The sequence below is a fragment of the Amblyomma maculatum genome, chromosome 11, assembly GCF_055883805.1.
Source record: "Amblyomma maculatum isolate TAMU_Amacu chromosome 11, ASM5588380v1, whole genome shotgun sequence".
In the NCBI taxonomy this organism is placed as follows: domain Eukaryota; kingdom Metazoa; phylum Arthropoda; class Arachnida; order Ixodida; family Ixodidae; genus Amblyomma; species Amblyomma maculatum.
In genome coordinates this window covers 63,438,175-63,510,263 of record NC_139354.1, presented here as the reverse complement: position 1 = coordinate 63,510,263, position 72,089 = coordinate 63,438,175, and the positions used below count along the sequence as shown (strand labels likewise).

General features: G+C 42.4%; 1 protein-coding gene across 2 annotated transcripts; it reads left to right on the top strand.

Annotated features, from left to right (window-relative positions):
• Positions 1-17,374: 17,374 nt before the first annotated feature.
• LOC146173969 (ornithine decarboxylase-like) lies at positions 17,375-67,008 on the top strand. 2 transcript variants are annotated; one of them, XM_084583449.1, is made up of 10 exons: positions 17,375-17,486; positions 45,263-45,355; positions 49,075-49,171; positions 50,847-50,923; positions 55,658-55,824; positions 57,783-57,917; positions 60,272-60,437; positions 62,172-62,325; positions 65,048-65,151; positions 66,375-67,008. In XM_084583449.1, the coding sequence occupies exons 2-10, from the start codon at positions 45,272-45,274 to the stop codon at positions 66,777-66,779; spliced, it is 1,389 nt and encodes a 462-aa protein (XP_084439575.1). In that variant the 5' UTR covers positions 17,375-17,486; positions 45,263-45,271; the 3' UTR covers positions 66,780-67,008. The 2 variants fall into 2 exon arrangements, with proteins under 2 accessions (XP_084439575.1, XP_084439574.1); XM_084583448.1 differs by lacking the exon at positions 17,375-17,486 and adding an exon at positions 38,408-38,555.
• Positions 67,009-72,089: the final 5,081 nt, after the last annotated feature.

Genomic DNA, 72,089 nt, shown 5'->3' with positions numbered 1-72,089 from the left:
GTTAGGATTGCATGCCCGGTAGAGGAGAAATGGAAGGTCATGTCGTTTTTAAAAAGTGAATATCGGTATTTTATGTATAGAGCTCTACACGCCTATATTTATAGCTCGATAATTCAGTGGTAATAAATGAACTGGTGCTGGATGCACTTCTAATCCCTCCAGTAACGATTGAGGAAGGGAACAGTTTCACAAATAATAGTGAAGACGAAATTGTAAATAAAGATCAGTTAACAGTTTATTAACGAATTTATTAAAAGAAATCTCTACTACAACCAGGAAGGCATTAGACATCAGCACAGAAAAGGAGGTGGCAGGCTTCCGCAAATGATGCTTAACAACAAATTAAGTTCATTCCACCAATAATGGAGTATAAAAATGCCCAGTATGGAAACAATCGCGATCTCGAGAGTTCGAACAGAACCTAACTAAGGTTTCTTTTTTATATAAACTGCGCGGTCAAGTTCAATGAGTAAACTGAGTGCTCCACATAAGAGTCCAATTGTTAGAACTTGAAGCTTTCCACGTACTGCTGTTTTTTTGATAGTTTTACGTAAACTATTCAAGGTGTATTTTACACAATACACAAAGCTAAAACTCTACCGCTATAGCAAACAATTGACGCGCTTCGCATTATTTGTGAATAAAAATAACATTTCGGGATTGACATGGCGATGCCATGCAAGGGAGGATTTTAGCAATGAATGTACAGTATAGCAGCCTACGTAACGTGCAGTCAGATGCGCATTTTTCACTTTCGACCGCTGTGACGAATAGGAGATTCATAGACTGCATTCATATTTATTATTGAAGAGCCTTAACACAACAGCCTACTCTCGAGCCGTTTATTAAAACTATTAGTTAAATATATTACAAAAGAAAGCCAAAATAAGGATATCCAGAACTGAAGCTTGCTTTCGTTGAAATATAAATATGAGGACCCTTGCAATGGCGTTGCTCAACTACATTGAGACGCGTGGGCTATCATGTCTTCTCTAAAGAAAATAACCGGAAACGGGACAACGTTCTATTTCAGAACATACATAACAGGGGATTGTTCTTGCATTTTAATCTACTCTATCTAATTCGTCGCACTTAGTTCGTGTTCAAGGGATACTCCATCAAAAATATATCAGGATAGGGGCCTGCCCAATCGCAGGTGTTGTTCACAGCGATGTAAACTCGCCTATGGCTAAGACACAGCTTGATTTTGGTAACGGCTGGTTAGAAGATGACACTCTTCATCCCATCTGCTGAATTTTACCGCGCCAGACATCGAAGTCCTGTTTCACATTCACCATGGCATTGGAAACTGCTGCGACCTTAGTACAGCATAGCAATTTCATTCTTCTGAGCAAAGGTGTTCGTGCATAATGCTTACGTCGCTATATGTATGTATGTATGTATGTATGTATGTATGTATGTATGTATGTATGTATGTATGTATGTATGTATGTATGTATGTATGTATGTATGTATGTATGTATGTATGTATGTATGTATGTATGTATGTATGTATGCATGCATGTATGTATGTATGTATGTATGTATGTATGTATGTATGTATGTATGTATGTATGTATGTATGTATGTATGTATGTATGTATGTATGTATGTATGTATGTATGTATGTATGTATGTATGTATGTATGTATGCATGTATGTATGTATGTATGTATGTATGTATGTATGTATGTATGTATGTATGTATGTATGTATGTATGTATGTATGTATGTATGTATGTATGTATGTATGTATGTATGTATGTATGTATGTATGTATGTATGTATGTATGTATGTATGTATGTATGTGTAGGTACAAAGTACTCCGTTTTTTTTCAGAAGAGAAAGAAAAATTTCTCAGAAGGGAAAGAACCAGGAGCTAATGGCGCAGAGTTTGTGGCTGTTTTCTTAGAAATTCTGCTTGGCTCGCGACTCTCGTGGCTCATGCCTTGTGACTCTCCGCGGCGCGGCCACAAAGGCGCGCGAAGAGGCTAAACCGCATAACGAGCGTATGAGAGGTGCTTCCTAGAGCGCATTGTTTAATAATTCATCGAACCCCTTCTTTTCGGTATTGTCCTATTGATGATGACGATTAGTTACCTTTATTGGCGCAACGTCCTAAGAACGCCAGAGACTAACATTGGAGAAAATATTGCTGGCAACGGCATGCTCATTGTTCTTTTTTATTCATAACATTGTTTAATGGTTAAAATATACTGTATAACACAGCTATTTTATGTCATGCAATACATAGATTTTGCGCAGAATATTTTAGTTTTAAAGTCGTACATGTAAATTACATTGCACCTCCCCCACGCCTTCTGTTATGCCCTACCTTGAGGGTATTAAACAAAATAAATAAAACCCCCAGCACAAGTTACTCTTACTCTATCGCACCCCTTCATGATTCAACTTGAACATATTATTCCATTCTACCTTAACTTACTGACCCCTACGCATACGCTGTTAAGCCGCTGAAATCTGTCATAAGTCTTCATTCGCCCATCCTAAAATACCTGAATCGACCCGATTCTGTCCTAATGCATATTCATTTACTCCTAATTTACGAAATTCACTCGCTTAAAAGCAATTCGCCACAATACCAGCTACTGTAATATAGTTCAATGTATTTAACCCTTACTCTATTGCAATAGGCTTTCTCGTCAATTTCTCCGTCGCTCTCAAATTCAAAATGGCTGCTAGGTCACGTGATCATATTTACATCATTATAAATTATTTCATAATACCATGTCACCACCGATGCAATGAAGGCCACTATGTGTGAGCCACTATGTGTGACGACATTTCCCTAAGTCACGTGCCCGAGACCCCCCCCCCCCCCCACCCCCCTTCCTACTACAGCTGCACTACTCAGTATACTATCGGCCGACCTTAAACATTCCACCTGGGAATGGGTATGTGTGTTGCCACTTGTAATCACCACTGGTGGCAAAACTGTTCTCCATCCGCTTTAGATGCAGGACTCTTAGTGGTGTTAAACGAATTTGCATCATATATAGCAAAAGAATTGTTTTTCGAGCTTATCATGTCCTAACATGTGCAATGGATTCGCACAGACGACCTTTGTTCCTCGAAATCGTGATGGGGCACGACTTTTAGGAGGTTATGGCGGGCGAATCAATGGTTGTTCGGTGCGGGTGTTTCCAGGAACCGTTGGTTTCCGTGATTTACAAGCTGATACAGGAATTACACACGTATGATTAAGCAGCGTAAAACTCGAGCGAACGCTTTTAACAATATACCTGCGGCGTCCGAGCTTTTTTTGCGAACACTGACCGCTGTTGTAATAGGAGGAAACAATCTTTTGCGGGCGTTGAAATATATCAGGCATATCAATTCTTGTGAGTCGCATATATGACTGCGTATAAATTCGCTTCCCAGCACGAAAGGGAAAGGAAATCAGGGCAATGCTTCACTGGCTCCACTGATCAGTATTGCTTGTGCAATACTGCGTCAGTAGTATGATCACCCGCAGAATAACGACCGATTTCGAAAATATCCCTTTCTAGCCAGGGGTAATTATACGGGCTCAGAATACTTGGCTATGACAGGCGGTCGCCATAAAATGGACAATGACTAGTGGAAAATAATTGCTTTGTTTCATGCGGCAAAGAACGAAGAATGCCGTAATATAAAAATGTACATGTGGCTGTGGCCTCTGCGTTTTTTTGTTTTAAATGCTTATGATATCGAGATATATAAAACTAGTATTGTTGTTGAAAAGTGAATAACTCACTTCTTACAAGTTAATACGAAAAGATAAATATACTACACACAAAAGGAAGGCCGAATGCATCCGTCCTGTTTTTGTGTGGCCTTTGTGCAATTTATTTACTTGTGCAGATAAATGTACAAAAATATTACCCGAATCATTGCGACCCTTCGGTAAAAAGCCGTACCTAACTTCGTTTATTTTGGAAGCAAAGCGAGTGAACAATTGAAAGGAGAAAATTCGTTTCTAATTGACAGCGGACCTTTCGCTCAAAAGGGCTATGACCACTTCTCTCAGACATTAGGGAGCAGGTTTATTGAAGAGGGATGAAATATAAGACTAGGCTGGCGAGTATTTATTGCACCTAGCTGATATTATTAATTACAAGCAATTGATCTTCACCCGATTTAGATGCAGGGCTTTTAGTGGTGTCAAACTAATTTGCATCATATGTCGCAAGAATTGTTTTTCGAGCTGTTCATGTCTTAACAGGTGCAAGGGATTCGCACAGAGGACTTTTCTCCTTCCTCGAAATCGTGATTGGGTGCGACTTTTAGTGGGCTGTTGTGGTGATCATGAGTTATTGCGTAGCCTTTATAGGATGGCGAAAAAGACTTAAGGAATTCTTTATTCGAAACACAACGTGCTAATTGTTGTTTGATTGTTTTGATTTTTAGAAAAAGTAAGAGATCGTGGAATGAAGTACAACCACAGCATTTGCAATCACAGCCATCCCAGGCTGCACAAAGTAGCGGTCCAAAGCTGGAGTGCGCTGGAAGTGTACTACGCTTATGTATAACAGGCTTGGAAAACACGCTCTCAATGTTGGGCCGAACTTTTGCGCTGCTTGGGCTCGTGGTCACATCATGTCCCACACCTCTACGGCCATTCACAACTTGGTCATGAACTATGCAAGAGTACCTGCCAATACGAGGTTTCCATTTTTCCCGCATTACTACCTGCCAGTCTTGACAGTAGAAGGTGCATTATGATTAAACAAATTGCCATTAGGTGTAATGCTTGATTTGTTTGACTATGGCAGCTTTCTTCTGGCAGGCGGTTTACAGGTCTGGTGCCTGTTTCTGAGGTATGCCTTGCCTCTTCCTATGCAGCTCCTTATACATTGATTGAAAGAATTTGTTAAGTACGGTGACATTCATTTGGCCTCATTATCGAACTGATTTCTGAAGGACGGACTTTCTCCTTCCAAGACAGGCTTCCAGAGCAGTCATACTCAAATAAAGTTAGAAAAATGTATCCAGGCGGTTTTTCTAGCCTGCATTCGCCAACCATAGCCCCATAAACGTTTTGGGCCTGAGAAAGAAATGTATTATTCTCAAGCTGTCATACAACCCCATTCGTTAGGCGGTACTGGTGCAAAGAAAATACGAAAACTTTCAAACCAGCGCATTGTTTTTATCAATCGACGGATATAAAAAAAAAAAACAAGTATTTCCCATTCCTTTGTTTTTCCTCAAATACGAAATGGCTGCCCAAGGGTAAAATGGGATGTTTGATGATACAAAGAATGCAGCAATATGAAATTTTGCCGCACACCACGCATAAGTAGAAGGCTCTGAAAAGGGTAAGTGGCGTGGCATTATATAGCTGGAAAACACACATTTCATTTGTCGATGTTAAAAAAGTTTGCGCCACGAATATAGCTTTCACAGTGAAGAGTATGCGTTGGCGAGGCTTTTTTTCTGGTGTTGGTTTCGAGCACTGCCACACAAAAAGCATCGCATGTGAGTTTTGTACACAAAAGTTGGCAATTGTAACATCAAAAACCTAGAACTCAGAATTATTTGTTTGGAGGTTACGCCTGCATTTATAGAGACCGAAATGATGACTTATTGCGCAGCCTTATTATGCAGGCAAAAATGACTGCTTATATTTGCCGAATCTTCGTAAAATAGCTATAGACGATAAAGGTTTTTATATGTCATGCCCTGGTAAGCCACTATGCAAAGAACGAAGCATGAGTCGATGGAAGTGCCTGGAAATGAAATCTTTTATTAACTCTATATTCGACACTGGAACCAGGAGCTCTGAGGAGAAACGATCGATTAGGAAGTGTTCAGTCAGAGGCATGTCGTGCATACCACTCCGTAAATAAGGACGATAAGACACGTGAGAAGATGCAATGATATGTGGTGAAACATGAACTAATTGTGGACTATACTAAGACAACCAGCGCTTACAGACAGTAATGTGATATCACGCCTTATATATTTAAAAGGGGAATCTAACCCAAAAACAGCCTATACACCGTAAAAACGCTAGATATGAAGTATTGTGGAGTGATAAGAGAGGACGAGAGAAAAAGAACAGAAAGGGAGGATAAATAGGCGATGTGAATAGGTTTTCCTACACGTAGGGAGGGGAGGAAAAAAAATAGAAAGAAGGAACGGCAATGAAAAAAAAGATAATTATTGAAGTAGGGTAAATGAGTGTGCGTAGTGTTTCATTCGTGTATGTTGTTAAACCGTAGACACGAGATAAAAGACGCTGTCAACAGAGGCGAGACGGCGATGAAATCCGGCCATTGTACTGGACTATATCAGGGCGAAAGCCTTTAATACCTCTTAGTTGTCAGCAGGAGCTCTCGGCAGAAGCTGTCATACTTTCGAGGGAGACAGTTAAAATAAATAAATAAACCATGTCTTCACTGGGAATCGCACATCCATTCTTTGGATCCTTAGAAGAGCGCTTTACCAACTTCGCCATGCCACGGACCGCAAAATGTTCATCATAATTCTTGTCTACCGTTAGGATAGTGGGATTCCGCTAGAAACAGATACTGCGCCTCCAATTTCCTGTAAACGAATTATAAAACGCCGGTGAGCTTTGATGAGTTCAATAAAATAGGGGTTGTGTTCGACAAGGGGCGCGCCATGTACCGTCACGACTGGTCATAACGCCACCAGGCGATTCGTGCATATACGAAGCTGACCCCGCCGTGCGTCCGAACCACGCGTCCGTGCGGCGCCTTTCATTTGCCGCTTCCTCGAACGCCGCACCACACAGCGAACAGAAGCAGACCCAGATGTCTAAGAGGCGTTAGTACAGCAGGCATCAGAGGCGTTTGAAACTGATTTAGTATCTGTGACAATTCTCCGCGGACTGATTCATTTTTTTTTAACTGATTTATTTATAGGAAGGGAAAGACGCGGTAACTGTCTCACTTGTTTTCTGTGGACACTGCAACCGCGCCGTAAGGGAAGGAAGGAAGGTGGGAGTGAAAGTGGAAAGAGAGAAAGAGAAGCCATAGTGGAGGGCTACGGAGTAATTTCGACCATCTGGGGATCTTTAACGTGCGCTGACATCGCACAGCACACGGACGCCTCTTCGTTTCGCCTCTATAGAAACGCAGCCGCCGATGTCGGGTTCGAACCCGGGTAGTGCGGCACAGTAGCCGGGCGTCTTACCACTGCACCACCCCGGCAGGGCTCTCCGCGGACATACGTACTCTCCGCGGACATACGTACCACGCCGTAAAAGAAGAGAGGAAGGTGGGAATGAAAGAAGAGAGGGAGTAGAGGTGCCGCAGTGGAGGGCTACAATGTACCTAGCCATAATGACTTTCGCCTCATTGCATTTTAGTGGTGCAAAGTGCCCTCTAGAACTTTTTCTAGTGCTTGAGGTATCACTCAAGATGTATCAAAATCATTCTCGCCACATTTCCAGTGAAACTGCAGCTAACATACAGCACTAGCGGAAGATATAGAAAGACACGAAGAGAAGTACGCACTCCAGCGCTTTCCTAGGTACTTCTCTTCCTGTGTTTCTGTGGGTTTGCTGGTTCAAAATTTGGAGGACGCTTAAGCTTCGCCTTCAAGAGTGGAACGCGATTGCGTTATTGCACCTCTTCGAGAAAACTTACTAAACGCAAGGGTATTGGGGCATCCTCGCACCGGTACCCGCGCGGCCCCAAGGGGAGAAGCGGGTGAGCGAAGATAGTGATCTAAAAAAAGGAAAGACGCTTGATTCTACAACCTGTGAGGGTGCACGGCGAAACGTCAGGGGCGAGTAGCGCGCCACGTGTCGGGGCAGCGCCGCATATTGCGAGGAGGGGTTCTTCTGTGTTTGCCGCAAGATGGCTCTGCATGTGCGCAGAGCGCAGAAGAAATGTAGCGGAAACGTACTTCGCTACTCGTGTAACTGCGACTTCTGTAAGTAACATGCTCATAATTACCGATATACACTGCAGTATAACGTTCTACGGCATGTTTCTAAGGCAACACCGCATTCGCTAGAAGCGCTTTTGTACCGCTTTCAAGCATCGAACTCGTGGCTGAGTGGTGAAAACAGCGTCGACGTTGCTCTTTTAGAAGAGACCAAAATTTCAAGTGCGGATGATGCTAAATTCTTCGTCCGTTACTTTGGAGCTCAATTCTGGTGTTTCCATACAATCAAGACTTCAAGAGCAGGAGGCACCGCCATTCTCATTAGGAAAAAAGATAACGTCACCATTGTTGACTGCGAGCTGGGAGAGGACGGGCGCTTTTGTTTCGTTGATGCCCTTGTGCGGAGGGAGCTGACTCGCTTTGTGTGTGTCTATGCCCCGAATGAGACAACGGCACGGTCCGAGCTCTTTCGATCTCTCCGTCCTTTTCTTCTTGTCCCCGGAATCGTATACTTCGGAGGTGATTTTAACTGCGTACTCAGCACGAGTGATAGAGCGGGCGGGGGAGGCGGTGTGGATGCGTCGGCGCGGGTGTTAAGAGAAGTCCTGCGAGATTCTGACCTGGTGGACGTGGCGCTCGGACGAACGGGGTCGACTGCGCGCTACACCCGCTGGCGTGGAACAGCGCAGGCTCGCCTCGATCGCATCTATGTCTGCGGTGAGGCGCTCCAACGCGTCCGCAGCTACACCGTCACTCCTGTGTGTTTCTCTGATCATAGCCTGGTCTCGTGCGTGCTGGGTGCCTTAACACGTCGAACAGGAAAAACAGTGGAAAGACGGTGGATAATGAACTCGACTATCCTTTGCAACGAAGAGTTCTTGGATAAAGTAAATAAGGATATTGCTAGACTTAAGTCTGGATCGGTTAATGCAGTAGAATGGGAGTTATTTAAAACAAAAGTCAAAACCATTGCCACAGAGATCGGAACAAAAATTGCCGCGTCCGCTAAAGCTAAAATCCGGCACCTCACAGGCACCCTTCAGGGCCTTGTCGAGGCCAACGAAGAGATGTCGGGAGAATTTTCTGATGACATTCGGAAAGTTAAAGAGGAACTTCGATCAGAACTGGAACGGCGTTATTGGGGCGCACTCGTCCGCAGTCGGGAGCGAAGAGTGCAGTACGAGGCGCAGCCATGAAAACTCTTTTGTGCTTTCGAACGGGAGCAGGCTGCACGGTGTAGTATACGGAAGGTTATTAATTGCGGCACCGCTGCGCGAGGGCATGGCGAAGTGGCGCAGGCTTTCGATGAATACTATCGCAAGCTTTTCCAGGCAGGAAAACCGCTGGATCCCGTGCCATCCGAAGTGCTGAGCGAACTTCCCAAAGTTCCTCAGGAGGTTAGGGAGGCAACAAACTCCTCATTGACTGCGGACGAGATAGAGCGCGTAATTGCAAAACTCCCTAAGAATAAATCACCCGGACCGGACGGCATAACAGCCGAATTTTACCAATGCTTTAGAAATGAACTCAGCCCAATACTAGCGGAGGTGTTCGAGGATATAAGAAAACGAAAACTTCTCCCGCCTTCTATGCGGCGCAGCAATTTAGTCTTGATTCCTAAGAAACCTTTCACCGAATCAACCCCCGACGTAGCCGATTTCAGGCCAATCAGTCTTCTTTCCACGGACTATAAGATTCTGGCTAGAGCTCTCGCTCGTCGACTCGAGACCGCCCTCAGCACCGTGGTGGGAGAGCATCAAACATGCGGCTTCAAAGGGCGCTCCATAAATACCAACCTACATCGCATGAGGACGGTCCGCGAGGCGGCGGATGTAGGGCTCCTTCCTTTGGCCATTCTCCAGATCGATTTGAGGAAGGCGTTTGATCAAGTTGACCGGGCTTTCCTCTTTTCTCTCCTTGAGCAGTGCGAGGTAGGTGACGACATTATAGATTGGCTCAAAATTTGTTACACTGAAATTAGTACTGCAATCGTCCTTAACGGTATACCAGGCGCGCCGATACAGGTGAATAGATCAGTACGACAAGGGTGTCCGATGTCGCCTGTTCTCTTCACCTTGTATCTGGAACCTCTATGCCGCATGGTACTTGCGTCGAAAACCATCAAGGGTCTAGATCTCGGCGGCCAAGAACTGCGCGTCCTCGCATACGCGGACGATGCAGCCTTCATTTCCACATCCCAACAGCAAGTGGGGGAGGTGATTCGATTGGCAAACTCCTTCTGTCAATTTTCTGGAGCCGAACTAAATTTAAAAAAATCGCAAGGCGACTGGTTGGGAGACTGGAGAGGGAAGCCCCGCCAACTCTTTGGAGTCGAATGGACCAAAAAAATTGACGAATATCTAGGCGTTAATCTAGATATTAACAAAGCGATCATGAACAGGTGGCAACCCAAACTAGTTGCCGCTGAAAGGAAGCTAGACCCATGACGGCCAAGACACATAGCCATGTTCACGAGAGCCTATGTATGCAACGCGGTTGTTTACCCGGCGGTACTATACTCAGCCAGAGTGACCACAATCGACAGGGGCTCCGTGGGCAGGCTAAACAGATCATGGGCAGTCTTCGTTTGGCGCTCTACGGCAGAGCCCATGCGCCGAAGCAATCTCTTCTGGAGCATGGAGCGAGGCGGACTGGGCTTAGTGAACATAGAACTTAAACTTGTAGTCCAAAGGCTCACTTTCTTTCGAAGCCAAAAGGATAATTTTCTTTGTGCGGCCACTCAGTATCTAGGCTCGGCGCACTTGGCCCCTTGGTTGGCCACAACTAAGCCAATAGGTTATGGCTTGAGAGCCACAGCCTTCTACAAGGAGGTAGCGCAGTCCCTGGCGCTGCTGCAAGGGCTTTTTTCGTGGGAGTACCTGCTCGCAGTAAAACCGAGAAAGCTTTATTGGGACTTGCTGGCACAATTTCTGCAACCTCCAGTATATCGACAACCACCCATTGGGGTGGGCAAGACTGATGTCCTCAAGCGAGTCAGGAAGCTGCCCATTCCAACAGGCTCCAAGGATTTCTTCTTCCGTTTCCACACAGGAGTTTTGCCCGTGAAAGCTCGTCAGGAAGAGCGGATTTTCTTCCTACCATGGGGCGCTAACTGTCTCCTGTGTGGCCGACGGGAGACCGCTCAACATATCCTTATGGAATGCAACACGGCGCACATCTTCTGGGACGAAGTACGGGGATTTTTCGCCACGGATTGGGAAGTCACATGGCCAGGGCTCTTGTGTCTCGACGCGACTTGTGATCGTCCAGAGCTTCGAGACATTGTGACAGTGCTTGCGTTGCATGCCCTCTGGCGTGCGCGCGTGGATGTGGTGGAGTGTGTGCGTTGGCCGAAACCAGCGTGGCGGCACTTATTTGACAAAACAGAGTGAGCGCACTAGAGTCCTCTGGCACCGACGAAAGCCTGCAGGAGGAACTACGGCGAGGCTGCCGCGCTGTGATTGTCTTCAAGACACGCCAGTACGAACGGTTTGGGTGCAGCTGATGCTTCAGGCAGCATTGCCCAAGTGATGTTTTTTTCCCCCCCTCTTTTCTGGTTTTCCTTTTTGGCTTTCAATGGCGAACGTTAGGCTTATATGTTACTTTTCCTGACCCTTTCTTACCAGACCTCTCGACATAATTCTCTATTGTGCTCAATCTCCCCTCTCGTTTCCTATGGCCGACATTAACACGAGAAGCAATCAATGCACTCGGCTATTGGTTGAGTTGCAGCCCTGTACATATGTGTGTAAATAAAGGTTTTTTGTTACTGAAAAAAAAAAAACTCGTGGCTGAGTGGTAGCGTCTCCGTCTCACACTCCGGAGACCCTGGTTCGATTCTCACCCAGCCCATCTTGGAACTCGCTTTTTATTTATGAAGTGCATGTTTATTTATGAAGTGCATGCCGGGATTTATCGCTCACTGGACGCCGACGACACCGGCTTTTCTGCGACACGAGCTCCTTAACGCTACCGCGTTAAAATGTTGTTGTTGTTGTGGCTGTAGGAAGAAGGAAAAGAAAATGCACGGGCCTGCTACTGGCTCTGTAGCTGAACCACCTCCGCTGCCTCGTGCAGACAGAAGAGAAAATAGAGAAGAAAGAAAAGGAAGAGGGAAAGAAAGACGCGCGCCGCAACGGCCGTCGTCCGCCACCGAAGCGGTGGCGGGTGCAATGACGGCCTACAACAAATAAAAATTCGGTGGCAGGCTAGCCCCCGCCGCAAGCGGCTGTGACCTACCTGCCCCAGCCCCACCAGGGGAGACTTTTGGTTCAAAATGGTAGCTTCGCATCAACTAGTCGAAGTGGTCAGCATGTTAAATGTCCAAAACAAATGGCTTGTACTGTGTGAAGTTGAGTGGAAATTTCCCTGGTTTTATGAAGGGTTTTAGTCTAATAATTTCAATTCGTGAGGAACCACTTCGTCGATCCAAGAGCAGTTATCATGCCATAGGAACTCTTGTCCCCTATTGTGGCAAAGGTGGGACAGCGCAGAATATACGATGCCATCTAGTCCTGTCGTATACGAACGCCACTTCTCGCAAGAGCACCGTCGAGTTCCTCACTAGATAACTGACATCCATCGCTGATTCCTAAAAGGCAGAAGGAACACGCTGGGCTACCGAGGTACTCGTCGCACTCACAAGTTTCTCGCATATGGCAGTTGCTGCTTCAATGCGTCTTCAATCTTGATAGAGAGCCAGAGCGTAGAACGAATGTATTTGCTGTAGAAGAGCACGAATGTTACCCACAGTCCATCAGATGAGGGACATAAGCCCGCAGGAATCCAAGTCCTGACAGTTTGAATTTCAGTGCTGGTCTGCAAGCGTATTCATCCTTCGCATGACTATTTTTCTGCCACGTCCACCTTCTCTCGTTCGTTTAATCACTCAGTTCGTCTTTATCGCCTTTCTGCCCGCCGCCGAAGGTGGTCTAGTTTGATATAGTACGAGTGAACGATTATTGTTGACTTAATGAAGGAAGAATTTTGGAGGCTGCAATCAAATTACAGTGGTTTTCCCTTCCAAATATGAGGAGTCAATGGGGGACAAAAGTCTAGGCGTATCACTGAATTGTTGACACACAATCGTTCCAATAATGAGCACCATGGTTACAGGCACTCAGATGGACTAGAAATTCTCGGGTAATCTAGATGTCCAGGGTTATCCACTTCTAGCTACAGCACGGTAACTGCTTCGAAAGCAACATAACGTCCGATCCTGGCATATATCGAAGCAATGCGATACAAGCACAGAAGGACCCGTAGATGATGTTTCGCGTTACTCGGCAGTTAGTTTATTGTATGACCGGGTCGGACACAACGCCGCTTTGAGAGCGGAGACACTGTTAAAGCTAGAAATTGACAACCCGCAAATGCCACACCAGCAAATCCAGTAGGCGGCGATTCTCACATACAATACCGGAGACTGCAGCACTTAGAACGATGATGTGGGCACTGGACACTGAACCAAAATCTTGCGCTAAACGAATAACCTGATCAATGCATAATGTGTGGCGCAAAAAAGCGAAGTCATCTGCGCAAGGTAATAACTTCAGTCCGTAAACCATGATAATGAAGTCTACGGTCTGTTTTGCCCTTTCTAACACTTGTACAAAACGGCTCAATGTATAGAGAGAACAAGAGCGCGAACGGAGCACTTGCTTAGGAAGGAACATACAAGGACTGATTGTGAGAGACAAGCTTTTACAATTAAACGACCGGAACATTATTACATGTGTGTACCAGCAGAAACCACTAACTCAAGATTTTCACTATCTAAGCGAGAAAGAAAACAGCCGAATGGGAGACCTTATTAAATGCCTTCTCTGGTCGTCATCCCATGTGCAGACACCAGCGCATTCTAGCACTGTGCATTACCCGTCGTTGTGTCCATCAGCTATCACTTGTGTGCTAAACTTAAGCTAAACCGAAATCAATAAGCATAAAGTGGTAGACATAAAATAAAACATGGAAAAAAATGCAGCATGCTGTAAAGAACGAGGACAGCCTTAAAGCGGTGAAGCGCAAATTGGGCATAAGCAAAAATATATGTATGCGCTAACCGACAAGCCGGACAATGTCATCACGAATATGGTAGGATAGTCAAAGTAGCATATGAGGTTTATACTTTGTATACATTAGTCGAAGTTGTCAGGAAAATAAGGAGACACTCATCATCAATCACACTAAAGCCTGACACCCAGGCTGGCTGTATGCTTCTAAATAAATAAAAAAATAAAAAAAAAACAGCCAGACGTTTTGCCAGTGACAAAGGACGAGCCTAAGAAAGCTTTAGAAACAATGAAAAGGGGGAAGGCGGAAAATTGGATTCCAAAGGAAGGAAAGCGTATCAGGGGGCGGCAAAAAGTTAGACGGCAGGAGGAGGTTAAGAAGTTTGCAGGGGTCAAGTGGATGTAGCTAGCAGAGGACTGGGTTAATTGGAGGAATATGGGGGACACCTTCGCCCTGCAGTGGGCATAGTTCGGCTGATTATCATGATGATAATAGGTATATTATAATCGCAAAATTTTCTGCCACACATTATTTTCTTTAGTAAAATTGCTGCCATATAAGCCAAGTGCAGATGCGGGTGGGTGTGGGAATTTGACCAGTTTCACGCGCGTTAGCGAAACGTTGTATGACGCAGCAAAATTAGATACCAATAGAAGTGTTTTTTTTATTGATCATTGGGAAATATTACTGCATAATTTTCGGGACACGTCGGTGGTTTATTTATTGTTAGATACTTCTTCAAATTTAGGAGCTCAGATAAGAAGCTGAGTTGTTGAGACATCAGAATATTAAAAACCGTCCCAGATACAGGACAGAGGGAGGTGACGACATAGGTCGCTTCCCTCAGTCATGTGCCTACAGCTTTTTTTGATATCCTGGTGTTTCTTGAAGCCATACTTCAAATATTACTTTTTTTAAGAACCATACTAATATTAGGGTTGGCTTGAATTATGAGATTTAGCGTTTCAAAGCGACTCAGGCCATAAGAGACGCCGTAGTAGAGGCCTCCGGAAATTGTTACCACCTGGGTTTTTTTTAACGTGCACTGACATCGCACAGCACACGGGCGTCTTGCTTTTCGCCTCTATCTAAAAGCGGCCGCGCCGCTGCCGAGATTCGATTCCGCATCCTTCAGCACTGAAGTCGAGCGTCCTAACTACTGCACCACTGCGGCGGGTTCATAATAATAATGACATGGAGACAACCAGACGTCAACAAAGGTAGTAAGGTGTCTAAGTGATAGATGGGATGGCAGTCAATTAGGTCTGCAGTTTTGAGGTAGGGAATGTGAATGATGATGTGGATGAACAGACAGGAAGCACTCGACATCCTGTGTATAAAACAGAGCTAAGACCTGATGCTTGAACATATAAAAGGTTAGGCGTACTCTAGGCACACAGCTGGACATAAAGCAAGGAATGTAGAAATATGAGTACTGCGTCCTGGGAGAGTGCACTATTATCCAGTAAAAGATGTCTAGTACATTCACCATTTACAGAGCTTATGCTATTGACAACAGTATGACTCACGGTGCATGAGCCTTTACAGAGACTTTAAAATAGAGGCGGATATTATACGTTTAAGATTGACATTATTTTGTGTTGCAGATTGACTTCGGATTTTTTTCAAGCCATCATAGGCGAAATGTATGCGCCACTGAAGCCCCTTACAGTTACATAATATTCGCTTCATGTGTTAAGGATCAGGGCATGATATTTCAATGATGATGAAACTTAAATATCTTCGTGGAATATCTGCATAGTTCATGGGATAGCGCATACAGCTCGTTTGGTCGAAGATGCGTCGCCGTCGCCGAAGCAGAGAGCTTAGAAAAACGTCCCAGAAAAAATAAACACGTGTGATTCGGTAGGGAAATTGTTACAAACTCGCTTTTTATACAAAATTTAAAGTTGTGCTATCCCATTTTTCTTTTTGTTCAGCATCGATATACTAGTCAATTCGGAGGTTACTCTTCAAGAGGAACTTAATACGATGAAATTTACACCTCCAATTGTATACCGTTCGTTGTATGTGTAGGCGTCTTTATAGACGGGAAACAGATACTGCGTTATTATTTTCCCAATGACCAAACGAACTAATTGCATTTAACGCTACCACAATTTGTGCCAGTCTCTCGAGTCCACAAATTCGCTCAATGAAAGGGCGGTGTTAAAATCGCTATCGAGAGCTTGGGCAGGACATGTACTACGACGGAAGTATAACCGATGGTCGTTCGAGGCAAAAAAAAAAAAAAACTAATTCCGAAGGAAGGCAAGCGTAGCAGTGGACGGCCGAAAGGTAGGTGGGTGGATGAAGTTTAGAAGTTGGCATAAGTAAACTAGCGGCCGTGGAACAGGACCGATTTAATTGGAAGTGCTTGGGAGATTCCTGTGCCCTGCAGTATGGGTATAATTAACTCTAATGGCGGTGAGGAATAACATGCTCCAGGCTTGGTTGCCGTACATAATACTGAGCACAGCTCGCACTTGAGTAATCGATATATATTTGTTGATACTTTTTGAAGTTTTGTTCCTTCGTAGGTATTGAGTCGCAGCATTTAGGGGGTTGTGAAAAAAAAAAGGAAAGGCCACAAACCACCAGAGAAGCGTTCAATGCATTAGCCTAACTGCCGATGAACCTGGACAAACCCTATTTAACCAATCCTTAGTTTAACAACAGATTAGAGTTGTAAGCCACAGCATAAAGTATTAAGCAAGTCTATATGGGTGGAATATCTTCGCTTGAGCATTGCGGTCCCTACATTTATTTGTTTTTAATTTTATATATTCTTAAATCTACAAGCTAGCAATGTGATTATGTCTTGTACATGTTGGCAAAGCTGCGTAACTCTATATCACATTTATCAAGGACTGTCGACGTAAGTCTCTATAAAAACCTGTATATTTCCAAGGGGTCAGCTCCCTTAAAGCCCGCATAGTTGCGCCCTTGCAATAGCAACAGCCTGATACAAAGGTATTCATTTTTAAGTATTAGGCCACTGCTAGGGTGCACTTTAAAGGATGAAGCTAGGAGAAGCGTACAGGAAAGGACAGACACGCTTGGCCGGCTAGCTGAATTTGGCAAGCTCTCACATCAACCGCTTCGAGTTTGTTGTGCTTACAATAGGCTTTGCTTTATACGCACTGGATATACTTCCTCCTAATTCATGCCTTTTTTTACAAACTGAATGCTGCAGCTCAGGTGGTCTTGACGCTTATGAGGCGATGTGTTTTGATTCGCCAGCCGATAACATACATGTAATACTGATACTACGATTCACACTCAGCGCTTGTACTTAGCTCGGCGTGGGCGGAAATAGGACCGCCAGCGGGCGAGATGTTGAGGTTTAGTGCCGGAAACCGAGCGGAGCGTTGCCACCATACGTTTGGGCGCACAGATTGTTGCCCTTTGATCCGAGCCACCCGCACAAAAGCGTACAAGGAAAAAAAAGAAAAGTTACACACGGAAGCGCGGTAAATATCATTGGCGGCATAAGGACAGCCGTGCCACAACTAGTCGGTGCCGGTTCCCGAGGGGCGCACTGAACGTACTGTGCCGCTTAAATAGCAGTCCCTGCAGAACTGTGAAAGGGCCTCCCAGAAGCATCACCTAGGTGAGTGTCGATTATCAGAACCAAGCTATGATTTGCTGTTAAAAAATGCAGACAGTCGTAGTAGATGGAGGGTATGATACGTCCGACAGACGTATCAGCGCTTTTGCTGCCGTACTCGAGGATTGTTGAGCTCAATAGACAACCAGACATTTTAAAGCAGCTCTTTTTTTTTCCACTTCCAGAGCACGGGAAGCGGGTAAAAGTGTCGAAAAAGAATAAAGTGATCAATCGATTTTAAAGGTATGGCTGTTTTACATAAAGTCTTGTGCTGATGATGTAACCATAAGGTACGAGGTATAGTAGAGATACCGTGCTTACGGTTCATTTACAACATTGCCAGGTTACAGTGACAAAACAATGTGATGTACTAAGTGCGCGATGCCTAAACATATATACTTTAGCAGCGTTTGGCTCGGACATAGAGGAAATCATTTGTACGAGAGCCTCATTGAATAAGTTCACATGAACACGGGTAAAGAATTCAGACACCGGAGATTTGACATAATGGTTTCGCTTAACCGCTAAGGAGTGCAGTTGCACCTAAAATTTTGCTTTTTTTTTTTCATTGTGATCTGTGTCCATGTTTTCCTAATCGGTTTAGCCATCACGAAAATGCGCATACTTGGTACCCTGTCGGAGGAACTTTCGTATCGTATCCTGCACGCCTAAGAAGGTTCTTAACTTGTATCCCAACAAATACCTGCTAGCAAAACTGCAATACGATCGGCACTGGTTGTCCTCTAGCGCAGCGTTGCCGAACTGAAGTACGTAGTTATTTAGAAGAACTTACCGTTCTTTGTTCGAAGCTGGCCATTGTGTTATGGAGAAGCAAATATATATAAAAAAATAACACGTGAAAAAAAAAACATTTCTACATGCTTTGCTTTCTACCGTTTAACAATGATACGTTTCGGGAAATTTATGTATATTTGAGACCACCCTGAATACTGGGCGCTAACGTTTTTAAGTCTGTACGTTGAAATGTAAGACGGGACAAAATCATTTGCTATTTACGTCAAAAACATTCAGAAAAGAATTGCGGCATATCATGTTCACGTGCATCAACTGTCTTACTTCTATCGTTCATTGACATATGTTATTTGTGAATGTATATCTAGAGACAGACATTTCCAAGAAAATATTTATTTGTTAATATATAGAAGCTCTGCAGCCTTTTCAATTGCGACTGAAGGCACAGGGATCCTTCGGTGCATTTAAAAAAATATATACAAAGTCTTTCTCAACTGCCCAGATGCCAAATAAATGCACCACGGAGGCGTTGCAGAGACGGGAATAAAAAAAAAAATATCTGACACGGAATGTGCTTACAAAATACCTTGTACTTGAAACATCAAAAGAAAAGCGTTAATCGAAAACGCTTTGCAAGCACCCACTTCACTATACCAAAGTCGATATTGTGCGACACTATCATAGCCATACCTACATGGGCGTAGCAGAAGCTTGCAGTTAATGAAGAGGTCACATCTCATCTTTAGCCCTCCTCTAGGGATCTAGTAACGTTTACTTCTACTGTACACGTTTCACAATTCATTTCGCGCTTGCGTCTTGAATGCTTTAGCATTGAATTGGGACCATTGGACGCGCCAAAAAAAAAAAAAAAAAAAACGCGTAAGTTCCCTCTAAAACCATATCATGTGTCTATTTAATAAACATTGAAAAAGGATTGGGCTTTACCAAATACCAAAACTCTGGGAAGACAAGTGCCTTCATTAGTTCGCATAATATGTCCCACAGGGAAATGCAAAGAAGCGTATAAACAGAGTATATGTCCTATTGTTCTGAAATAAACACAGAGCTGTGGACAGTCACCCGACCTACACTGAAGTCTTTTCTGCCCTTAAGAATTATTTTTGCATAACAATAATTAACTTAGATGAGCCGAATTATGGCCTTGAAGAGCAAATCATAACTAATGACTGTCCCATGCTGACCGTTCAATGTTGCTAACTATAATAAACAAAACCGCTGGCTGTGAGGTTTGCGTCAAGGTACAATTTATACAACCTGTAGCTGATTCATATCCGAGATCCGATGCTTGCAACTTTTATACTGGGAACCCCTCCAAAAGCAAGCAATTTTTGTCTTTTGACATACGTCTAGGGATTTGAAGTGAAGCCTCTGTCACGTGAAAGTGTTTTTTAATTACGTCAGTACTCGTTAAATATAGGTAAAAAGACGACGTTAATTGCTTTATAGAATCATAATTTCAGTCATCGCTTTCTAAAACGATCTACAACTTACGTATACACACTTTGCGCCAGAAATAAGAGGTAAATATTTAGCTAAGTATAATTTACTAAGTAATATTGTCTTTAGAAGGTGGAAGCACATCAGTTTGATACTAGACACTTTTGAAAATCATTTCGAGTCCCACTGGGGATTAGAGAAAGGTAAATAGCCAGCTGTGTTTTAGTTTGATGCATATTATTACCGTAAAGTAACACAAAACATTTATTTGAATTATTTAGACTAGTATGAACCATAGCATGTGCATGTTCAGCCTTTCTGTATGACCTACCTCCACAGACTAAAGCGATATGTTACCCATAGTTTCTCAAATAGACACTTGCGAAGAGAAATAATTCAACTGCTATATATAGTCAGCAGGAGGACGTACTATCCCAGGATTGTGATACTGCGGGTTACATTGGCGTACTATTATATTATATTATAAACAAACCGACTTGCACAATCACCCGTGAGTGAAAAATGTTTTTGCGGCAGCACTATACTAATACTTAAGAGTGCGTGAACACCTAAACTGTTTTTATTTTAGAACTTCATCTACCTACATTTTGAGCATGGCAGTGCCCAAGAACTTGTAGAAAATTAGCTGGAATAGTTAAATTGGACTAGCGTCTTTAACATTACCCCCGAAACATTTCTAGAAATCAAAAATCCTTTTCTGCTTTTCCATAGACTGAATGGCTTTATTGATAATATTCAGCGCAGCGAATTTGAAAATACATTCTTCATAGAATCACAATACAAGGAACTGTACTTCGCGGCGTCCGCAATGTAACGCGCATTCCACTTTGACGTTATGGTGGCGTATTAACGCAGGAACTGTGGCAATAGATGTGATTCAAACGAAAGGGAGAAAGTAAGTACACACCAAAAGGGCACACTGAGGGTTTTACGCTAAACTGTGTGCCATGCGTTCCCAGCTTCTCTGCACTTTATTCTCTTCTAGAGAATAGTGAGATATGAGACCTGTTAAAGCTATTCTTTGCTTTCTTTTCTTCTGAGCACGTCATAAAGAAACCTACTGGTTACAGCAAAAAAAGGAAGCTGACATCCTAAAAAGTTGGAAACATTGTCTGTGCTTCCATTATAACGAGAAAACAATTCGATCACAAATGGTCGGAGACGAGAACCTTTTCGGTAAAATATTTTGAAAACAAACTGCTCAAGATAATATCAACAAGATAGTCCAAAAGGTTCTACAGAAGCCGTTATCTTTGGTGTGTCTTCTAGCCATGCCAAATTGGTGTGCCTTCTAGCCAAAGGTCAAATTGAGTGCCACGCGAAAACAGGCTATGCTATGGATAGTGAAGCTTTTGCTTCAAAAACGAACAAGTATAATTCCGAACCTGTAGACTGGTTTAGATGGTAAGGGCTTTTAAAAAAAAATGTAAATATTTTATGCCAAGCTTGTTCATTCATAGGAAATAAATGATTCTCGGTTCACTGCCATGACGGCCGTAATTGAAAGCCAGGCTGAGCCAGAAGGAAAATGATATATTGTAAGAGAAACCGAAGTGCTGTAAGTGAACATAGAGCACTGCCCTTTTCTGCTGCTCGAAATTACACGACGTACTGGAATGGAAAGGTGAAAGTTCATTATTTTGACATCAAGCACGACATGGACGTACAGCGGCTATAAACAGGGGTGCTTTAAAGTAGAGGTAAGGGCCAATAAAGTTGTTTACCTGTGAAAGAAAGGGCGGATCCGGTTTTTGAAACAGACGCAGCCTACATGATGCATACATTCTCCCTGAGCTACGATCACGTACGTACCCGCATGTTCTGCTAGCCATTCATGTTTACTGTATCCGTTTTTAGGTCATTACAGACAATGCCAAAACATAATCCGTGCCAATAACTATGCTTCATGTTTTTTCGTGTAAAGCCATAAGCATGCGCGGACTTCATGCTTATAAGCTAGGTTTAAGGAAAGAACAAATCCTTCTATATTTCCAACAAATACAGGCCTATAAATACCAAAATATCTGGGACAACCGAGACAAAGAAAAAAAAACGTAAAAGCTTTGAACAAAGCTAGAAAATGAGACCTCTTGATTATTCAGAGTGAATATATGTTTTCACAGTTTCTCCGCCAGTCTAAAAGACAAACACGCTCCAATTGCCAATCATTCTTGCAGCCGCCTAGCATCACGTTGCGGCCGCCTAGGATCCGAAGCCTTCGTGTAAAGGCGGAGCTCTGGCAGGTGCGACAGAAACAAAAAACGGAGTCTTCGCTGCCCAAATGATGGCGACATGGTTTTTAGAATTCAGCAATGTCAAAAATTAAAAAAAAAACACACCTGTGAACGCCGTGATTAGAACGCTGCCGCCACTGAGTGCTTAATTGATGTTACACAAATGTCGCCACCTTGATAACCGTTTTATTCATTGATCACGTATTCCAGCGGCTGATATTAGAACTTTGGGCATTTGAAAACGTAACAAGATGTAATATAAGAACCGGATACCTCTGACGGAGTTAAAAGTTTGCAAGTTTATGGGCAGCTCTCAGGAATCCATATAAACCGCTGCGGTTTTATAATGTGGATCGAAAAGTCCCCTTTGTGGCTTTCTTTGCACAATATTAAAAAGTGTGGAATAATTTATGAATGATTTGATGATCGGGATTGGATAGGGATCACATGTCAAAAATACATTTAGAGCAAATGTACTTTTTATATGTAGCTGAAAAATTGATCAACCAAAAAACGATCAGAACTGTGGGTAAATAAAATACCCCTGCCATGAGCACAGACAAACTTGCCAGGATTGTCAGGCATTACACATTTGTCGCACATATGGACGATAATGATTCAGTAAATGATCACAGCGCATGCTGCCATCGTAAAAGATAAAATAACGGTAAAAATTTTCGCTTGCTTGCTTGTGATGCTCCGAGGATATTTCTATCCCTCTCCGAGGGCGATGCTTTCCATCGTTCAGTGCTATGGGGAAGGCTGTCCGCCCATCAAGTGCCAACCTGATGACGCCCTCACCTCTTCAATTGGTTCGGTGTCATTGGCACCTGACATTGAATATTCATTGTAAGATGCACTATCCATATTTCGCTGGCATGATTCACGCATTAAGGAAAACAGGACACGAGTGTATTCTCAGTGCTACAAGCACTTTTCCCAGTTACTCTCCCGCGCGAATATTTTAATGAAGCATCCAATGTCTTGGCGCAGTGTCTTTAGTTTTCATTTCCTAATCACAAAGTTAATATTTTTCAGAACGTGCTCGTATTGTTGCACACAGGTGCACGAAGAACGTTAACTGATTTAATTAATTCTGGAGCCATTCATCACGGCGTCCGTGACAACACGTGTGCCTCTCCTGCAAGACAACCTGTCAATAAGGAATTAAGAGTTGACTGAGTCGCAGGATGTCAAGTGGTCATTTACAATGATGGTGAATCTTACTCGCATCTAACTTTTCCCTTATACCTGCAACTGATATCTTCCTCTCACTATTATCGGGAGCCCGTATTCTCAAAGTACGTTAGGTGGCATGAATACCCCGCAGTAAGAACGTTTCGATGACCTTTAGAACGCCTCTTAAGAGATGGAACGTTATGACACCTGTTGTCTCAGTCTGCTATGTGTGGCCTATGGAAATATTACTAGCACTCCTTTGTTTGATATACAACCGTTTGAATTTATGATAGACGACCGGATAAGTTTATGGCATCACTGGGTTTTTCCGGTACTTAAAAGTTGATTCTGACCTGCTGAACTCCAAAAGGATGAGCATGTTCTGCATCTTTCTCTCTGCGTTTATGAAAAACCAGAAAGCACTAATTTAGCAGGAATGTTGACAAGTACACGAATATTTTGTGGCAAGTTTGTGATATCATCTTTGAGTCATTTTCGAATAGCCGCACAAAACTTCAGGTCTGCTGTTTTCAGTGGTTTAAATGTTATTGATTCTTTCCATTTGTGAAGTCATAAGTAAACGTTTGCGCTGCCCATCCGTTTTGTCGTATTGCGCTCGCTAGTGTGGCTAAATCCCCTTTACTTGCTCGCACTGCCGTTTTACATGTGGTAACATCATGCGCGCCCTGCACTACTTTTCTCTTTGCTTTCGCAACATAAATCTTTTCCGAACACCGCACCCTTTCCTTGGCTTCGCTTGCTGTGCGGCTACACCAGAACGACACACAATGTCTTGTTTAAAAGTATATTGATAGTCTGTAAGGTAATGTTCCATAGAGCTGTAGCAATGTCTCTTTAATCATTCAATATTAATGTTCTCCTAGCAAACAGGAAGCTTGATCTGCGTTAACATATGTACAAAGTGGGTGTACAAAGTGCCGCATTACGCAAATGAATCATCATTAAAGCTGCATTATAAGGCGTTATTGGGGGTCATAGGTGCATCACGAAAACTATTAGCTCATTACTCTGGCTCCATAAACTCCCGAAAGCTTGTTTTAGTAGCTTTATGCACTGGCAATGATATGCAAGTGAGAGTTACGATGGACACCTAAAAGCAATTCTGTAGTGTTTAGACGCTCATAATTAATTATTATAATACATATATACGGGATACCTCAAGAATCATGAGAGACAACGATCGTCACATTGTTTGCGTGAAAAATATGCGAATCGGAATGTCGACCTTAAGATTGCTTCTGAATAACTGTGTGGTCTTGTTTTTTTTTTTGTCATCTCATGAATTTTCACAATGCATTCACCTCCGGCATATTTACGATCGCAGAGAATGCGACTGTGTGCATCTGAAGGACAAAGATCAAACTTTCGCCAGCGGATATATTTTGTATTGATAGAAGAGGCCAGTGTCACGACCGGATGTCCGCTTAATTGCCGGCTTGTTTGTCGCCCGTCGGTACCTGTGCCGGATCATTTGGCAGCTGACATCCGTGCGTAAGCCCCAAAGTCATTGGAGAAACGAAGGTTACAAAAACTAAGTGAAATATTGATTTGAAAATATCGTTCCACAGGATGAAAAATGGCCTTCAAAAAGACTGCGGCATGAGTCGAATCAAATCTATCCCTGAAACGACTCAAACGGAAGAGAAAGTTGACACGCGTTTAAAAGCCCTTGTTCAAGGTTGCAGGAGGCCTGTATGTGGCTACGCGAGTTGGATGAAACAGCTGTGAAAGTGAACAGCATATTAGAAATTTCACAGATGATTGTAGAATTTGTACGCGAATCCGGATATTGCTCCCCTAAACGGAATAGCTGATTGCAATTTTTGTGGGATGGAGCTCAACAAGTGTGCTAAAGGCAGCTATGAATACCCAGTGTCACATGTTCCCCTTTTGGATGCAGGAATATATGTGGATAGTCTAATAATACAATTGATGCTTCCTAAAACGCAAGATGCCTTGCAGAGTTCAAAATCGGTACAGTGCATAATCATTACCTACAAAAATGCTTAAACATGCACTTCAAGTGGCACAAGATTTTTATCTGTGCTTGCTAAATCTGACAAGAAGTTCCTTCTGATATTGTAATGGGAATGCAGCGATGGCCACTTACCATACTCTTGTGGACATTGACAGTCAAAAATGGAAATAGCATGTATCCTAAGCGTATTTTTATTCAAACATCATCCTCATGATCATCACCATCTTCACTACACCCACTGTACGTCGAAGACCTCCCCTGCATTCTTCCATTTTCTTAGTCTCATGCCGCAAAAAATCATTTGATACCAGCAAACCTAACTTTCTGCCGTCCCCTGATACGCTTGAATATTCTTGAAATCCAACCTGTCATTCTTAGTGAAATCAGTTATCTCGTATTCACATTGCAAGACCAGCCCACGACCAGTTCGTTTTGATCAGAATGGCGCTGGGTTGCCGGGTATCCTGAACCTTTCAGCACGCTTTTTATCTCTAAATAAATTGCTTGGAGTGACTCCCTTATAAGACTGAACTATTTCATGCCATTAAATCAAAAGGCTTTATGCGAATGGTATGTCTTTTGTTGTATTTCAGTGCTGCTGATTAATATATAATGTCATTCGGAAGTGTGCTGCAGTCAACCAGCTTCAGTGCACATAAGGGGCCTTATAAGTCAATGGGTTGCATTTTAAACCTTACTAAAGCATTTCTTTGCGATGTTACAGCCATCAGATATTATTCCCACCCATTATGCAGCACTTTAGCCATCGAAAATCAAGGTAGATACGAAGTCAACTACAAATCCGATAAACACGAACAATCAATCCAGTTGATACGGCGGAGTGCGCATATGAAACGCAAGACGCATGGAGACACGTTGAGCGCACGTTTGTAATTAAAAAAAAATTGGCGCTGAGTTGCAACTTTACTTTCTAGATAAACGCCAGTGAAGAAGCGGCCAGCAAGAAAGGCTGTTTCCAAACTGATCGACACCCGCAGGCATGCCACAATGGATTTTAAGACAGCCTGCGAAACTAATAGTTTCAAAGCAGACAATGTTATAAAACGTAAAACTCAATAATATAAGGTTGTAACTTTTGTAGTGCGCACATAGGTTTTCCTGTCGCTTGTTCTTCAGCATATTTGGTTGGTTGGATGGTGTTCCAGATCGGATGCTATTGAGGTTGCGAAACTTGTTCGATGGCGAATGGAACTCCAGGTTAATGGCATTACCTCGTATGGTCTAATAGCAGAATGATGTCATTAGATGCTAAAGCCATTCAATTACAACATATATTTGCTGGCATCAAAAGGTATAAGTAAGAACTGGTTCCAAATTCGGAATGTTAAAAGCATAGTAATTATATCATTGTACAATATTTTGTCGCTGTAGCAAAATGAAGAATAAAAAATAATCCGGAAGTAATATATCTACCCCAAAATTCAAAGCTAAAACATGCTCGTTGATGCATTAGTAAATTTAGAGGTGGCATGTTCCAGCTCAATCAAGGATAATACGTTATGTTGCATACCGTTGAAGAAGTAAAAAGGATTATAAATGGCAGGGATTCAACGCTACTTAACCCTGGTTATAGTGAGCAAAAGCATTCACCGCGGTGGCTCAGTTATTGCGCTACTGAATCCGATGGGATCGAATCCGCTCAACTCCGATGTTTCTTTTTTTTTTTCAAGTGTGAACTATACACGTAGAGTAGTTGAATCACCACCAATATTCTGAGTCCTTGTTTTCAGCACAGGAGAAAAGAAGTTTTACTCAATAATATCATAATCCCTTCTGAGAAGTTTTAGGAGATGAATGCTGGCTGATGTTTAGTGGTCAGCTCAAGGTAATTCACCGACACCTGGTAACATTGGGAGTTGTAGCACGAAGAATGAAGCCCCCACTCCAAATTCATCTGCAAGAGCTTTAGGACATGGCTGCCGGTAGCAGTTCATTCTGCACATATTAAAAGCAGAGTTGTACGTGATTGCTTCTATGCAATCAAATATATTTTCGAATATTTTTGTCATCAATTGATTCAGTAACATTTAAGGAAATTCGAATATTATGTGGCAATGTATTAGCTTTTACTAATGAGTTCTGTGTAGAAAAGGCTACGGGGGTGAAGTGTCTGTTATGATGCGGTTGCATCAAATTCAGCACCACCGAAGCGTGACAAGTAAGGCTGTCATGCGCCGTACGATGCGCATGACAGCCTTACTTGTCACGCTTCGGTGGTCCTCTTTGTGTCACTCCTGTGACCATCCGTTGCAGTTTCATGAGTTGAGACCAAATGGGTGCTTTTAGTGAAGGAAAGCGTCAGCGGCTGCACCAGATCTTGGTGAAAGAATTAGACTATCATTGCTATGTGTCCGCGTGTGAAGCCGCCCTTGATGCTTTACAGAAAACAAAGTCATAATATGTTCAGCTGTTTAAGGACATTATCCGCTTCTTCTTTTCACAGTGACAGCAGCGATACGCTGCGCTTAACAGCGAATGTTTTGTTTGTTTTTGAGTGCGAAGTTTAGCGTTCTAAAACAACTCAGGCGACGGGGGACGCCGTAGTGGAAAGTTCCGAAAGTTTCAACCACTTAGCTTTCTTTAACCTACACTAACACCACAGAGTACAAGGGTGCCTTGCTTTTCGCTTCCATAGGAAAGTGACATGCATCATCGAGATATAATACCATTTCCATGAGATCAGCTGTTCAACGCCCTAACCACTAAACGAACTCGGTGGGTCATACAGGGCGCAAAATATGATATCGACATAATGCGCAACTTCGAGCGAATATGAAAGGTGTCTGTACGGTAAAGAAATGCCATACCCTTTAGTGTTCGCACCTAGCACCTGTTCAGTGTAGGGGCTAATGTCTTCAGTAGAAAGCACTGCCAAATAAGCGACAACGTTGGAAAACAACACTCGCTGAAAAGTAACTGCATTTCAAAGAAAAGGTAAAGGATGCCCCACTACTTTATTGTAGTTTGAGCATGTGTTGTTTTATGGCAATACATCTGAAAGAAAATCATGCAGTTATAATCGATTGCTATGTTTTAATTATCAGTTACTTTACCTGGGCAATAATTGGGAGCTGTAGTCAGTTACATTTGAATTACATTGAAATTTCTATCGCTCGCGTATTTTCTGTACCGCGTACAAGGCTGATTGGTAGATATCGTATTTTAGTTTCACTGGTGACTCGACTATAATGCAAAATTGCCAAAATTTTGCATTTCTTTTCTTTGTCAAGATATGTAATGCCGTTGGAACCAAATCAATGCTGTGTAATAAGGCCACATATTCTCTCTTTTCCACCTAGTTTAAGCAGAAAGCCGCTATGTTCTATATCGACAAAGCGCACATCGCTCTTGTATATCTAGCTCTGACTAGTCACTTCAGAATTGTTCACGGAGGCGATATTCAGCAACCGCGGTGCAATTTCTTGTACCAGCCGGGAAACATGCATATCATGTCAAGGCCAGCTCCGTGAACAACCTTTTCTTAGCCGCAACATGAATTGTGGGACGAGACGCGTCATATTTCTCGAAGGACGACGCATAAAGTACCAGATATCGCGCATGAAAGGAAGCTGCGGTTTAACAGGCGACAAAAACACAGCTATAGTATCACCCGAAAAAATCTTGTCAGATCATAACTGTCTTCAAAATTGAATACTGTAAAAAGCAGTGTGGACAGCCCAGAGTGTCTGTACCCAAGTACACTGAACATCGTCATGTGTTTTAAGACTTGGTTATCTACATGGTTGGTGAAATAGTGAAGTGTTTTGAAGCATGCGTTCAGCTTTTGCTCAGTGTATTTGAGCCGTCAAACAGCCGTGGAGGTCAATACCTCAATAAAAGTTTCGGGAAAGTATCACGTCCAGCTCTAAGAGTGCTGGCAACGTTTTCATCATATTAACATTAAACTGTATTGAAGAAAACCACAGAAGCTAACTGACTAGTAGTTAGTTATTTACAGTCGAGAGAACTGGAGGCCAAAAATTACGGTATATCCTTTTTTTCCCAACAGCTTGACTTGAGGCACATGCATCACAATGCCGGACAGCTTGTTTTGGCTTAGTCGTACTGTTTCTGTTCATATTGTGCAGTTTTTGCCTGATGCTCGACATAAGCGGATGTTTCGAGTGAGCGCTTTTTATTATAGTGCACAGCTTGCAGCATCGAGGGAGGTTAGAGCATGTGCCCTGACCCTGTGTCATAAAGACGGGGCGTATGTTCAGTATAAGGCTCATGGTCAAACAATGTGTTCGCTGCATTGTTCAATGCCAAATGATTTTCCGACTCAGTAGGGTGCTCCCTCTTATATTCAAGAGGAACTGAGCATCTCATGCATAAATGAAAGACCAAGTTTACCGCTTAAGTAAAAACACTTTCGCACAGGATACATTACGAGTTACACAACATAAGGTCGGCTTCATCATACGTGCAAGTATAGCACAGCGTGCATAACACAGCGTACACAGCCATCAATATTTACCCCTTTGCACGAATTCTGACTGCATGAACGACTGACTGCCCGAATCCTAAAACGCGTAACCAATTGGGCCCGCCATGCCTCTTTTAGACATCTTGTCAGGGTTGTAGATATGCAAGTAATGACGAAGCGAGCTGTCACGCTGCCAAGTTCACCCTGTGGGCTACCGCTGAAGGCGCTTCCGCTAACATAGGAAGCCGTAGGCGTGCAGCATATTGGCCTACACCGAGAGCGAAAAAGTGAGGAGCTAGTTAGGTGATGAAAAGTTAACGCTCTAAAATGCTATTGATCTAGGCCTTATGCATGATTCGTACGCGCAGCAGCCATGTGTCATTCTTCGTTTCTTATTGTCAAATCACGAAAACTCACAGTGCACCATTTTATTACGCTAATATGTGCACAACAATATTTTCTAAAGATTCGTAATAATGGAATTCCTTGCCAGCAGTTTAACAGGAATCAATCATCCCATTCAGTTCAAAAAGTCTCTTACAAAGCTGAGTAATGTGTTCATGTTCATCAATTGATTTATATGCTGGTTTTGCTCACAATATCACATTATTGTTCAGCAAATCGCTAATGTAGATTCAAGAAAATTGTTAACCATGTTTTTTACCTCTATTGTTTTGCATTGTATAAACTGTGGTTCGGGGTCTCCAATGTTATGAAATTCTCTTCGTGTCTGTACTGTACCCTCTATCCTGAAGAGAAAAGAAATAAAGAGAAAAGGGAAAAATGGAGCAAATAAAATGAAATAATGGTATAGAAGAACTGAGAGAGGGGAGTTCAGTGGGAGCGCGCAAAACCCAGTCAGAGCACCTCTAATTTAAGGAAGGAATAAAGTAAGGTGCTAACTAGTGAACAAACGAGTGTGTGTGGACAGGGCGAACAAATGAGCGGGCACACGGATGCGCCAACCAAAGTAACAAACTCTAAGAACAAACGAAACGACCGATGCTTAATGCCAAAGCCAAAGCCAAGATGTTGCCAAAGTGCTGCCCCTTATTCCTGCAGCAGACTATAATACCGTGCAAAAAATTCTTCGTCTTCTACGCTAGAATGCACGGAGCGATAGATTAAAAAAACTGCGCTTAATAATTGGCGCTGGCAAAAACAATGCCACAAAAATATTTTGCTCTCTATCATCGGCCACAGTTTAGGCGAAAATGGCCCTCAAAAAGCTTGTATTCCCCATAGAAAAGCATTGCCTCCAATTACTTTACAGGCCGCTGAGCAAGTTGCCATCTCGTAGGGCTTGCACGAAATATAAGAGACTTTATCTGACACCGGCGCTGCCCGCTGTGTCCCCAACTAATATCTTGCACCATGGTGCTGATGAATAATTGAGCGGGTGTAAAGGTGTGCCAAAGGGCAGATCATGTGAGCTTTGGTTCAACTTTGCGAGAATACATACCAGCGCATTCTGAAAGTAGAAGCGCAGAAGAAATCGACAGAGCGTCGACATATCCAGCTGCCCCACACCTATGTGGCGGTGCTCGCCTTATCTGTTGCCAGTGTGAAGGCGGGCTGTTACAGCGATTCGACGACGCTTCTCGGTGCTATGCACTTTCTCCTTTGCCACTAATGTTCCGACGACCTCCGGCGCTGCATGGTTATACACAAAAAACAATACACACACGAGAATTGAACCAAGACGTTAACACAGATGATGCGCTTGCTTCCAACTGCCTGTGTTTGTACTACGAATAAGAAGAAAGCTTCACACAAAACGTGGGGTTACAATATGAAGAAGAAGTAAACAAAAGATTCAGAAAACAAAGCGAAGAAATTCAGAATAAAAAAATAAATGAAAATAAAACGAAAATAATGACAACTTAGGTCTAACTTTTTGTCACATTGTCCAAACGTCTTGTCACATTTTTCCTAATTTGTCATTATTTTCGTTTTATTTTAATTTAATTTTTTCATTCTGAATTTCTTCGCATTTTTTTCTGAAACTTTTGTTTACTTCTTCATATTAACCCCACGTTTTGTGTGAAGCTTTCTTCTTCGTACCACAAAAACAGGCAGTTGGTAGCGAGCGCATCATCTGTGTTAACGTCTTGGTTTAATTCTCTTGTGTGTGTATTGTTTTTTGTGTATAACCATGCAGCGCCGGAGGTCGTCGGAGTCGTATAGCCAACTAGCCCGCTCGCAACTGCCACCAATGCTGCCGTTTTTTTTTCAGTCAGTGCGGCTTTGATTAAATTTCGACCGCAATTACCCAATCGATGTACGGGCGTTTACACCGTGCAAAACAGCGCGGACCGCGGCAGTCACGCGGATTGAAAGTTGTTTTTACAATGAGGCATAAAGCGATGTACCGCCGATCAGCGCTGACGAATCCCAGCAGCAGCACGGTTTCATTAAACCCGCCGATAAGGTGCACATCACGACATAATATAGGTTATCTGAACATTCTGACGCATTTCCGCTCTTTGCTACTTATCTATTAATAGAGCATGCTGGTATGCTGATCTGTCCAGTGTTCCTATTTATGCTTCCGGAGCATATACATGAACACTATTTTTACCTAGATTGGTCATCGCTCGGGTACTACTTTTTCATTTGGCGCACCTGTACCTCCATTGTTAACGTTAATTCTAAGTTCTGATGTCCACCGAAAATTGAGACAGATACTGTGCGTTCATAACCTCCCTCCCCCACCCCCAAAAAAAAGCTTAGGCAAACATACGGAAACAATTCGCGCAGTTAAATTTGTGTTAAAGCCGCCACCGCGTCTACTCTGAAGCTGCGCTTGACTGTCTACTTAAGTTTTATTTACTAATACTGATCACCGACCTTCTGGATACAGCAGTTTATTATAGCGTACACGGGGAAAATTGGTGGCATCACAGTATACTGCAGAAATCGGATAGGCCACATGCATAGAGGGCGAAATATGGTTCCCAAGCTATGCTGACAACCTGGCTATAAAGCGTTCATCAGGCCGGCGATCTAATTTATGACACTCATTGCAAATTTGTCGTATTAGGTAAAAAACTCGATGTAAAATTTTCGCAGAATATGAAAGAAAATTTATAATACCTAGATTTATTGCACCTTATATTTCAGGCAAAACGATCCTAAGCGATTTTCTTGCATACATGCGCAGCCATGTAAACATTAGCAGCACTGAGGTTTAGGCAGGTGAAAGCGAATAGATCAACGGTGGTCGTCCCAAAGCATTCGCGGGTGAGTTAGACGTCGGCGTGTTAAAGCCCGAACGTTTTGGTATTGAGTTTGAGCCTTATTTAGCGCCATGCTCATGGACTGCTTTGGAAAGGAGCTGGAACGCACAGCACGTATGTTTGAACATAAGGTACGACTCGCAATGCATTACGGTTCCAGGAACCAACGTTACTATGGTTGTTGCTCGCCCTGGTTCTGACGAAACTGAAATCGATCTATAAGAATCACGCAATAATTAGTTATTTACCGCAAATCACATGTGTCATGGGGCGCAGAGTACACAAAATAAATATAGAACATTTGAAGCATAGAATCGCGCTACCAAAAATTAGTGCTTGAATCGTTTTGCTAGCTGACGCTCAATCTCAGCTTTTCATCCACTAAAAGTTTGCCGAAGTTGGCCAACATCGATTAGAGCTGAGCACTGCCCAAGGAAGGGAGACACAAGCAAGTCAGAGGAGATAAAAACCTCATGGCATGCATGTTTATTATCATTTGTATCTAACAGGTCTCCATGCAATCCAGTTCGAAAGTTCTATCATGACGTTTTCAGTTTAGTTCAGTCGTTCAGTCGTGTCCGACTCTTCGTGACCCATGGACCATGTCACCTCCACGCTTTCCGGTCTCTCACTATCTTCCTATCATCACATAACTTCATCTGCAGTGCCTCGAGGATGCCATCTAACCATCGCGTTCGCTGCCTACCCCTTCGCCGATGACTCTTAACCTTTCCCAACATCAAAAAATTTCTCCAGTGACTCCTCTCTTCTCATCGGATGACCGAAGTATAATGAAGTCTTAGGCTTAGCGTATAGATAGAATCTGTTTTTACAGTTCTAAAAAAGCGTCGTTACCTGGGGTTGTTGAGATATTCAACTACTAGACCTTTGTGTTTATAGAATTCTGTTGACATGAAGTCTCGCATTTGCTCAGGTTAGTAATGCAGTCTGAGTAATTTCAACTGGACACGCCTAACAAAGATCTCGATTATTAAATGCCCATAGTTAGATACATCGGCCACAGAAGGGCTGTAGTGGTTAAGCTTTATTTCCAACGCATGCACAAGACCGACCCAAATGGTCGTTCTTCGCTTTATACACGGCCACTATCCCTTGGGCAGCAGGGGCGTTTTCAGCCAGTTGAAGTAATCTGATGTGTGTCACCGAGATGCCGCCGACCACTGGAGACTCCCAGTTACCAGAGAGGCAAATGAAGTGGCTCGGGGGTAGGTACTGCGGGTAGTTTCAGATGATATGATTTAGACAGGCATTGTTACCACAATTTTTACATTTGCTTTTATATGGTCTTTCTGCATATAGGCTACATAATTGGGGATTTGAGATTTCGATAGGTGTTCGTTTGAAGTTTACGCCATGCTTTGGTCTGTCATTTGAAGAGCGTTCTGTTTGCAGGAGGGAATATGAGCACGACTAGCCTTTAATGTGGCAGGATTTCTCAATAAGGATAGGATAGGATAGGAAATACGTTAATTTCTCTAGGAAGGTCTTGTGTTAGTAGCAGAAGAGGTCCATCTTCCGTCTTTTCACAGGGTCGGTGCCTGTATTCCAGGGCTCCGCTGAGCTTCGCTGCTCGCTGGGCGTGCTGGATCAGACCTAGTTGGCAATCCAGATCGCCGCTTGAGAGCCGGCTCTCCCACTGTTCCGCACTCGGGTCTATACGAAAGCTATCGCTATTTCAATAAGAAGACAACCTTTCTTTGCCGGTGCATAAGCGGTTGGGCGGTACAGTTCTCTTGCTAGGTTATGAGCCGCTTTACCAAACGGGTGGCATGAGCTGGCGCTCAGACTAGGCGAATGCGCTGGGCGGAAGGGGGGGGGGGGGGGGCTAAGATTTTGTAGCATACGCTCTGCTTGCGGGGAGATTCTGCCCAACGTGTATATGCGTAATGTCTGTTTTGAGTATACTGACTGGTTTCTGCCGAGTTCCACGCTGTGGCTGGATAATGGTTGCTTCTTCTCCGATGCGTGCGTGTTAAATGCATACAGTACCCCCTGTTATGAATGTATCATGTCCTGAGGTGACCATAACTAACTTCGACGTAACCGGAGTGCTCGAAAAAAGGCGACCAGAAGGGAAGGAATAACACCGTCCGTGTCTTGTCCGTGCCTTGTGTGTTTTTTGTCCTTTGTGCTCATGGTTTATCGCACTGCACTCATGCGGAAACAAAGTAAGTAAGATGGCCACAAGCTCGTTTTACTAAATCGTAGCTAATAACTTTCCAGCCGAGGATTCTGCTGTATCGGCATACACTACAAACGTAAACGTTTGGCCAAAGGTATGGCTCTCTCTCTACGACGTTCAGCTTGGAAAGCTGGGTGCATGTTTCGAAATGTTGGTGGGATGACCAAACTCTATTTTAATAGTTATAGAAAGGTAGGTTGTCGATCCGCTCTGTGGTTCATAATATATAGTTAGTACGGACAAAATATGTCTACTAGCTATTCTTCCAGGTTGAATCCATAATCTAACACCCAAAGTTGTAACAATGTTTGCTGTTGAAATACTGCTAAACAATCCACAACTCTGAATGATCCGCGCTCTACTATTCAAGCCAATTAAGCTGATTAGTTCCGTGCCACTGCTGCCATTTTTGGTGAGCAATGAGAAGGCAGAAGTAATGTGTGCGATGTAAGGGCACATAAAAATAAGCCTCATGGGCTCGGAAGTTTTTGAACCCCTCACCTCAGTGGTTTGGATGCATTGAATGTTCAAAAATTATCAGAACTGATTTTATTATGCCCATAAGTGTCTCACACAACTCAATGAAGTGAGAAAGTGATCTTTGTTTTCTGAGCGCCACGCATGTGCTTCGTGCAACGGGATCATGCAGGCTGTAGCGATACAAAGGGAACAATTTTATCTTAGTTAAACATAGCCCCCTGACAAGCATGCTTGTTTCTCTCTTCGTGTCCGCATATGGCAGCCAGTCATTCATCCAGCGCCTTTCCGGCCTCGGCTACAGCGTAGAAGCACATCATCATGGCGGTTTTCACTTTCACTCTGATTGCTTTTCTGTTCTCTGCTCCTCACAATTCTGCTCTACCTGGCTGCCGCATTTGTTACTTTCCGAAAGCTACGAAGTCCATTTACGAATGCCACGTGTAATGCGATCTGCTCTCAATATCAACTTCATTGCTGATATTGAGATATGTGTGGCGAGGTATATGAAAAAATGTGTTTTGCAAATTTTCTTGCACATAGTTTAATAAAAATTTAATAAATATCTCTGCAAAACACATGCACTTACATATATGATTTGCTATTAATGAGACTGGCGTCCCTTTCCCGCCCTCTACTATTGGCCAGATGTAATACACTTTGTTCATTGAAAACTGCTTCATTTTCATGCGAGCAAATCTTACTCGTCTATTAAAGGTGGTGTTATTCCGTTTCTAAAAGCAGTGGTAGCACCGCGTACTGCAATGGTGCAAGCAATATTGCAGAAATTATTAGCACCATCCCAGGCCACCGCTTATATCTATAGTACGCCCAAAGTAGGCGCTCACGTGACCAGTGTTGTAGTGGCGCAACCAGTCAGTTATGCAGTGGCGATCCCAGAACGGGGAGACGTCTTCAAAGGTAGAAGGAAAAAGTTGTCTTTACGAAGAAATGAGGCTCCCTCGCGCAATGTTTATTGGCTGCTTTATGCATGTGCGAACTACTGTTATCAACGAGGAATAAACCAGCGGACAAGACGCGTTCACAAGTAGAAATACACAGAATAGAGCTGGAAACAGGTTTCTGTGGCTGAGACATTGACAAGCAAGCTAAAGGCCGTGAACCGTCCTCAGAATCAACATTCGCGTTGTAACGAAATAAGACATGCGGCAATGCATTACCTGCACGAAGGTTCCCCTAACGTTAAGAAGGTTCCCACGAAATACGGCGTTCAGGTTGCCTTTTCAGCGCCCATAAAACTGTTCTCTCTGTCCTCTCTCCTTGCCACTTTTCCCTCCTGCCTTAGAACACGTCTTCCCCGTTCTGGGATCGCCACTGCATAACTGACTGATTGCGGCGTATGGCTACAAGTTAAAGCATAAAAAATAAATGCAAAATTAGTCCCAGAGTATGTTCACAAATATTACAACCGATGTTGTGTACTCGCTTTCTCTGTCATCTGGTCAGGCAGACATGAGCCAAACTAACCGGTGCTTTAATGAGCGTTTAAGACAGCTCCACAGTTCGCTCCAGCTAGACAGCACAGCCAATCTGCCTAAATACTGAAACAATTGTGAATACTGCATCCCCTTCTTTAATGATCTGAAAATCATTGGTCGCTGAAAAACGCAGCTTGAACGAGAAATCCTCGAAGCTTACAACATCGAGAAACTAGGCACTGAATGCGTCAGTGAAACCTTTCTTAACAGCAAAAAAGTTCCACTTCATTAACGGAGCAGTTTGTAATCTCCTGCACTATTATAGATTTTGCCGTTATTGTATTGCTGGCACCATGGTTGCTTACGCGCATGTGCGCGTGGTTCTGCTTTTTACCAATTCAATAGTAAAATTAAGTTGTGTTTCCAGCTTCGTCCGGCGTACTTCTACTTGTGAACGCATCTTTTCCCCTAGTTTATTTCCCGTAGGATGCAACAACTGTCGCAACAAGCTACTCTTCTTCAATACCGTTATAAAGCGCACAGTTACGTTATCATACCTGTCAGAACGAGGAAACCCTATGAATTTGCATAGCCACATTATGTTTACCTCGTCTTGCCTTATGAAGCCTCAAACAACGCAAAACTAAACATTCCTCACACTGCACATTGCCCCTCTCCCAAACTATTTGAAGGAGTATTCTTAATATTACCGCAGAGTAACAGCCTCAATGTGGAATTCATGGTATTTACTCTGGCGCCTAGTCTCATATGTTGCGTTGGCCGCAGAGGTTGGCCACGTGCCTCGCGCAATAATAAATGTGATCACAGTGCGACGTTTTTCGCGATTGCCTGGACGTGAAGAATTTCCTGTCTGCACAAAAGTGACATTGGGCGAAACTGTGGCAACTGAGGGATATCAGCGCGGATTTACACCTGAAATGCCTTTTCCTGCGAGCGGAATATGAGTGACTGCCAAGCCATTTTGAAGGTCGAAAAACACAAGAACGAGAGCGAAGGTTCGCGGAGGAGGGAGGTTAAAATCGATGCTTGTGCAATTTGTGTCGAACTAAAGGACCATATGTGACTCTTTGAACGTGAGTCACGGCAAAAACTGTGCAGCCAATAAAAGAATCAATGCCATGACAACGTTTCAAAGCAATGGGATTAAACCTGCGCACAAATTGTAATCAAAAGCGTATGCTTCACTTTTGGCAATGAAGAGAAGGACACTGAGTGTCGCGTCTCCGGAAAACGTCTGTAGTGACGACGCAGTGAGAACTGGCAGCACGCAGCAGATCGTCATTTGTCGTAGTTTGTCGGAAAAAGGAAGATGGAATATGGGTCACACCTGCTGAACCTTGGTGCGTATTAAACATAGGGTATGTGGCGCCAATGACGTTGGTGGGAAAGGCAACCGAGGGTACCGTACACACCTCTCCCCTTCTTCCTGCCTCATAGAAGTGTGCGGCTTATTCTCGAAACCTGGAAACCTCTCTGAACGATGTGCCGACCGCGCTGCGTTTGATTTAACGACCCTCAAGAGGTTCCCTACTGCCCTTGTATTGAAGTCATCAGAACTTCATCGCCGAGGACTGTGAGAGATTAAGCTCTTCCGACGCGCAGGTGCGTAGCGAATGGCAAGGGATGGGCGCTGATAAAATTCTCTTTCGAATGATGTCAGTATAGAGCCTAATAGCATCGATCGAAAATCGATAACTGCTTTTTAGCGAATTGGCGTTGTATCAAATGATGTTGGTTAAACGTTGCAAAAACCAATTTGAGAGCAATGACAGATGTGTGGACCATGTCGTCCTAAGGCGCTTTGATATTACAGACGTAAAAAATGTCTGAGTACCTACCAAATATTGCACACGTGATCCACAAACGCAACAACGCATCCTGGCCAAAAGGTTGGTTTCAGAGGGGGGGGGGATATGAAATGGCGGTGCCTTAAGTTTACATTTTGTGACGAATAATTTTTTTAGGATCCTAAGCTTCCTACGATGAACGGATTAGCTAATTTACGATTATTTCGTCATTGTCCGAATCGTAAACTTATTTCGACATGCACTTTTTATGAATGCGCTATAAGGCCTCGAACCTCTCTTGCCACCCCTGTGGCCTTCAGAGCAGCACGCTTTCGAACATATTGATGAGACAAGCCTGGAAACTAACGCCAAAAATGTTTCTATGATCTCTCCTGTAGTCCCACGGGACAAACAGTCAGCTTCAGAAAACCTATCGAACGGTGGTCTAAGCCATGCAGTTCGCCGGGGGAGTAAACTATATTGCTATCTTTTGCACGCGATGTTGCCATGTTCGTTGTTAGTTATAGTAGATACACAAGTGAAAGTGAAGTTTTGCAATAGAGAAAAACAGTTTAACCACCATATTGAAAGCACGCAACGGTTTCAATACATCTAGTCGAGAGGATGACGCTTTCGCTCAAAGTTTTAGCTGAATGTCGAGGTACCCTCCGGCTCCTGTTTGCTGGACTGGTACGGCAACATAAATAAGTTACCGTACACGACAAAAATATGCGCTTTTCATGTAGGACAGCAATCAGTGATAAGTTATTCCTTAGTCGCTCTACACAGGGCCCACATTTCTGGGCTCTAATGACTTTATATAGTGCGTATTGTTTAACATTTTTAGCTGCAGGTTAGATATGAAAAGATAACTTGAACAATCTCCAGTGTAGTTAGTGGCGGCCTGTTGCATGTGGCATGCCCTGAGGCGTCGTTAAGCAGAATGTATAAGGAACATCAGCAGTCACATATGCAGTCACACGTTCTTTTAAAATCGTGTTGGCGATGCGCGCAAGCATGGATGTATCTTTTTAAAGTTTCTAATTTGTCATGTCATTTTGTAAACACGGGCTATTATGGTTATGCCCTTATATATTATATTATTATTCTCAAGGAAGTGAAGCCCTTGTTCGAGCGTTATTGGCAACTAGTGATGGACTACAAAAATATTAATATGTTGCAAGCTGAACTAGGGGCCTGGTATGGGCACTGGTCGACATATCTTGGCATCAGGATTCTGAGTGGTTCGGTCGCGACATGAGGAATGTTGTCTAGGACAGCCCTGCAGAGCATTTAAAGGTGCTTTATGTCACTTAGGTTTACATGCAGTAAGAGTAAGAAACGTCTCCTCGTTTCTGCGGTATGTAATCTAAATCTGAGCTTTCAAGGAGGCCGTCCCCGACGCTCACGTCGTTTAGAGGTTCGTCCTTTATGCTGGCTCTATAGTATGAGCGAATACATCGTTATTTATTTTAAGGGTTCCGAACCAATAGATCGTACCCCCAATTCTTGACGGTGAAGCATAACGCCAATTGACTCCACAGAGCTCTTGCGTGAAGAGACGACTAGAGCAAATGTAGAAATCAGTGAGCATGCCCGGCGAGTTAAAGTGAACTAAGGTGCTAGAATCAACGTTTTTAGATACTGTATATTAAAAACTAACAGCTTTATTATCATCTTGAAGATGCCGGCAAGCAAGCATTAAATTTATTCCACCTATTTAGCGTGGTATGTCCATAAAGAGGTGTGTAACCATTTTGCATTTACGATTGCCGGGTGACTGTTGGTGGGGAGAAACTTTCAAAGTTCACCCAAATGCTAAGACGGCAAAAAGATACTAGAAGTAATTTCTGATATACTGGCTGTGAGGCGCGCAGGCTAACGCTAGGCTAAAGTCAGCTGTGACCAGGGTGAAACGTTTACCGTTCTGAATGATGTGCATTGACAGTTGAAGCTACCAAGACTTATAAGGTCCAACGCTTGTGCGGAGTGCACGCATTATGTGTTTGAAATGAAAAACGGCAGAAACATTGAAGAAGCCATAAGCAGTCCTATCTATTGAAATGATTCATAACATCTGAAGGTCGTGCGTTTTCTGTTATTGTTTAGCACCTTTTCTATTATATGTTAACCAAATGTCCACAGCCATCTGAAGAAATCAGGTACCGGGGGGTCGGATGCCATAGTAGGCTACATGTGTTATTTTTGGGGATTGGCGAAAGTGCAACTGTGTATCACTTCAACTGAGGATAAACAAGTTCTTAAATTCGTTTTCCGAATGTGAGTCAGGCTGTGTGAGTAAGGTGTAGCTCTCTCGTATGTTCATAAAATGATATGTGCAATTTATAGGCAGTAATTCACCCGTCAGATGCAGCTCAGCGAACGATTTTAGAGCAGGCGGAAATTGGGAACAGAAACATAATAAAGACAAAACGGGAACATGCTGATCCACCTGGAATCCTGTAGCCAGCTGTGCGCGAGTGTATGTAAAGAACTGAAGCTGTTGGATGTGGGGCAACATTGAGACTTGACTTGATTTTTCGGTTGCGCTAACTAAAGCCGTTTCAAACTGTAATTGATAATACAGCGAAGGATAGATTTAAGTGAACGGTGCACTCACAATTTGCAGCAACGTCACAGAAAAAAAATTAATACCTAAAAGGTCCAGAGAACTCTGCCCATGTTACAGAAAAAAGATTACGCAAAAGTAGTTAATAATAAAAGATAATGTGCAGGCGGGGAATAGTTAACCCTCGCCAAATCACTGCTGCACGGTCTTGCTAGAACTAGAAAAACCAGTTGCTGGGCTATTTGGTGCATTGAAAGTAAAGGAAAAGTTTTACAGGGATTTTTTTTTAAGTGGTGAAAGTCGTCTTCTTATTTTCATTAGTTAGGAATAGCCTAACGTGATATTCATAGCCTTGACGGTGGTGTGAAGCGTTTGTGGGCGTTGACGTTGCAAATAGTTTTTCGCATGCGCAAAAAAAAGAAAGAATGTTTTACTTTTTGGTGTTTCGAATAAGTGCAAACAGTTGGAGATCAGCGCCGGCCTTGTCTGTGCCTTTTTTGTGAATTTGTCTTTGTTTACGCTGTGGAACTTATCCTTTACTTGCTATAACTAACATTCACCGTTGTGTCGGATCAATGTTCGACCTGTTTGTTGAATGAGTAGGCTCATTGTGTGTAGAATATGGTATTCATTCTTGCATACAAGCATTTGATAGTCGGTAGATTAAAGACATGCGGTGCTCTTTTACAGAGTAGTCTTTGAAGGGAAGGTGCCGTACCCAGCGGTCCTAAAAGATGGCAGCATATCGGGGAAAACTACGGCCACCGTCAGTATCGAGAAGGTGCACGGACGTGCAACCGTAGGAAAATGTTTCGCCCGAGGCAACTTACTAGGCTGTGTGGCATGAGGACCATTATCTATAGCACCGCTGGCCTCTTGTCATTTTCTGTACACTGCGGCTGCACAGAATACCAGGGTAAATTTTACATTAAAGCTGTAAAAGGGAAATAAACAGCTGACATCATTCATATATAGCACGCTCGTCCACTTTAGGCATTTTCAGTTGATTTACTTTGTCTAATTTGCTCCCATAGGCTGCTTATGGAGTTGCGTTAAGGCCTCACCGAGGTGTACATTTTTTATCTCCTACAAATTTTGAATCAGTTTTAGACACTTTCGCAACAAGAGCAAATCAATTTACCCTCTGATACATAACGAAACGGCTGCTGTCTGGAAATATTTCTCATTGTCAAGGATTGCAAAGCTTTAGGAAAGCAAACCTCAAACGCATGCTCCGTGAAATAATATTACGCATAGGTGGCCATGAGAGCAATGTGGATTCGGCAGCAAAGGTAAAATGACCCATTTTGAGCACCGTGATATATAATGTATCCCAATAAGATATACTGTATAGTACTACTTAAGCAGCTTTTAAAATATGCATCATGATATCGAGAACCTTTGGAGTGGGTTTTAAGAATGTAGAAGTGATCTTGTTGATGGCCTGTGCAATATAGCTGTAGCCATATGATGTCTTACCATTATGGCAAGTGGCATTGCATGTGCATCAGTGCTATGGTAACGAATTTATAGCTATCGCGGGCGAAAATCTAGATTCTGTTGAACTTTTTGCATATCCATAGCATCACGCAATAAGATTAGGAACAAATGGTTGAAACCGTTGCTACAATCACACTAACGAATTAACCATATCACCTGCGAGTGAATGAAAATAGGCAAGTGGGACAGCTTTGAATGGTTTGCGAGATGCGAGCCGCAGACAATGTATATTCTGGTAGATTTCTGGGCTGCGACTGACGCGTTGGAGCAGGCGTATTGCTTGTAGGGCGTCGGTGCGTATGGCAATTTTGGCGGTAGGTAGTAAATTTGTGACGGACAGAGAGCGAAGCGCGTCTTGGAAGCCGACCAGCTGAGCAAAGAAAGAAAGAGGTTCTGCAGAAAAATATCTGGATGTGGTATTTAAGCGCCGGCCTGCAAGGACAATGAATTGCAGTTTTCGTTTCACAGTTGTCAATGCTGGCATCTATATATACAATAATTGAACCTTGGGGCAGCTTCGTGTCCTGTTCTACGATTCTTTCACGAATTGATGATGCCGCATAAGGTGTGGTCGGTCTCTAAAGGTCAGTAGGTTTGTTTTCGCTCAGTTGGACAAAATGTTATGAAGGAAGAACTGGTGATGACGGCGGCAATATGGTGTACGGTGTAGCATAGGCCTGGAGTTCTCGCAATGAGTGCAAAAAGGTCCCCTTAAGGCTACAAGCGTCACGGCGTTGATGTTCCAGTTCATCTAATGTGTTGAGCTAAGCGTTCTCTTGTAGTGCCATGCCCGGTGTGATGCGAGGGAGACAAGTGATGGTTCTCATAGCGTCTCTATTTACTACGTCTAGATGATCCCATTCAGCTCTTGTCAAGTGCTCAAACTGTGTAGATAAATAAGGCGTGGATGCAGAACCGCTGTCACTAAATGCCATGCGACATGGGAGTGAGCGCCACCGAATTTAGGATCAATAAGTGTTATTAGGCTCAAGGTCTGCATCGCCTTATTTTTACCATAAAAAAAACAACCAGTCGGTTCCCATATGGTTCACAATTGTACTTGCGTGAGCTGATGTAGGGTCTCGTGAAGCTGCCAACTCAACTTATCGATGAGCAGCTCATAAGAGGTAATATCCTGGTGTTATATGGTGGTCATAACGCATTTTCTCATTGAAGCACAAAACAGGTAGGCAAATATTACCTTTGTTTGCATCTCAGTTAGAACCGAACGAAAAGTAGGCGTCGTCCTCACAACGACAAGTCATGCGTTGAAAACCAACGTGCAAAATAAAAAGGGGAACGTAATTTTTCACACGCGGGCATCTTGCTCTGGTGCACGCGGTTTACGGCAACCACAGTGAAGGGGTTTGCTACTTACTAATCAATATGGTACCTTGAAATGCTGTTCGGGTATCACGTGTTCTGATTTCAAGACTGTGGACTGGCCGGGCAGCTCACGAACAAGGCAATCTCAAAAAAACTCTGAAATGATGTTCTGGAGTACTACTGAAGAATATTGTCAGGTACCAAGGGTGCTGAGTAGCCGTTCCGCTTGGGCATGGTGGAAAAATTTGAATGGCTACCCCAAGGTTATCTCAAATCGCGGCATGTGTTGAAGCTGGAGAAAAACTGTGCTCTTTATTTTTGGAGCAGCGTTGATTCGAGAACAATTTGCTGCTGCGAAACCTCAATGTGCATGGTTAGACTCATTGCCAAACTCGGATTAAACACATTGTGAGATGCGTTTCACTTCGTTTCATTTTATTTATTCCAATGTTACAATTGAAGCTACATATTCATTACGCTAGATACACTCGGTTTTACGTACCACTAAATTTTACCTTCATGTCACCTGGACATAATGAAGTGTGGGTGTACACGATTCCATGGTGTCCACCTGACGTATGGTGCATCTTTCTTTACCCTAAAATAATTATTATTTGGCTGCGTTTCCACAGAGGCAAAACAAAGAGGCGTCCGCGTAATGTGCAGTGTCAGTGCACGTTAGATCCCGAGGTGGTCGAAATTACTGTGGAGCTCTTTACTACGACACCCCTTTCTCTCCTTCCGCTTTGTCAACCACCTTGTTCCGTTCCATTACGGCGCGGTTGGGGATTTTTTGTTGAGCATCAAAGTTTTTCAAGGTCAAATTTGCTTCTGTGCGAACTGCTTGAAACCCTGGAGTAGTGAAGCTCTCGCTTCAAAAAGCTCTAGTTTTGAGTCTTTAATCCACAACCACTAGACCGCACTTGGACAGTGTTGCGAAATACAAAGACAAACAGGTTGCAATAAACACCAATAAGCAGGTGCGGCGAACTCTTCGCAGATGAGTTGATGCAGCTTTAGGGGTTCACAATTCATGCCCCTGCACCCTGTAGCTCTTAGCACCAACGGAAGATTTCAGGAGAAAATATTACGAGAGTAACCCTATCGATATTTCTTTCTCTCAGCAGCTGCGAGACATGGAGCACTCAAATGGAAATACATTTACAATTCATACGGATGGAACAGTCTCAGAGGTGGCCAAAAGGATCATAGGCATCCAGGTGCGTCTGAAAACATGTTCCAACCATTCTAATGAAGTAGCCCAGTGCCTATCAGATTAGTACTGGTTTGGCTATGCTGCAGCACATGCCTTGCGCTGCGTAAGTTCTTAGTCACGGGCTAAAATAAGTCGACTTTTGAACGAGCCAAATAAATCAGCGAAAAAAGATATATGATATTTAAGTTTTTTATTTCTCTTTGCTGTACAAACACTAGAGCATGAGCCCTTTGGCACGACTCTGAGATGTTTTGTGCAGCATTCAACCACATTAATCACAATCATATTCCTTAGTTAGTTCACACTGAAACTTTAGTCAGGGACTTCCTTGTGCTTTACTTGAAAGGCCTGGAGTTCATGTGAGTTTTCAATGTAGAACGGGTTTTCAAAAAGTGACATTTCTCAGCAGTACAGCCCTAGTTACTTTGTACGCAAGCCTTTTTGGCCGATTTCCTTTTTACAAATCCGAGGAATAGAGTTCCGGAAGCTGTCAAAACCATCTAATCTGTTTCATACTCGCAGCGCCTGTACAAAATAAGTAGAAATAGCAGACAAATGAGATCTATTCTTCTACCCATTTTTAATCAGGATAGAATTGTGCTTCTGGTCGCCTTTCTTTTTACACTCTTATCCGAAGCCGCACATACTTTTTCGGGCATATAGAACTACAATTTCCCAACAATATTTATTGAAGTTCTTTGTATATTGAAACTTAAATTCACAAAGGAGGCAAAATCGAAAAGATAAGAACCAGTCCAGCTCCGTAATGTTCCAATCTCTACAATTTAGCGCAGGAAGTTCATAATGAGGTTAAAATTGAACCTTTCACTTCTACAAGCATGAACTTGAATTCGGCATACAAAACCACTACTCTCTATGCACCGCCTAATTACACCATGTATTCATAGTTGGCTAAACAAACCAGAGTCCCGGCTATTTCAGCAGGTGTGAAGATTTTAGGATGAGCTTCATTATTTATCTGAAGGCATGTCACTTGACGTTTCAGATTCATTAGGACAAATTCAGATCTTCACGCAACAAACAAATCTTCGTAAATCTCTTTAGCAGAAGTTCATGGATTTTCAGCCTTTTTCGACAATTTACTCTGTTGATCTAGCCTTTTCAGGGGAGGAAAAAAAGAAATCTTAATGTTCTTTCTGCCCTTATAGTGCCAAAGCTTACATATCCTCTAAATACTCTACTCTGAGAAACACAGAAAAGCCGATGGTGTTTAATCTAGAGCTGTGGCCGCTTATAATGCCATTTCAGCTGGCGTGATGATGGTGTCCTGTGTGCTGTTTATAAAAATATGCATTCATATAAATAGCTGCAGACTCTGCCACCTGAAATTGAAAGCAAGTAGCAATCATTGGAGGAAACAGGAAATCGATGAAATTGGAAGCGAAAACAGAGGGCAAATATTTATAAACGAACTAAATAAGAATATGTTGCCTCAAAGAGTAGTAGAAAAAGCAGAAAGGTAGTTTTACATCTTGAATATACTAAATTTGGGCAAGTGCTTCACAATATGTTTTTAACTACTGTATATATACCGGATATTTCCTTATTTACATCAAACGAACGCCATGAGTTTTCATTTTAAAACTGCCACCGCCATGACAGTCATATAATTTCTTCCGGTACTCGAGTTTACTTCAGGTTACAATAGCAACCTGTGGAGTTCAAAGCAAAGTTACTTTAAAGTGTTGAAAATTAGACATTAACTCTTGGGGTGGATCAACGATTCAGTTACTGGATGTTGGCTGGTTACCTGGAATAGGCCTTTTTATTCTTCGAAACCACCGCTGCCGTGGCTCAGTGGTTACGGGTCCCCATTCATGATAGCCAAGACGCGAGAGCAACCTCAGCCACGACAGCGTCCTTGTAATGGAGGCGTAAGAAAGGCGCCTGAAAAAGGGTTCATCAGGCCTTTCAAGCCAGGCTTCACAGAATCTGGTCTGAGTCTGAATTATAGCAATTTATAAATCCAAGAACTGTAGAGGAAATCGATACACGCACGTCAAGGATTCAACGCCGTTCAAGAAAAGAGTTAAAATCTGGCTCTCGCAGATAGCAGGCAAGCATTCTGTAAGAAACATGCATTCGTTTCCTTTCCCCGATTACCTGTTTACTACTAGCGGAATCTTTTTGCAGCCTAACTGGAATCTCAGAAATGCGCAAGAATATTACCTTACTAATTCCTTAATCAAGACACTTCGCCTGCGCTCCTGAGGCGGCGCCACTTAATGCCTATCGCAGTATCGCAATTTAGAGCGTTACCTTCGAAGTGAGAGGTGAAGAGCTTTCTGCCTCAATATGCTAGAACAGGTGATGTTGTGTAAAATAACCTGTGTAAAAAATAAAATGCGTGGTTTTCCTACAAAATCAATAAAACGCACCTTGTATTAGTAATATTTTTTGTTAAGTGGGTGTTCTCTAAGATCTGTAAATACTAACTCCAATATGGAGATAATATATGTGCAGACTTGATCACAGAATGTCGCAACCTATAGGCGAAACACTAGGGAGCTTTTGGGCGAAAATTAGGGAGCAGGTAAGACAAAAACTTAACATAAAATCCCGAAAAAGAAACAAATGCGGCTGTGTATTAGGCAGTACAGTTGGAATGAACAATACTAAAACTACTGCAGTTGCTGCAATTTCTGCTGCGTAAAAGTTTCATGCATGTCTAGTTTTTCGGACAGCAGGAAGCAAGGTTCAGACGAGAGCTTTATACAGCAATCATTCATGAATAACTCCAAACCATCGCCTTGTACATTGCACATTTTCTCTAAGAATTGTTTCTGTTAGAATAGACAAGGACTGGAAATGTATTTTTTAAACTTTTTAAAATGTTAAATGAGTAATTTACTATTGATATGAAAGTTTTCGGGCGGATTTCCTATGTCTAAATTGCGTATTTGATCCTGAAAATCAAGGACTAGTCGTAACGCAATACTTTGCAAAATGACTGCCTTTCAGGGCATCATATACATAAAAATTAAATGGACCACAATTAGTTAAGTAAAGCAAGTGAGTAATATTAAACATTGTTACCTGCAATAAATAAAAGGGTGAAAATAATATTTTTTGCGATAATATTTTTTGTTTGCTGTAAAGGCCAACGTGAGAGCTAAGTCTAACATTATATATGGGCTGAAAAGACCACATGAGAAAACACGTACACCTGCCGTGGTGGCTCAGTGTTTAACACGCTCGGCTAATGATCTGAATTACCCGAGTATGAACCCGATTGCAGCATCCGCGTTCCGAATTGTATAGCACGCAAGTGCGTCCGTGCGCTTTATGGTCTCATACCATGTTATAGATCCCCACATATTGTGCAGCCAAACAATGTTTTAAATTGTACGTTTTGAAGTAGTACATCATTCACTAAGGTGCTCCGAAAAAGAAAGCACAAAGATATAATGAACCCTTCGAAACAATTTTCATGCCCACAAGACTTTCCATGAGAAAAAGTAAGTCTGCACACGCATAGGCGTCATAGAAGGTTTGTTAAAGAAGAAGCGATAGCTTAAACATTTTTTTTTCTATGGAGGTACTGTAGTAAGGCAGAGCAAGAAGAAGAAAAATGTATTCTGGAACAGGTTTTGCCTCTGCCAATTTCATGTTCCCTTCTACTGAAATGGTGCTAAGTCGGTACCGAGCAGAAAGCAATAGATTGGTTCTATTTAGCTTTGCCCTGCCTTGTCTCTTCTACAGGAATACGATGATGCCTTCTTCGTCTGCGATGTCCGGGACCTCCTCAGCAAGGTTGATCTGTGGAAGCAGGAGCTTCCCCGGATCACACCCTTTTATGGTATGCGCCAAACAATCTTACATGTCAACGCTATGAAATACGAGCCATGCGACTGGAAGTGTTGAGAGAAATTAAACCGTGAATGCTCCACTAAAATTTTAATGAAAACTATAATATTTGAAGTGTGTACATACGTTGTGTTATTTGCTAGTACGTATATGAGGGCTTTCAAAATTATCTGTACTTCAAATCCTCCGGCTATTTTAATCTTCCAGCTATTGAGAAGGATACTATCATCGTATTTCATATTTAATTCTCGACCACTTAGACTTTTTCTAGGAGTCTGTAATTTACGACAATAAACAAACAATTGTCAATAAAGCAAAAAAAATGACTTCCGCAGAAGAACGTATTTTTTCAATTACTGGATCGGTACCTTTATAGCGAGTATGTGAACGCAAGATAAGGTACTGATATGTGTCGCCCACAGGGTCGTGACAAAAGGTAAGCAACACAGTAATCGCACTGAGGGCAGTCCGAACCCGTGTCTGCGCAAAAAGATCTGCTTCTCTTAGCGCTGCTTTTATTCTCTTGCGTCCTAGCTCAAACTGCAGCTTGTTGTACTGTGCCCTAGAGATTTTCATCTGTATAGAAATTCACGGGTGCTCATTGCAGTCCAAACACCTTCAGTATAGTGATACAAAAAACGTCGCTTTGAACATTTCTTGTCTTAGCACGATCGTGTCGGAGAGCGCGAAAGAGCGGGAAGAAGTGCAAGCACACCCCCATCTACTTTGAAGGCTGCGTCTGATAACAGTTGATAAATCGCCGCGTTGATATAATCTGATTTTATTTACCTATACAGAATCCCAAATTATTTTATAAATTTCAAACCCTTGGCAAGCAGGCTTCCTTGTACGTTAGATGTTTTACCTTGTAGTGTTGGGGCACTAATAGAAGCTGCTGCGAGTGCCCGTAGAAGGAGCTGCGAATCAATACGTTTATCAAGTAGCAGCGCATTTTTCAATACATTAAAGCCAGCCTCAATTGATTTTATTGTGTGTGAATTATTTTTAATGAATTATTAAACATATATTTCTGCGATCCTGACACGATGACTGCAAACTGGTATTTATGGTGCAAATGTCTTGCATTTCCAGCTTTTGTGTGCGGCTCATAAAAATAAAGCACCCTGCGGCGGACCAATATGCGCACTTCGCAAGTTATGCTCAGATTATAGCTAACATTGTGTAGTCACTTCGGCTTCCTCCATGGTACCGAATACTCTTGGTGATCAATCGCCAGCTGACTGCACTCATTCCAACCAGATTGCAGTCATGTATCTGTGCTTGAGAGAATACAATAGGGATATCAGCATGCAGATCAACGCACACAGTCTGTTCTTTGAACATTTTTTGATGTTAAAAGTTTTGTAACTGATGTTATTTGAAGATCCGTTATAAAACTTCACCTTACTAATAAAACCACTATGTGTAATTCGTAAGGAACTATGTCATCGTTATCAAAACAAAGGAGGATTTCTTCCCCGTATAATCCTTATATATGTAGCCATGTGCGACAAATTTTGTCATTGTCAGATATTGAACGCTTTATATACCTCTACATAATAAATATCACAGCCCACATTCACCCCCGTTTTTGTCGTTTACATAGACCTGCAGCAATTCACATCAAAAAACTTGGTTTTCATTATAAACTTTATTATGCATTTCAGCCATCAAGGCATGCACGGATCCGGTCGTACTGCAGCTTCTTAAAGACCGTGGAGTCAATTTCGACTGTTCAAATAGGGTACGTTGCGTGTGTTTAGTAAGGGGGTGTACTGTAATACTAAATGGCAAAGATCTGTCACCAGCCTTTGTTGAAGAATGAAAAATTATCACAGTACTTCTTTCATTAAAGTTTTATGTTGATGGTAATGTCGCAGCTCGGGTACTGTGACCTAGGGCCTCTACGTTCCCGTGATTACGAATTCCATGGCAAGAAATGATGCTTTGTTTTCTACATTACTGCTCACCAGATAGGTCTTACTTCATGACTGAAGCCACAGTTAGACTACGTTTAAGTAAAATATTTTTGTTACTAATGGCTTTGGTAATGCACCGATGAAACAGCTTAAGATGCTCTTTTTTATGATCTCTCGTGTCATTCACTTTTATATAAACTACAGGCGAAAAGCAATATGTTCGCCGGTTCAGACTTGCGTCAATTCTCCTTTCATAGTTTTCTTGTAGAGTAAACTGGATATTTGTATCGCGACAAATTTTATAAGGATCGGAGGAATAAAACACTATTTTTGAATTCTGTTATTGTACTAAGACAGCCAAAGAATATGACCTTCTGTATGGTCGACAGTATTTTAATTGTAGCCTTTTCTAAAATAATAATAATCTAATGTAAATCAACAAGATGATGAGATAGTCCACAGACGTGATCTCGGAAAAGATCGCCGTTACATTGTTGGAAATATTCTGCCATTTCAATGTGTATAAAAATCACAAAAACTTCCACTTTTACATCATACCGCTAAACACTGAAATAAAACTTCTTGCAGACAACTTTGTAATAAAGATTACGAAAACGGTAAATGAACCTGTATAGATCTAAGACATTTTGGTATTCATTGTTACTAGCCCTAGGAAAAGTACACGCCAGGAAGACCAGAGAACAACGGACAGACCTTCCAAAGAAGTAAAAGACAGGAGGACAGTCAGGCCCGGACATTAGTTGTTATTGTGTACCTTACCCTTGAAAATGTGGTGAAATAAGAATGCAGTCTTGAACGTCAACTGCAGAGCTAGTTTTGAGCTCACGGTTGTCTCGCCGCAGCTGGAGTGGCGTCAGAAAAGCGCGCCGACTATATTACGATCGCTTCATGTACAGGTCAATGCTTCGTATGTGCTAAATCAACGTGAGCAACGGCAATGCGTCCGCTCGCAAAATGTCAGAGATATTATCTATCGAGCTAACATTTCAGCAGTATAAGTCAAAGTTATACTTCAACGGTAACAGGAAAAGGCGCCCTTCCTCTCTGAGAGATTCATATTGAGGTGAACGAGATGTAAGGGGGCAAAAACTGAATAACTACTTTCCGGTTTGAACGCTTGGATTTTTCAAAAAGCGCGCAGGGGGAAATATCACGTAGAACAGAAAACTCCATGGCCGGAAACGACTGATTTTCCTGTCAGGCGTTCCACCAAAGTCATGAAAAAATGGCGCTCGAAGCTTTAAGCATTGCCGTTGAGGCCATCGCTCAAACCGCTGACAGTGAGCATGAAGAAACTCTGTCATCATTATAAATATTACAACTGCGTCTCAAACGGACCAGAATTTCCGAATCACTTACACATCGTAAACTGTAACAATGTGTGCTGAGTATATCACTTTTCTTTCCCCCTTTCAAAACCAATTAAGTTCCCAAACTTTGCTAGCGAAGGTAGCGGAATGTTTAGATCATAACCTAAAGAACAAAAGTAACATTGCTGCCTGTTGAAGCGCGTAACACTAAAGGTTTGACATTTATTTTCCAATAAGGCAGTTAGCAAACGAATGAGGGCAGAAAATTCATTGTATAAGGTTGTACGATTGCCTTCCACGCAAAAGAAGGCAGCAAAAAAACCTTAGCCGGTAGCGGTTTTAAGAATGTTACTAAGATCCCGTAAAAAAATAAAAAAACGTTTCTTCCATCTGCAGGAAACATTAAAGTTGTCAGTTTATTTTGCTTTAAGAAGTTTACCATGCAAATGAGGCCAGACAGTTACCTCAAAATGAACAAAAGATTCCTTTCCCCGGAAAGGAAGGCAGTCAGTTTTGAAAGTAACTGTCTCATTATGAAATACTGAGTCACATATCAACGTCGCCTCACTAAATTCGCGTTTGGGAATTGAAAATACTGACTACACAGAAAGGGTGTTGCACATTTTCCCCAATTTAGGGTTCCCTGAATACTACTTTTGTCTTCTGCACCGAAATAAAAAGAGCTGATTTAAATATAAATCTTATGTATAGATGAAGCGGATAGTATTGACAGGCAATCGAAAGAGTATATGTAGATATATAGAAAGACCTTTATGTTAAGGGTAATGTTAAGGATTAAAATATTGCTTTCTCGTGCTGAAAACCTCCGCTGCGACATTGCTAACAATGTTGGCTTTTTACGGAAGCTTTTTGTTCATTTGAAAAAAGCAATAAACAGAAACATAGTTCATCCGTTGTTTTTACACTAACGTTAAGCATGGACTACTGTAAATGTGCTGTTTCGCACGCAGGAAACAATTTAAAAGCGTAGACCAGTCATTGCTAGAGATTTACCTAAAAACGCTGACACGAATAAGTGGCAAAAAAAAAATGCAGCGGCTCTCTCGGAAGAGAAAGTGACAACTTCAGCTACGATATGGATAGTAAACTTCGAGTAGTATCCCGGTAGATATTGCATTGCAGGCATCATGGAATATCTTACGTCTAGTCGTAATCCAATTTCCACCTCTCACAGTATGTTCTATTGATTCCTGTCACAGTGACAGTATGAGGATCTGTAAAAATCTTAACGTAAATGGAGCCGAACGTAATCGGAATATAGTCTGTATACCGTCCTTCATTCATCGAGCAAAATAGAGCAACATTTCCCAATACTCAGTCGGGCATGCAGTTACAGCCCTGTTCTCACAATCTCTCTGTATTCAGGGCACTAAAATGTCCCGTAACAACATTTATCCGCCCTTCTGTCTCTGGTGGAAAGGTGCATTTAAAAATGGTGTCTGAGTTACATTTTAGTGACCACTGACATCATCTAGATGTGTGCGAAGTACCTAAGAGAACATTACACAGTTGGTTGCTCACACGCTCTATCGCCGACTAGGATGCTGCATTTTTTTGTCGATGGTTTCATTATATAAAAATCACCGCAGCGTATCAGGGCATAGCTAAATCAAGTTGGTCGCAGGTCAGCCTAAGCCGGTTGAGCAGCTTTTCCTTCGCAGATGCTATACTTCGGTGATAACTGAAACAAAAATCTAGGTGGTAGGAGTAAACGTTTTTTATACTTTCTCGGAGTAGATTTGGAAGGTATAAACGCTCAACAGTGAAGGGTTGACGTATATAACACGCTATTTTCACAGCCTTCGCGTGGGATAGAAGCACCCTGCCAAATTCTTTCCATCTAATAATTATTTCGCCTTAGTACATGCCGGGCACAATGTTTTACACGCGCATGCATATGCGTGTTTGCTAGTACTCACCTGCGAACCTGAAACATTGTTGATTCTTCAGAGGCATTGGTTTGCACTTTGTGTTTAAGTGACGGCAGTTTAAATCGCTTTGCCTGATGTGTTCAAGTATTTTTTTTTTATTTTGCAATCCGCATGCAATTGTAATCGTTATATTACAGTGCACATGAAAATGTATATTATTCTGTTTTTTCACACACGTTTAAGAAACAATGGCTATTTATTTGAACAAAATTACTTTCTTTGCGCATCGTATTTCTCTCTTTAGAATGGCTCTTATAGTAGAAAAGAATTTACTTTTTCGGCGCGATGTGTTTCATAACATACAGATAAGATATTCAAGGAAATTTATGGAAAATGTGCTGCTTGAGGCGCTTAACAGCGGGCGTTGTTTACGTAAACATTTTGAAGTGTTTACGTTCAACAGGTTTAGTGTTTAGCTAATCTATCTGGACCAAGAAACAGACTATTCTTGGCATATTTTTGTCAGAAAATTGGCGATAAATATGCCTAAAGTGGAATTTAGAGCTAACCAACAATATAAAGCACTGTGAAAATATGAAAGATTTGTTGAAATATAAAAATATCAAAAATATAGTAAAAAAAATTTCAATATACTCTCATCTTTGGAAGGAGGCACTCAGAAATTAGTCGGCGCCTTGCCGCTTAAGAAAGAGTTGAAATCTTTACAGCTTCGTTTTTTCACGATTATTCAAGTTTTACTGAAAATCGCAAGGCATGGTGTTGACGATATCCTCAATTTCCTATTTATGTTAAAGCGAGTAAAGGCGACGACGACTTCAAAACAATACCATGACACCAATTAGAACTAGGCTTAGTTCTGAATTTGGTGCATAATCGTACTTTTTATACCTGGGGCGGGCTTTACCATACACAAAACGTTTAACTTTCATGCAGAATGGCGTTTGTGCACGTGACTGAAGCGGAAAATGGTTAACTACCTTGCCAAAATAACGCAGCAAATGAGTTTGTGTGATCACATCTCTGGATACCCCGTTAGGCATTTACCATTTCGTTTGGGCTATGGTCCTTACATCTTTGTGCTCGTCGTCATCTAAAGCATGACGCCGGCGGTGAACCACTGTTGGTATAAGAGCAGCAGATACGGAGGTTCATTTGAGTCTCATGTCTTTGTGGCCGCAGTGTTGTAAAAAGAGCTTCTCAGTTCGAGCTCAATCATTTTATACGCCATTTATTAACTGCCGCCTTGGCGTGTCGTGGGTGGAAGGGAGAGGTATACATTTGTTATGTTTTCCCCTGTACGTATTATTTGTTGCAGAGGGAAATTGCTACAATGCTGGCCCTAGGAGCAACCCCAGATCGGATTTTGTACGCCCAGACAGTGAAAAGCTACTCGCACCTCAACTATGCTCTCGCCCACGGCGTCGATCTGATGACCTTCGACTCGGCTGAAGAACTGGAGAAAATTGACCAAAAAGGCGCAAGGTACCGGAAAAGTTATAGTATTTCCAAAATAAAATTTAATATCTTGTCCCCAAAGGCTATACTAACGAAGTAATCAAATTGCTTCGAAAAGGGTGTTGTCTGAGAATCGATTTAGAGATCTGTTGGAAGCGCGTAAATTTGGCAGTTAGAAAAAAAAGCAGCATCATTCTTTTAATGTTGAACATTATATACTTTCAAACATTTTTACAGATAAAGAATCCCATGCTTTTCCTTGAAATGTCCGTATACCTGTGAGTTTCATTATTGTTGCAATTAGAAATATGTAACCTCATATTCCAGGTCCAGGCGGCCAGTGCTTTTCAGAGTCGCAAAAACAAATAGAAAATTATGATTCCGTGAACAACTTCCGGCTTGCCGGTACGCTCTTCAGGTACTGTTAAAGCTCATAATTTGAGAGGAGAATTCAAAACATAGAATTACGTAAACTAAACCGCTTTCAAGAAGGACACTGTTCAATCAACTGTAACTTGACATTCAAGTTTGAGAAACCGAACTACATTCTGGAATATTAAACTCCATGTTGCGAAATTAAGAAACAATGCCTCTTTATTAAAATATATAATTTTGTATTTGAACCTAACATTCTTTAGTATATGTGCGTATTTGCACTGCCGTATTCATATCTATAATAACTACAAACTGAATTATAAGGGGGAGTGAGAAAAAAAGACGTCTTTGACCAAGCAATATTAAATGCCGCGATTATCCTTAGCCATGGTCCTTAGAGGTAACTGGGGGGGCAGCTGGTCTGTTGCTAGCCAATCCTTAAACTTTGGAAGATAATATAGGGGAAAGCAGTTCCTTAACGAGAGAAATTTGAAGTTTTACGCAGTTTTCAGATATGGTACAGCCATTTTCTAATGCATTATTATTTTTTACGTTTTGTATTAGTCCTGTAACTGTCTCCTAGTAGAGATGCGGGAAAAGGCGGGATTCCTCCAGAAACACTAGAAGGTGCCTGAGGTTGGCAGTTTGTTTCTCTAGCGCCCAGTTCAGGTACAAGACATCCTCAAGGACCGTCGAGAGAAGTCCCAGGTGCCGGTATCCCAGTTGAAGGGCGTCTCGCTGCGGTTGTAGGGAGGGGCGAACACAGAGCAGGGGCTCAAGGGTTTCTTGCGAAGCACCACACAAAACACACACAGCCCTGGCAGCACGCCAGAGGCGGAACATTCTCTCGGCAGTCCACACACAACCGACGCGCAGTCGTAGTAGGCAGACAAAGTCGCCACGGTCGAAGGCTCGCGCGTCAAGTAGGCCGATTTGCTGGTTGGCGGCTACACGCTTGTAAGGGTGGTGGCAGCGAACGTAGCGAGCGATGATGATGGAGACGATACCATCCCGCCCCAAAGACTAAAGGGATATCGCTGACAACTAAGACGCAGAAAGTGCATGTTGCACAAACTTTGTTAACCTATGGCTACATTTCCTGTTCGTGACAGCATCACAATCTGCATAGTTCCAAACGTTGCTGCCAAAACTGGTTCTCCTATCTTATACCGCGTTTCTAAATTGTTCAATTATGTTCACTCAGCTGACAGTGAAAAACACTTCAGAAAGTAACCAAGGTTGAGTGCTGGTTGCCTCGGAAGTTCAAGTCTTACATCTTATGCAAAACACTAGTTAGTGTAACGATGCGTGAGACCCTCGCGACGTAGTGCAGTGTTATTTAAGTTGCATTTATATTAACTGCCCTTTATCTTGTCCCTCGTTTTTAATCAACAATTATTCAGAGCGACTTCGCAACAGATCTGCTACGTAAAATGTATTTCATCTTTTGCACAAACAAAATGCAGTGGTTTTGTGCAAAAATTCTCTCAAAATGTAATACGTGTCAACAGTATACGCTTCTCTCATGCGCTGCATTGGCTGACATTACTTTACTAAAATATGAGTATGTGACATAGGAGAGATAACACTTTGCCGCGCTGATTTTACAGGCTTCTCCTACGTATAATTGGCGATGAAGAGGGATGCCACTACACCCTTAACAAGAAATTTGGTTGCCTTATCAGCGAGGCTCCAAAGCTTCTGGAGAAGGCTCGTACTCTTGGCCGCAATGTGGTGGGCGTTGCGTACGTATGCCATCTCTCTCACTACGTTGAACAGTAATGTGCTATATACGAATATCATCATCATCATCATCATCATCGGCCTGATTATACCCACTGCAGGGCGAAGGCCTCTCCCATATTTCTCCACTTAACCCGGTTCTGTGCTAGCTGCATCCACTTGACCCCTGTGAACTTCTTAATCTCATCCGCCCACCTAACTTTCTGCCGCCCCCTGCTACGCTTTCCTTCCCTTGAAATCCAGTTTGTTGCTCTCAGCGACCATCGGTTATCCTCTCTTCGCACTACGTGTCCTGCCCATGCCCATTTCGTCTACTTAATTTTTACTAGAATGTCGGTAACTTGAGTAATTTCTCTGACCAACTCTGCACGCTTTCTATCGCTTAATGTTACCCCTACCATTTTTCGTTGCATAGCCATCTGGGTTGTCCTCAACTTAAGTAGAACTCTCTTGGTTAGCCTCCACGTTTCAGCCCCATAGATGAGTACAGGCAAGATGCAACTGTTGTATACTTGCCTCTTGAGCGATACCGGTAAGCTACTAGTCATAATCTGCGAGTGCTTGCCAAATGCGCTCCATCCCAATCTTATTCTTCTTGTTATTTCCTTTACATGGTCCGGATCTGCGGTTACTATCTGTCCTAAGTATTCATATTCGCCTACTACTTCCAGCATTTCGCTACCTAATGTAAACTGCTGTTCCTTCCCGAGGCTGTTGAACATTACCTTAGTCGTCTGCATATTGATTTTCAAGCCTACCTTTCTAATTTTCCTGTCTAGGTCATCAATCATTATTTGTAGTTCATCCCCCGAGTTGCTTAGAAGGCAATGTCATCAGCAAATCGCAGATTACTGAGGTATTCTCCATCAACCCTTATCCCTAACTGCTCCCATTCCGAGTCTCTGAATACTTCCTCTAAAGAAGCTGTGAATAGTACTGGGGAGATTGTGTCTCCTTGCCTAACACCTTTCTTTATGGGAATTTTGTTACTTTCTTTATGCAGAACTATGGTTGCTGTGCAGCCACTATATATATCTTCCAGCACTTTCCCGTACGGCTCGTCTACCCCCTGATTTCGCAATGCCTGCATCACCGCCGATGTTTCAACTGAGCAAATGCTTTTTCGAAGATAAGATATATTAAGTTATGGTAAAAATGCACAAACGAAGGAACATATATACATTTATAAACGGTGATTAGGTTCAGTATTTCTTTAAGCGTCTGTTCTTTAAGCGTCTGAGCCGCTTTGGGACGGTAAACCCTACAAAGCAAACTATTTCTTGATTCTGGATCGAGAACTAGCAGGTCAGTTGTGTTGACATGGCGCTGACAACGACATTACATTTTCAATTGCACTTAACCCAGTACACTGAAAAACGCCTGAAAAGTAGTGCACGAAACAAAGAAACACATGGAGACCGCTGCGATTTCCCTAAATGTTCTAAGAAGTAATAAGCACTGTGACAAGCTGAGCTGCAAAAGTTTTCTTTACCGTGTATAAGGACCCATTATATGGGCGTCGCAACATACTATTTATAAAGCTGGCACCCATCCATGTTCTGTTCCTGAACTAGCATCCATCACGTTGGGGTAATGCGCGAAGCTTGACTTCAGAAAAAAATCCTGCTGCATGCATTTGGAGCTCAGTGTCTAGCGCATTACCATCGGCAGCCATTGCCTTAGCTGGTTAGCTTGGCGTTTGTTAGCGCCCTTTCTATATACGTATTCCGCTCGTCAAGCTCTCAACCTTAGACATAATTTTAGAAACTTGATTGAATAGCAACTTGCATTCCAAGCCATGTAACTTTCCGGTCACCTGGTAGTTATGCCTATTCAGAGATTCACGCATTCATTACAGCATAGTCTTATTATTAGGCTATCAAGATAATGGAGCCCTACTAACACTTGCAACCTTCCGGAAAACGATATGTCTTTGCTTTTCCACTGCATAGCTGTAAATGTAGAATATTTCAATGTTTTTGGCGCAGAAATCAAAACAAAAATTTCTAAAATGTTTAAAAAATTGGCAAGTATTTCAAATGTTAATTTATTTTGTTTCCATAATGTAAGTATACAAGAGTAAACAAATATTCCGCAACTTTTGAAAAAACAGCACGTGAGAAGACGCCAGCATGTCTTAAGGGTCGTCGTATAAATGCCAAGTCCGAAACACTTAACGATATGAAAAACAAACTAACGTAATCGCTCGATAAAGGAGCGAACTGCATGAGATAAATAGGAAACTAGCAGATCAATATTTAACTGCATAACATTCAGTGATATCGTAGAAATAGTCTCCTGCGACAAAATATTTCTTAAGCAAGCAAATAGAGCTTCCTTCTTTGGTCTTTTTCAGGTTCCACGTTGGATGCGCTTATCAAGACGCAGGAATATTTCTGAGAACGATAAAACAGGCGAGGAAAATATTCGATATGGCTACGAAGATGGGATTTGAAATGACAGTTCTCGACATGGGAGGAGGATTTCCAGGTGGCATAAGGACCAAGGAAAAGTTCCTCAAGGTGACATTTCTTGTCTATTTATAAAGAGGTCCTTGTATCTCCATTTTCAGTTAGCTAGCTTAGGGTGCCCCAGTTCAACAGTGGGTTGCTTGACCTTTTAGTTAACATCATTTGGTTAAAACCACTTTTGAAGTGATCCTTTTGCGAAATCATTTGCGGTTTCTACTTTGTCAGTAGAGTTCTGCTTTAAATATCCCCCCTCAGAGCAGTTGTTCTAAGACTATTCTCATTATATTTGATTCGCTAGCGACCTCTGTCATAAAGTTAAAAATGAGAACAGTGCAGACTGCGCGTGCGTATTGTGCTCTGATTTCTCTATGTTTTTTTAGCGGTGTGGGCACTCCAGCTATGTATTTTAAAGCGCAAGTATTATGGGCCCTTTCGTCACTTGAGCCGCGTCGCTTGAGGCGTTGTAGTAGATGGTGCAACCGAGCGAAACAAAACGCATGGGACGCGCAATAGATCAGCCACCAGCTCTACGCCGATCGCTCGTCGGATATCCGAGATGACCCGCCGGGTAGAATTTGGGCCACACCGAGGCACGCATCGAAAATACTTTAGTCACACGCTCCCTTTCGATCTGTGGATGCGTTTTTACACTCTTCTCTCGCATTTATTTCGACTTAGCGAGAGAGTCGAGGCATTTAGTACCACGTACGTTTATGAAGGAGAAAGCTGCAGGACGCGATAGTTCGTCCGCGTTAGGCAGAGCCCTCACAGCGTCTCCTTTCAAGTATGGACCGTCATGAGAAATAAAGTAGTAGAGACAGCCTCAGTCAGTTCTTTCTAAAGAATGTACTACGAAACAGGGGGAAATGCTCAGTATGCCGCGGCTGCTGAACGAGCTGCACTAATCAAAAGCTTATCGACGCCAATGTAGCAGTCAGGCACCGCCTTCGAGAACACCCTACCGTTCCCGTCGCAGAAGCCAAATACTTCTGCACAAATTTTGCATAGGAAGTGATGAGCATTCAGGGTGAGAATGCAGAAACCTACTGCCTAGGTATTTCTTGAATATATCGCTGTTTTGCTATTTCTTTTTGAAATATAGCAGAATGTCGCCAGATAACTTACATGCACCTATATTGTGACTTGCTTCAGATAGGACGGCAAACAAAGCTGCAAGAAAGGAACTAATCTGATTGCCTCACAAGGAGCTGTGATGTGTATTTGAAAGAAAAATATCATTGATCAATTTTGTTTTTCACATTTTCTACAATGTCTCCTTTCCGCCTATTGAGCTGGAATGCATTATAATTTCACCACTCTGACGGGTGTTTATGTTTTATAATAAATTAAACATGAGGGTCAAACATGAGGGAAACAGAAAAATTGCATGCTTATTTGTATTGAGCTATAGCTAGCCTATAAAGCCTATAAAATGAAAAGGTGGTGACTAAACTTCACATGTTTCTTTTTGCTTGAAGAAGCGATAATGTACATTACCGCAAATTCCGAAGTGCGCATGGGAGAGCATCTTAAATAATAACAGAATAGTGCTTTTTGCCTTATTAAATGTACCAAAACATATCTCTGTCCAGGACTTCTGCTTGATATTTGCTTTCGTCTTGCAAATGCTTGTAGTTTTGTGCAAACTCTTTTTTATAATTTTTAGTAACGATTTGGAGGCGCCTAAATATTCTTTCGTCTGGTATATCTCTTACTGAACGTTGAGGATTGGACGCAAAGTACTTTATTAAAATCTCTGTGCTCAATTCCTTCGCGAACACGCAGGTCTGTGCAACCATCCGTGCTGGCATTGATACTCACTTCCCCGCGTCAAGCGGCGTGAAAATTGTGGCGGAGCCCGGCCAATTCTTCGTTACATCGGCCTACACTTTGCTGCTCAAGGTGGTCGGAAAGAGGAAGAGGACCCTCCTAATTGATGGTGGGTATAACGGCTTCGATCGAACCTAATAATTATGCCGATATACACAGGCATACTATTTGGCTCTGCAACCATTGATAGTTCGACAGTGTTCAACGTCAACAGGTCTCCGACCTTTAAGGACTTTCAGGTTTTATTTCGGGGCAGGCCGTTCTAAACTCGGGGAAAGGACAAGACAATTTTGAGGGTGGGAAATGTAGATTCTGAAGCTGGCTGAATCTTTGAAAATGAAGCTCCTATATATACTCAGTCATGATTGGCTGCAGAACACCAATATTTTGAGCGTAAGGTGAGTGCATACCGTGTCTCACCTGTAACGCGTCATAACATGGCAATTGAAAGCAGTCAGTTCAGATCAGATTGTCTTAGCAGTTGATGAAGACTTTATGATGCAATACACAGCGCGACTAAATCGCAAAAAAAAACAGGAGTACGGAGTACGATCGGCTGCAGCAGTATACCACGAGTTACTGTACCCGCTTCCCAAGAGAAATGCCAAGCGTGGAACCTCCTCTGCTTCGATGGATATATTTTTTCATTTGTGCTGTGCAGTTTTGCCTTTGCACTTAACCTTTCTGTGTGATGTCAGCGCACGTTAAAGAACCCCAGCTGGCCGAATTACTCTGTAGCACTCCACTACGGCACCCCTCATTATCTGAGTCGCTTTGGAACGTTAAGCTATATAAACTAAACAAACGAAACCACTATAAACTTTATACTTCGTCATGGCTGCTCCGCGGGCGGCCCCAGCTCGAGTGCAAATTCTCGCATCCGTTATTTAGAGGTGCCACCTGCCCTTTCTTATTTCTTTCTTGCAATTCCCTATTGATCTAATCACTCCTCCCTCCCCCTACAAAACCCTGCTCTTAATGAGCTCAGCGAACAGTACCTAGAAACCAGGCTGGCATTAATAACACAGTAGCAGCAATCTGTGGTATAGTTATCTCATCCTCTTTTTGTCCCTCTGGTACATCTACCTAGGGTAGAATCAGTGACGAACGCCGACAACAGGTATACTGAATGGCAGCGCTTTAACTGTAGCCCAATAGTTTAGGCTTATACATGGAACAATATCCACGGAAACCGAAAGGGCAGGAATGCGAGCGGTCATCAGTCAGGGTTCTGGAAATCACTGGAATATAGTCTCGAACCAAAAACACGTAATGGTGATCATAAAAATGTGCAATGAAACCAACCACACGCCTGAAGCAGGTCGGTAAAATTGGGATTTGTTAACGGAGGTCTTCCACTGCGGCATCAACGTCGATCTCCAAAGGATGCGCAGCCATTGCTGCTTATTCGGAAATGGACGCGTTGGTAGAGAAGATATGCTGCCCCATGCTGATCAAGCTTTCAGTCAAGTACCTCTTTGGAGACGTAACGTTTGCAATTTTACTGTCTTATTAAAGTGAGGCTGCCATACAGCTGTATTTGAAAGATATCAGCTATCATCAGAGCTGCCTATCGGGTCTTGATGCTAGTTCACGATTTCACCGGACACCTAATGTCATGCAGCGTCAGGGAACTCTCCTCTATCCGTTCGAGCCCGGTGTCGGCAACACGAAAGGATACCTAAAACCTACATGAACAAGCTCATGGTTAAAATCATACCGAATCGCTTGAACCGCGGCATGTAAAGGATTCAGCATATTATTTGGAAGTGCTCTCACTACATTGATGCGAGGAGGACCTTCGAAACGTTTTACAGACAATGGATAGTCGAGCTCCAATAACCTACTGTGGGCACCAGAGCGGAATTCACTGATGGCGGGTGATAGGTGAAGGCTCTTTTAAAGTTTTTTTTTTTTTTTGTGAAGCACGCCAATATTCTTACCTGTAATACTTGATCGTGAGGTTTTGCCTGCATCCACACGGTGTGAAACCTCAATGACACATGCATATACTCTTTTCTTCTGGGACATGCGTCTATGCACTTCCCTTTCTCTACAGCAATGCGCGGTGTCCGTGCGTACGTTTGTGCCTGCATATCGGAGTGTATAGATGGCTTGGCAAATTCGCGCCCTGTGTGGGCAAAATACCTGCTGCAGGGGATGCACGTTGAATCGACGCGAGGTGTCTGTCACCTAGAGTTTCATGGTCTCCTCTATCTCCCGGATACCCAGGAAATCATTCTGACAATCTCAACCACCTTTCCAGCCTTACATCTTCTTTTATTTCCTCTTTCTGTTTTCCGTAGTATGAAGTACAAATTCAAGATCTCCTGGTCATCCGTCTACTTCACCAGTGTTTATTTTAGTAATCTGCATTCTCTCTGTAGGGCACCCGTTGCACGGCATAAAAGCCGTATGCTCCTTTGTAAAATCTCTGCTTCATGGCGCCTGCTGTCAGGCGGGAGGAAGACCGCCATTTGAAATCGCTAGTTTGATTCTCTATGTCGAATCTGTGGTGCTTCTCGAAGCTATCAATGTTAGCAAATATTTTATACTCGCAGGGTACAAGTATTCTATTGTACTTTTTACACACTGGCCCATAACTTTGTGAGTTCGTTTAGAGAATCATTCATATCAAAGAAATCTTAAGTACCACGATTACGTTCCTAATATCAAGCCAAACCATTATCTTAAACCATGACATTAAGTACCTGCCATTGTTTTGTTCTCTTCGTTAATAATAGAAAAAAATGCGCAAGCACATTATGCTTAGGCCAGGTTACGAGCGCGTAACAAGTGGCGAAATAATGTTTCTTTTTTACCGCTCTTAGGTGAACTTCAAGAATACCAGGAGGTGTTCCTGAGTGAGAGCAAGCGCAACTGCATCACAAATTGCATCTACGACTTTCTGGACGTGCAGTTCAGGCCATTGCATGTAAGACAACTGGCTTTCTAGCGGTACATTAATATTTAAAGCTTTGCCAAAATTCTTAATACTTGGTAGGTTATCCGACGTTTCACGGCTATAACGACACGTCAATTATACATAAATAACGCCACAGCTCATCTCTTTACACTGAAATGCGGATTTACTAAATATGTTTAGGGAATTTTTTTCAGATGCACTACAGAGCACAACCTTCACAATTTTGTTGTGCCAGCTTCATTAGCATTTCCTTTCATCTTTTAGGCCTTTCCTTATGAAGCTCAATTAAGTAAGAGAGAAAACTTACTTTACGCAGTACAATATGCTAGTGCTTTGAGATAATATAATCAACACAGGCATAACGAATAAATATATTGCACTATAACTGAATACTACTCCACCCAGAAACCTCACGCACATAGTGGCTCAACATATTAGCTGAATAATGAAATATATTTTTGGGTTCAGACAGAGAACATTTAAATCAGAGGCGCATTTTCTGAATACCTTTGCTTCTTTATATCATCCATTCAGCAAATACTATATCGCAGGATACACCCTTACTTAAGCCAGAACCATATTTGTTTCCTTTTTGTTTGGTGAACAACAGATTCTTAGCGAATTGACTGAAATGCACTGCTCAATATTTTTGAACTGGAAAGGTTTCTAATATTTCGTAATTCTTGTTGTCCATTGAAGTGAGCAGTATACCAACGCCCTGATAAGCATCTTTTTTTGGCCACTATGTAATGGATTGTGATTTTTGGTTTTGAGAAGGCAAGCTATTCTCGTTAAGGAACCAGAACATTGGCAATCAGTCTAGTACACAAATTGTCGATATAAAATAATCTGTAAAGTATCAATGGTCAACTATCGCTGGCATCAGTTAAAAACGGCGTCGATTTGTCGCATTCAGGAGCCCATGTTGCGTTTTGTTTCGCTTAGCATTCTATATTGCGTGCTTGGAGTTGGCCTGCATTTGTCATCCTGAAAAATCACACCATTGCATGAAACGAAAACAATTAGGGAGGCCATTATATAATAAAAGCTAGATGTCCTCACATGTTCAGTTATTTAGGAGCCGCTGTATTCTATTATTTTCCCTTCGTGTCGGTAAGAATTATATTGAATAATTCTTTTAAAATCACAGTGAAAACTCTCCCAAAACTACACCAGGACTGTATTCTCTATTTATTTTGAAAATAAAACCAATTTATTTTTTTATTCCACAGTCACAAGAAGATCGCCCAAGGACCCTTCTGAGCACACTCTGGGGGGCTACCTGCAGCCCATTAGACTGCATTGCCGACAGAATGCTGTTTTTTGATGTCAAACCGGATGAGTGGCTCATCGTGGATAACATGGGATCATATTCACTGGTCAATGCCTGTGGCTTCAATGGATTTGGATTTCCGCGCGTCCACTACATCGCAGACCCTGAGGACGCTAGAAGAGTGCGCGGCATTCTGGATGCCTTGCCTGTTGAAGGTGGCTACGGGCCGTCTGTTGAGATCGTGAAGAAACGCCCCAGTGACAACGCGCTCAAGAAGAACGGCGTGATACAAAACGGCGTGACACAAAACGGCGTGACACAAAACGGCGCGATAGAAAACGGCGTGATGCAAAACGGCCACTGACAACACTCAGTTTAATAGCTGTGCAGATTGAATGCGGCTCTGAAGCATTTAGCCACTTCTTGTCTATTTTGGCTTGTTGCTTAGCACGGGCAATATTGATATAATAACACCTTTTGCCTGGTTTCCTTAGGCACGAGAATGTAGAGGTTTTCAAAGAGGTTTTGGGCAGCTTTTCTTTCATTAAACCATGTTAAATAACATGTCCTACCTCTGCAAGGCAGTGTGCATCGCAAAACCGCAAAACGTATACCAGCAATGTCACAGTGAAACAGTGACTGCAACCAAATGCATTATTAAAACGCAGATTGTCAATAATGAGGCACTACTAAGCCTCGACGTAACAGGACTAGAAGTAGTCAGCCTGGAGTATATCTAAACATGTAGATTTGGCGGACAGATCATAAATGCACTAGAAGTTGGCGCAAGAAAGGCACTGTTCTCAGCCACATGTCATGGTTCCACATTAGCGCAATGGTCCGCACTACTTGTAAAACTCGCCATGTCAGCACATCGCCTTCAGGCAGCTAATTTTGCATTGGGTGTTGGCTCACATTTTGCTCGTCGCTTCGCGCCAAACTGAAGACAGATAGGTACTGGTAGAGATGTCTTAAACAATCTCTTGGTCCTTAATCATGCTTTCATAGGAGGCTTACTTCGTCCTGTAGAGAAATTTGGGCGGTCCACGTTTACTAGAAATGATGTACGCGATATAACGAATAGCATTCATAGATTAGAACTTTCAATCTAGCAAGCATATCTTCACCTATATTTTTTCTTACCCGCGCTACAGCCTTTAGCAAATCTAAGGATGAGCAATGCTCACTTAGCCACCTGTAAACTGAAATAGCTGCGGCACCAGCCCATTGATAACGATGCTACATCAATCAGGTGCAAAAAGTACGCAGCTAGAATTAAAAGAAAAAAAACGCTGTACAAAGAAACCATCAGGGGCCGGAGAAGAATGTTGCTCGAATTATACTTCAGAATTCAAGTGGCCTAAGAACAAATTTAGATGTCATAGGGGAAAGGGCTAAAGGTTATCGCTGCTGCTCTTATTCCTAAAGGAAAAAAGAAATATTGCTTATATCTGAAAGGAAATAGATTAACTTTCTTAGGATGCAAGTGTTATTAGGAATAAAATGAGTAGAATATTTTCGAGATGCAATATGTTACTCGTCATATTCGCGCTGATTCCTTAAATGATTCTCTTTATGTTATGTAATATAGAAAATTTGCAGTTCAACATTTTACGATACATGGTCATGAGAGCCAATACCAGCTTTTCGTGCCAGCCAAAATTGCTATTGAGGAAAATATTTAAGAAAAAATTTCGCATTATTGTGCGCCCCGATCGTGCCTGGCGGTATTTAAGACTTTGAAGCTGATATATCATAAAACAAACAAAACTTCAGCATTATTCTTTCGCAAGCAGATGCTGATCCACGTGGAAGTTGTTTCCTTTAGGTCAGAAACAACAATAGAGAATAAAATGTAATGCTTTATTACCTATTCCCCCCAGCAGCATATATCACATGCATTTTCTAGGCAGATGTGTGCGGTGTATAAAATCGGTACCTGTGAAATGTTTTTCTTTCTCTTCATAGCAACTTTTAGACGGCAAGAGTAGTGTACGATTGAAGGGAACATAAATGGTGCTCGTCTAAATCCCTCAGGCGAATGGTTCTTTGTTAAACACTAACCTTTGCCCATGTTATTGTATATGCTGTTTTGAATGTTCTTTTTGTGGACAATAAATCTTCGCGACATTTACATAATTATAAACCTTATCTTTATAGATCCGAGTAGATTCGAATGATTGTAACTTGCCACATATATGTTCACGAATTACCATCAATATGTGACACATGTTCATTCATGCAATAAAGAAAATACGTAGTTTTTTAACACAAGCATATTTGGCAAGGAATGATATAAAAAAGCACATCGTGTTCGCATCATGTTTTGAAACATTTTAGAGCCATGTGAAGACAAGAAAAATACGCCATGTTCTGTGAGAGGCTATATAATATGATTTTTATTTGTGATATTGTAAGCTCAATTTTAAAGCACACAAATTTTCAGAACGGTTGATGAACAACCGAAACAATGCTTATTGTTCACTAAAAGAAGTGCGAAATTTCTGGTTGCTGAATAATAAATGGATGAACAGAAATTGCTTTTCGTTTTTTTTTGTCCTCGTAAACATGGACACCAGATGAGTTCAAACAAGAGGACAGGCGCCAATGTTTTAATACTCTGAGAACACCTTGCATATAAAGTGAACTGCGCTGTTACGTACATGCAGCGAATAGGGCTCAGTTAGAAAATACTGAGGCAGAATTTAAAGGACTATTCTTCCCAAACTACCCACTCATTGCTCAAAGCAGTCAACGTTGGCTTCAGATTTTTGAAACAACTCCAAAGGGTCGATTATTTTACTGCATATAACAGTAGTGGACCAGTCATTAGTTCTTCAAACATTATCTGCCTTGGACACAAGTAAGTCGTAAGAGATAGGTAACAGCATATACATCATCTTTCCTGTAAGAAAGCACGGTGTTGGCAATGAACATTTCTCAATATAAATATTTCAGTATTTCCACCGAATGTCTGTGGAAATAATTTTACTGCACAAAAAACACAGTTTAAGGGAGCACTAACTTTGCAAAGCATTAGTAAGAGGCGCCTTTCGTGCCTGAGATGGCTCCTTAGAATATCCTCAGAAGAGTTTTATCTCAAGATTGCAGCCGTCTATGATGGAAATCATAAAACGATGGCGTAAAGACAGGTAGATAGAAAGAAGTCTCACTTCGCCCACAAGATCTCCGAATGCGCTCTTCTGTTATGCTGAGGGAGGCTTCTCCCTTGCTCTTCACGCACCGAAGGATCCCGCAGAAGTTAGATGCAGAACCTGCGTTCAATTGTCATTTGTATACATGCAAGGTAAGGCCCACAAATGCACAACGGCTCAGCCGGAAGAATGTAGAAAACATATAGGCTAAAGTTCATAAGATATTAAGAATCTAAACTTCTGGAGACTATGTTCGATCGTTTCGAAATTTACACTGTACAGAAGGCACGAATTAAGAAGCGTTGAACTGCCAAAATTATATGTTCGTACAGACACGCCCAACAAGTGTGAATTACTGCTTTCTACTCAGCTTCATTGTACACTGTCGGAGGCGTGCACGTGTTAGTCAAAATTATTAGAACTCCACACACGTAATGAAATAGCAGGTCAGAAATGTATAGGATGGAGGCAGTTGGAAAATATTGAGCTTACTAGAGAAGAAAACTCCAGATAAGCGAGTTAAAGCGCTCCTTCGAGCCAATATCAAGTGAATGTTTTTATCAGATGTAAAAATTGACATCAAGCGCTAGTTTTTTTTTCTATTCGAGTATATTCGTGCAATGTGGGGCAGCCCCAACACCTTGTAGCCAGCTAAATAGACAGATTGTGTAAAGAGCGAGTGGTTAAATACGCACAGTTTTCTGCAATTTAGAAAAAATGCTATAGCGCGGAACCGCGAGAGTATTCTAGACAAAGAGAAATATCCTCTTGTTTTATAAGATCTCTTTATTTCCCAAATATAGCTCCCTTTCCTTTTTTTTTACTGTTCCTACCTTCTTTCAAGCGCGGTTACGAAGTTTTCCTAAGAAACTAGGTCTACCCCTATGTGCACTCGACCCTTTTTGAGAACTCCACTCAGGGTAATGCAGTTCTTTGCAGTAAAATAAACCGGTATATAAAGTCCTGTATAAAAAGATAATTTTCCAGTACGTGACCTTCAAACTTTCAGCCTGGAATGACATCGCGGAAAAGCTGGGGCACACACTTTCCAATTATTTCGAATGTACCTGTCCTAAAATTGCATTGCGCAATCTATGGAGGGAGCAGTGACAAGAGCTGAGACTTACATTACGGATGAGTGGGGCAGGTCTGTGGCATGAAAAGAAATTTGCAGTTTCCAGGTTGCGTCATTCACAATTATCTACCTTTGCTGTCTGCTTACATTCCTGGAAATGTCTTTTCCTGGCCTCTAACCGTCACGTTTATGCTCTGAATCCAGGACGATCACAAGTTTAACTAATGCGACAAAAACTTTCTCACAGCAACCAGTGAAATTTACCGCCTCATGATGCAGGTTTAGGTATGCGAAGGTTATTTTTCTATTAGTTCGAAGGTTAGGACGAAACTGGCAGGCTGACTCAAATGATGTAATCAACTTCTGCAGGTTTCTCAGAGTGCTGTTGGAAGCGAAAACGAAATATTTGAATTTGCCGATAGCTGGAAAGAACAATTCATCCTGCTCAAAAGTTCCTTCACACTGCTTCTCAGGCATAGGTCGATACTTTGTTTAAAGTGGGCATTCGCCCCGGAGGTAAGTGTTGAAAGGGCAGAAATTATAATTGGATATATCGTTTGCCGTTGTCATTTTCTGGCAGCATACGTATATTTTGGTGCCTTCTTGATTTTTGTACAGCGTTTCCTGCACCTGTATCTGTGCTGTGCCCATTTGGATGAGCGTTAAACAAGATACTCCGCGTCAAACCAATCTGAATAATAACAACTGTAGCGCAAACAGTTAAAACAGGCATAACCGTGACATGTACATTACACACTAGATGTGTAATTAGGGAGGCTCTATGTTGTTTTTTAGCCGAACTGACCATAGTCTTGTGCTTCCTGACTTCAGTCTTAAGCAGGTTGACCTATAGGATTGCGTACGCTATTCTGCGTAGTAGAGCGCCTTAACAATTTTGAAGAGATCATGCTCCTTCGTTCCTCTCTTTCGGTTAGCGTTACGCCAAATAATTTTAGCTGTTTTGGTTGCTTCGAGAGTGTTTGCATTACCCGATGCATTATCTATTAGGCTAAGTGTCTTGATTTCCTGGACTTTTCTTACTTTATTATTTGGCAGTTTTCCCTTGTACCCTCGAATGACCAACAGTTCTGACTTGCTCGGAGAACACTCGAGTTCTGCTTTCGTTGCATCTTCCTCAGATGCCCTGACAGTATTCTGTAGTGCTTTTTTCTACGTCTCGTTCTTTAATTTGAATGATTCATATATCAACATCATCGGCGTACAGGATATGATATGCGCTTAGGGTGGAGTTTTGTTTGTTTGGTAGTGAAGAGTGCAAGATTCAACTGGAGTGAGGATAGGACCCCCCCCCCCCCCCCCTTATGCTGTACCATTTTTCCAGAGTTTCAACAGGCTGTATTGCAGTTTACCCACTTGAAGCTCCACTTCGTTGTGAGATAATCGCAGCACGGGGCATTGTTTGGATTCCAAGAAATTACAAAAG

Coding starts and splice junctions, on each gene's coding strand:
- LOC146173969 (XM_084583449.1), top strand. CDS start 45,272: ATGGAGCACTCAAATGGAAATACATTTACAATTCATACGGATGGAACA. Junction 55,825..57,782: donor ATTGACCAAAAAGGCGCAAG/GTACCGGAAAAG, acceptor CTGATTTTACAG/GCTTCTCCTACGTATAATTG. Junction 62,326..65,047: donor GAGGACCCTCCTAATTGATG/GTGGGTATAACG, acceptor TACCGCTCTTAG/GTGAACTTCAAGAATACCAG.